At 41.6% G+C, this 72,089-nt stretch overlaps 4 protein-coding genes and 1 pseudogene across 4 annotated transcripts in view; 2 read left to right on the forward strand and 3 right to left on the reverse strand.

The window, feature by feature from the left end:
• Window positions 1–52, reverse strand: part of LOC129340598 (olfactory receptor 6F1-like) — a 942-nt gene extending 890 nt beyond the window's left edge. The window contains exon 1 of the mRNA XM_054995473.1: window positions 1–52. This exon is cut by the window's left edge and continues 890 nt beyond it. Within this exon, the coding sequence (XP_054851448.1) occupies window positions 1–52 (52 nt within the window).
• Window positions 53–15,277: 15,225 nt separating this feature from the next.
• On the reverse strand, window positions 15,278–19,649 carry LOC129339282 (olfactory receptor 6F1-like). Its single transcript, XM_054993871.1, has 2 exons — window positions 18,738–19,649; window positions 15,278–15,433 (listed from the first exon to the last, which is right to left on the reverse strand). The coding sequence occupies exons 1-2, from the start codon at window positions 19,647–19,649 to the stop codon at window positions 15,278–15,280; spliced, it is 1,068 nt and encodes a 355-aa protein (XP_054849846.1).
• A 10,266-nt stretch (window positions 19,650–29,915) lies between these two features.
• On the forward strand, window positions 29,916–30,881 carry LOC129339283 (olfactory receptor 6F1-like). The gene has a single exon (XM_054993872.1). It carries the CDS (start codon window positions 29,916–29,918, stop codon window positions 30,879–30,881), a length of 966 nt encoding a protein of 321 aa, XP_054849847.1.
• Window positions 30,882–38,166: 7,285 nt separating this feature from the next.
• On the forward strand, window positions 38,167–39,132 carry LOC129339284 (olfactory receptor 6P1-like). Its single transcript, XM_054993873.1, has one exon. It carries the CDS (start codon window positions 38,167–38,169, stop codon window positions 39,130–39,132), a length of 966 nt encoding a protein of 321 aa, XP_054849848.1.
• A 1,505-nt stretch (window positions 39,133–40,637) lies between these two features.
• LOC129339286 (vomeronasal type-2 receptor 26-like) lies at window positions 40,638–42,521 on the reverse strand (annotated as a pseudogene).
• Window positions 42,522–72,089: the final 29,568 nt, after the last annotated feature.

A 72,089-nucleotide genomic window follows, 5' to 3' on the forward strand; every position in this document is an offset into this window, starting at 1 on the left:
TGAATTCCGTCACTCTTGTTTCATTGTTTTTTTCTTGATCTTGGTCTGCCATTTGTCCTCCTTTATCTGCTGGAACAATTAAAAATGTAACAGTCTCTTCAATAAAACAATTATTCTTTTTCCTTTAGGAAACTAAATGAATCCAATAATCTACACATGCTTAATTCCTTAAGGTGACAAAATGCCTCTGAAGAAGACAAGATAAAAAAGTATTTACTGATTTCATCAAAAAGGTAGTTGGAATAGCATTGTAAGGATAACTTGATAAAAGAATGCAAGATGAGGTAGATCAGTGATTCCAGATAACTCATACAATTACTGTATTGCCTGTTTCATGTTGGAAGGTGGGATCCAACGAGCTATTCTGCTGGTGAAAAAAGGAAGATGGTCCTTTTTATCACCTACAAAGACAATGGGGGATCATGGGACCTGCATGGACAAAAGTCATGTGGGATAGGGGCTGCAATACTGATGGGAACTGAGCAAGATTGAGAGAAAATGCTAGCTAGATCCAACCCACAGTTTGGATGGTTCACCATAAAATGCGGCCCTTTCCTGGCACGCAGCAATGCTGCTGGGCCAGGGGCCGCTTATTGCCACTTCGGAGGAGGGAGGCAGCAGCACCTCCCACTTCCTAATTTGGGTGGCTGGGAGGGCGGAACAAAGGCTTGGGCGGCCGCTCTGCCCTTCCCAGCATCATTGCTGCAGAGTCGCTCAGCAGAGAAGGACGTCTCTCAGCCGAGCAACCGGGTGGAGTGGAGCGGGCCTGGGAGGCTCCCCGCTTGCGTGGCTCGGAAGACAGCAGAGGGAACGCTTCTCTGGCTCAGCTTGAGAGCACTGCAAGCCGAGGCGGAGGCGGAGGCGGAGGCTTCTGCCGGCCTTGGCAGTGAGTGCAGCTAGGCGACTGTGTTGGCGGGGCTCTTGCGGGCTAGGCGGTGTGCCTCTGCCTGCATTGTAGCGGCTCGCGCCCACTTCTCCTGTTGCTCTCCCCCCTTTTTTCGGGCCTCAGCATCTGGGGTGGGGTGGGAAGAGGCAATGCGTGCCTCCGTGTGCCTTGCCTCAGTGTTTGGGGGGGGGGAGAAAGGGCATCGACTGCCTCACTTACGAGCATGGCGGTGCTGATGCGGCTTGTCCCCTTTCTATTTTGCTGCATGCCGTTTTAGGCCTCAGCGGCTGGGGAAAAGGGGATCATGTGACGCGGAGCTGCGTGGTGTCTTGGCCTGTTAGGCCTGTGGCGTACTCGAGTTGTTCTGCCTGAGGGTGGTGCAGCTTATGCTGAGTATAATCCCTCTCCCTTCCTCATTTTAGGGTATGTTTGTGAGAGGCTGAATAGCTGGCAACTGGTGTGCAGCATTAGCAACCCTCCATTTTAAGTGCGGCTGGCTCAGCCTGGTTCACTTTGGGGGTGAGTGGGAGGGGGAGCCATAGCAGGCTTTTGCCTGGTTGCCTCTCCTGCTGCTGGGGCGCACTGCTGGCAAATGGATTAGTCTTTCATTGGTGGGTCCCAGCTGCTGCTGGGTGTTCATTTCTGATAATGGCCATCTTGTTTCCTGCGGCAGTGTTGTTGAGTGGTTAGGTTGCACGTCAGCATTCAGTAGGTCACTGTGGCCTTGGTTTCTGCCTGCCCCCTGTTTTTGACCTTGCTGTGGTGATAATTCAAAGCTTGGCATATAAGGGGCTTTGTTCAGGTTCAATAAGTCATAAATAGGAAGCAGTTTAGATAAAGCACAATAAAAGAAGAATACAATGCCTCCCAAAAAGGGTGGTGGTGCCTCTAAGGGCAAGCAGCCTGTGAGGAAGGCTCCCTCTAAGCGGCCACCCCCAGCTGTTCCCTCTTCTGATGAGGAGCAATCCAGTGGTCAGTAGGACATCTTGAAACGTTTGGTGGCTCGGGAACAAGCCAAAGGGAACTTGGGTGCAGCTAAGCAGGGGGCAAGTGCAACTAGGCCAATTCGTCGGGCCACCAGGGATGCTATTGACCATGATATTTTGTGCCGTTTGTCTGCTTTGGAAGGTGCGGCTGGATCTTCGGCATCTGGAAGTGGCAGCGGTCAGTTGACAGCAGTTGCAGAGCTACAAGAGCCAGTGGTTGATCTGGAACAGGAGTGGCCAGAGGACTCGCCTCCAATAGCGGTGGCTGTTGAGCCGGTGGATGCTGGTGGTAAGGAGATGTCAGCACAATTTGACTATCCTTGGCCTTGGGGCCCTTAGGGACAAAGAGCTACTGGAGTGGCATCAGGGCTGTCTTGGGGGGCGCACTCAAACCAGGTATCCTCTGCATCAGGTGGGGGTCAGGCCTCATGGCCCAGCCAGGGTTCTGTGGCAGCCACTCATCAGCAGCACCCTGTAACTCCCCCAGCTTGGGGGGGTTCTGGGACGCCAGCATACATGGGCTTGCCATTTGGTTGGCCTGGTTGTCCTGCTGGCCCTTGGGGCACGTATCCTTATTCTTCCCTTGCTTATGGACAGGTTCCTTTTAATGCCATGCCATTTGGGGACACGGCTTTACCCTTGGGGGACCATTTGACCCAGGCAACTAGGGACAAAATCCTGTGTGGGGAGTATGCTAATTTCTTTTCCCTTCTCTACCGAGAGCTAGAGAAGAAGGACAAAGACGACATGGACGACAGGGATAAGGAGCGTTTGAAGAGGAGGCGGGTCGAGAGGACATGGAATCATTGGCTACCCAGCTTCTTGATATATGCTGGGGTTGTAGCCAGGGTGCAGCCCAATCGGGCTGCGTCGTTGTTCCAGTACCTGGATATAATACTGAAGGGCTACATGGGCTTCTCTGGTGCTGCATGGATGCAGTATGACGAGGAGTTCTGGATGTGGGCAGCTATGAACCCTGGATGCGGGCCTCTGACTTAGTGCGGGATCTTACCTTTTTGGAGTTTTTCCCTCTCTTGGTGGCTGTCCACTTGTGGGGTGAGGAGCTGGCCAACCACTCTGTCCACTTCTGGTGTGACAATCAGGCAGTGGTGCATGTGGTCAACTCCTTAACTTCCAGATCCCCTAGGTTTATGAGGTTGGTCAGGCCATTCACATTGCTGTACCTCCGGTGGAATATAGTGTTTAGGGCCAAACACGTTCCTGGGATTAACAACGGTGTGGCAGACGCTTTGTCTCGCCAACAGATGGAGCATTTTTGGCTGCTTGCACCAGAGGCCGATCGGCAACCAGCACTGATGCCAGCAGAGCTGTGGCGGCTTGGGAGGCCGAAGCGTGTCGGGCCATCCAGCTAGCCATCGCACTCAGTACTCAGAGAGCTTATATAAGAGTGGTAGGCCAGCTGGCAGAGTTCAGGGGGGAAGACGGAATTGGTAATATTTGGCCTTAATGGCCAGTGACTTGAAATTCGAAAGGGATGTGGTGTCTCTTATGATTCGTTGGTCTAAGACGGACCAGAAGCATAGGGGGGTGAGCATTTGGTTAGGGACTTGTACTGATGCAGAGTTGTGTCCTGTTAGGGCCTTGAAGAAATATTGACGAGTGAGGGGAGGGGAGCAGGGCTGCCTTTTCAGGCACCAGAATGGTTCCCCTTTGACCCACTACCAGTTTTCGGCAGTGACGAAAAGGGCACTGTTGAAGTTCGGTTTGAGCAGTGTGACCTTTGGCACCCACTCTTTTAGGACTGAGGCGGCCTCTATGGCAGCCGCCATGGGATATTCTGGTCAAGTTATTCAGAGGGTAGGCCGGTGGAAGTCTTCTGCCTACCGCTCCTATGTGCGTCCTTTGTCCCAGTTTTAAGTGTTACTAATTGGTGTTTTTTCTTAGGTCCTGTGTTGCACGTGGGAAGGCAGTGTATCCTGACCTGTGGGCACAGCTATGTCTTCTGGGCAGCGCATCAAGCACGGAGGAAGCCAGTTGGGTCCCAGCTTGGATTAAGTGATCAGGCTACAGTTGAGTGGCTAGGCCGGCATGGCCTTCGGTGGTCGGGCCTGTTGCCGTTGTTGTTTGGAGTGGGGCGTGGGGCGCCACCCCACATCCTTGTTATTCATTTGGGCACCAATGATCTTGGCCTCATGCAGGGCAAGGCCTTGTCCTCCCAGGCGCAGTCTGATATGCGCCTCATCGCTACCCGGTGGCCAGGGGTGCTGATTATGTGGTCAGCTATGATCCCTTGGCAGGTTTGGAGGGAGGCGGAGGATCGTCAGGCCATTGAGAGGGCCAGGATGAAGGCCAATAGGGCCATCCAAAAAGGATTGGGGGAGGGGCTGAGCGTTTATCTGCCTCACCCCAGGATCAGGGCCAAATTTCCCGACCTCTACAGAGGTGATGGGGTGCACCTAACTCAAGCAGGTAACGGCATTTTTCTGGAAGATTTGCGGCAAGGGCTTAGGTTGGCCTTAGACCACCAGTGGGGTGCCAGGGCCTAAGCAGAGGCTTGGCCCAGGCGTTGGCTGGTTTGAGTTGGAGTAGGGTCAGGCCGGTGAGCACCCTTGGTGCTTCCCTACTGATGGGAAGAGGGGCCTGTCTAAAGGGCTGGTACTGATTTGACGGCTGCCAGATGCAGAAGCAGGCTGCCTTCGGGAACCCCCGCCTGCAAGTCCTTCCCTCACTGCTATACAGCTGAGGTGCTCAAGAGCTTAAAGGGGGGGTGACCAAATTGCCTGGCCAGCCGGGTCTGCCCCATCCATTGGATGGGTCCCACCCGGGGCTTCGGGGCTCGCCCAGACAGGTCAAGGCGGTGGTCTAAGGGGGGACCCCATGGCTTGACCTGTACCGCTTTAGGTCCTTGCTGCTGTTTGGCTTGTTTTGTTGTAGAAAGTTAATAAAGTGGCCCTTAAATCCAGCTTGGTGTCTGTCTCTTCATTCCGACTGGGGTGGCAATATTCCCAGCCCCCCTTTCTAATGGCATGCATATATCATTAGACCCTCAGGTGCAGAAAGGTCAAAGTGTTTAACATACAATCTAAGACCTTCTTGGTGACACAGAGTAATTGCAGGAGAAAATCAGAGATAGAAGTGAGACATCATCAGAGGTACTAGAAAGAGAAATTAATATAGCAGCTCAATGTTGAATGTAGGCCGAATCCACATTACCTCCGTGAGTCCCGGTGTTGCACTAAATGTCCGCGAAACACCCGGAAGTATAGCGTCTTTCAAGCGCGATTCAGAAATCGCGCTTGAAAGACGCTATACTTTCGGGTGTTTCGCGGACATTTAGTGCAACACCGGGACGCGCGGAGGTAATGTGGATTCGGCCGTAGTAAGAAAGAGCTGGTGGGGGGACCAGGAAGAAGGGACAGACTTGGTGCAATCCTAAGAAGAGTTAATTGCACTAATTGTTATATTGCTATCTACATCATTGTCATTTAGAATACTTTTTATGTTAATATAATAATAATACTTTTTATAATACTTTTTATGTCAATATGTTAAGCAGCAATCCTAATATTCACATAGTACATAGGTGAGTTTTAAAAATAATAATAACATTCGATTTATATACCACCCTTCAGGACAACTTAATGCCCACTCAGAGCGGTCTACAAAGTATGTCATTATTATCCCCACAATAAAACACCCTGTGAGGTGGGTGGGGCTGAGAGAGCTCCAGAGAGCTGTGACTAGCCCATGGTCACCCAGCTGGCTTCAAGTGGAGGAGAGGGGAATCAAACCCAGCTTCCCAGATTACAGTCCAGCGCTCTTAACCACTACACCAAACAGGCCTTAAACTTATGAACTCATACTCTTTCAGAATGCTACGTATATGGAGGGCATCTTTTAAAAAAATATGAATAGGAGGCTGGCAGACAACCTTGCTTACACCCTTCCTTAGTGAGATAGGGTCTATAAGACAGCCATGTGAGCCCACACTTACTGTGACTGTGACATTATGTAGTTCCCTCAGAATCCTAAAAAGTCTTCTATCAATGTTTGTTTTATTGAGTTTATCCCAGAGTCTTGAACACTTTACAGAGTCAAAGTCTGAGATAAGGTCAACAAAAGCAACATAAAGGCATCTTCTATACTTTTTGGTGTGTTTCTGAATCAGGGCCTTCTATGCCATACAGTGATCGATTGTACTATGATCCTTACGAAAACCTGCTTGTTCAGGATTTTAAAAGTTTTATGATTCTGCCCAATCTTCCAATTTAGATAAAAGATGGCATGTATATGCTGAAGCTATACTGCCTTATTGCTAACTTGATGTGTACTCTCTCTGATCATTCATAACCATATTGCAGATGTTACTTGCTTAGGACCCAGAACGGGCCTCCCCAGTTATCTTAGAGAAATATATATGTGAGTGTCAGCTAACAGTGACCTTGGTGTGTCTAGAGGCCAGCTTTCACTACTCTTCCCAGATGCTGAGAATACTTTATTGTATACCTGATGCATACTAAATAGATTCTCACTGGACTAATGTAGGCTTGCACACTAAAACCTTAACTGTCATTCGGAGTGTGAGAAAATCAACTATAACAGAGACTGCTTGGTTTGAAAAATCAAAAAGAGTCCAGTAGCACCTTTAAGACTAACCAATTTTATTGCAGCATAAGCTTTTGAGAATCAAACTGTTTGTATCATGCATCTGACGAAGAGAACTTGATTTTCGAAAGCTTATGCTGCAATAAAATTGGTTAGTCTTAAAGGTGCTACTGGACTCTTTTTGCTATTGCTACTACAGACTAACACGGCTAACTCCTCTGGATGTTTGATTTGAATTGTCACTTCTGCCAGAATCCATGATGGAGTACCGACCTGAACTGTATACATTCTAATAAAGCTACTTCTGCTGTGTTCACTGTGGATGGGCTTGAGGGGTCTACCTGCCAGGGACTGACAACCAGTCAGCTATATATATTTTGAGGCTGAAATTGGATCCCAGGTTGGAACCCAGCAAGGGGCTTTTAAGGCAAGTGAGAAACAGAGGTAAATTGCCATTGTCTTCCTTTGCAGTCTTCCTCAGTGTTCACCCATTAAAGTACTGACCCTGCTTAGCTTCTGAGATCTGATAAGATCTGGCTATACCATGCCATCTTCCCTCTGTGCATCAACCTTACAGTTTTCCTCAGAAATCTTTTGTCTTTTTAATGTTTAGCTATAATCCTTTTTTTCCTTTAACCTTCATCAGTAATTGTTTCAAATTTCACTATTTTCTGCCAGTAGTGTGGTGTCAACGGCACATCTTAAATTATTAATGTTATCTCCACTAATTTTCACTCCTCCATCTAAATCTAATCAGCTTTCCTTATGATATGTTCTGCATGTACTTGAACAGATCATGAGATAAAATAATCCTTGTCTGACACCTTTGCCAATTGGAAACCATTACATTTCTCCATACTGCATCCTAACAATAGCCACTTATTCAGAGTGCAGGTTACACATCAAAATAATTATATATATTGGCACACTGATTTCTTTGAAAGGTATCCATAGCTTTTCCACACCAACTATAAAACACAAACTGATTTTCTTCTGAAATTCACTGGTCTGCTCTATAGTCTAAATCCTACAGAAATACATGGAAGTTAATCAGTGTAGCTGTGTGCAGGATTGCCACAAATGACTTTTCTTGAAAAGCAACTGGCAGGTTATCTTATGCAACCAGGTGCTCTGTTCAGCTCAGTGAGTCACAAATCACAAGTCTGTGGCATAGAGATAAAAAAATGTTATGAGGAAAACAGGAAAAAGTTCTTCTAAAGTCACCCAAATATCCAGAAATAAGGGGGCTCGCAGACTTCCTGGCAGGCCACATTGCAGCTGGGAAGTGAGGCTGGAACAGAAGCAGCAAATGCTGGAACAGAGTGGAGGAGACCATAGGAGAGGCTCGGTGCTTCTCCAGCAGCTCCTCATGGTCCCCTCATGCAGTGGATCCATTGCCCTATGCCTTGCCAATGCTCCAGTGGATATAATCAATAAAGCTGAGGCCCATTTCCATCCAAGAATGGTGTGTGGTGTATTCTTCAGCCCAAGTTCCGGCCTCAGGGTCACCTATATGGACATGATGATGTAATCCACAGTGCTGTCCCATTAAACTAGCTGGCTGTTTTCTTTATGAAAGCTAGGTTTGGGGATCACACAGAGAACAAGAAGCCCATGCACTATGTGTGGTGCAGAAAAACTATTCATATACCATGAGCTGTAAAAGAATAAGCTTAACAATCAGGAGGAGCCACTCTGAGAATATAAAACAAAAGGGAGGGCTTGCACAGTATTCAAGTTTAAGATTTGGGGTTTTCCTCCATATACTGGATACTACCATGGAGGGCCTGAAAATGTGCTCAGTACTATCGTGAAGGATGCTAAAGAAGCTGAGAGTTAAAACTTTAGCAAAAATATAAATGAACATGTTGTTGTTGTTGTTGTTATAAATGAACATAAAAAACAAATAAGATCATTGCTATATCAGTCATCTATTTCACACAAAAGACCCTTCTTTTCTCGTTTTTCCCAATTATTTTAATTGCATCTACCATTTCTACTCACCCAATTTAAATTGTAAGAATGTCCTCTTGAACAGCGGTTTCTCGTTGAAACACCAACAGTTAGTCAAGGCCCTTCATATATCATAGCCAAATGCTCTCTTGAGATGCCGTCTCTAAAGAATTCATCAACTTTTGAAAAAAAACAACAACAGAGACCATGCAAATCCTCTGCATGTCATTCTCTCTGTGGATTTGTATTGCTAAGGTAGGTTGCATCACTCACCTTGTGTAGCACTTTGCCTAATTGAGGGCACAGCCAGCAGGAATCGAACATTAGGCGAAGAATCTGATGTAAAGTATAAGCAATCTAAGGGTATAGTTCATAATTCCTGATATCCCCCCCCCTTGTAAAAGCATTGATTTTTGGTATCTGTTCTGTACCCTGTTACTGGTAGGAGTAGTATGGTATGGCTCTATCTCATTTAAACCTAGGTAGGATTGGCACATGAATGGAAGACTATCTTTTTTTTTTTTTTTTGAAAATTTTTTATTGGGTTAGAATCCATTATTTCCACATTTACATTCAATTTTCCCCAATTTTTTCATCTCTAACCCCCTCCCTTCCCCCCCCTTTTTGTTGACTTCCAACAGCTTTCCAACCCTTTGTCCCCTTTCCCTTACTTTTATTAGCTTCCTCTATCTAAAACAAATATATATTCTCCATTATTCTAAGCAGTACATCCTTAACTATTTTTAACATTATATGCCCAAACTGTAAGTCTTTGTTTCCATCTTAGATAAACAATTTATCCCAATTTTTCAATTTCAGATATTTCTATATATCATAAACCATATAGATCATACATTCGTTTATATCAAACAATTTGACTTATTCTCTATATATATTACTCATTCTATCTTTTTATAATAGTTCTATATATCTCTCCTCACGTAGTCAATCAATTTGACCCATCTATATCTTCAGACATTCAGTTTGGTACAAAACTTATCAGAAAAAAAGAAAATATTGTTAGTTAATCGCTCCTTATATTTAGTCCTTATAATTAATTATTTTCTCTATGTTCTGTTTGTTAACCTATATATATCTATATATATGTCAATCTATTAATCTGACTGCTTATTAATTCACATTTATCTCTTCTCCCCCCGGTAAAGTCTCCCCCCTCTACTTCAATACTTCAGTAGTTCTCAAACTGCCACAGTTTTCCTCCCACCTCCCATTTCTTCTCCAGGTATTGTTTCAGCTTCTCCCAGTCTGTGTTGAACTGCCCTGAGTCCAGATCTCTCAGTTTTCTTGTCATCTTGTCCATTTCAGCCATATACAGCAATTTGTAAGTCCAATCTTCAATAGTTGGCACTTCTTGTACTTTCCATTTTTGCGCATACAAAAGTCTAGCTGCTGCTGTCATATAAAATATCAACGTCCTGTGTTGGGCTGGAATTCCCTCCATTCCCAAGTTCAGTAGCAGGAGTTCTGGGTTCTTATTAATTTGAAATTGTAAAATTTCCCTCATTTCTCTTATTATTTCCCCCCAGTACTGCCTGGCTACCTCACACGACCACCACATATGATAGAGGGAGCCCTCATGCTTCTTACATTTCCAGCATTTATTAGAAGTATTCAAATTCCCTAGCGCAATCTTCTTTGGTGTCATGTACCAACGATAGATCATTTTGTAAATGTTCTCTTTGATATTAATACATGTCGTTGTCTTCATTGTAGTTTTCCACAAGTATTCCCATGCCTCCATTGTTATTTCTTTATTAAAGTTTATAGCCCATTTCACCATTTGTGTTTTAACTATCTCATCCTCGGTATACCACTTCAACAGTACTTGGTATACCTTGGATATTCTTTTCTTATCTTCTTTAAGAAGGGTCTGCTCTAGTTCCGAATTCTCTATTCGTATACCTCCCTTTACAGAGTCCAAATTATATAAGTCTCTGATCTGTCTATACTGGAACCAATCGTAGTTAGGTGATAGTTCCTCTTGTGTCTTTATTCTAAGTTTGGATGCTTCAGTTTTAGTTATTTCTTTATACGTTAAACATTGTTGTTCATTATCAACAGCTCTCGGGTCTATCACCTCATATGGAACCACCCACAAAGGGGTTCCTTCTTGTAGATAAATTCTGTACTTCTTCCAGATTATGTATAGACTTCTCCGAACAAAGTGATGCAGGAACATCGAGTTGACCTTTACTTTGTCATGCCATAAATATGCGTGCCATCCAAATATTTTTTTATATCCCTCTAGGGCTAATAGTTTCTTGTTCTTTAATGTCATCCATTCTTTCAACCAAACTAGGCAGATTGCATCATGATAAAGTCTCAGATTGGGCAGTTGCATTCCGCCTCTTTCCTTTGCATCTTGTAAAACTTTCACTTTCACTCGAGGCTTCTTGCCTGCCCAAACAAAATCTGATATTTTCCTCTGCCATTTTTCAAATTGTTTGGAGTCTCTGATGATTGGTATTGTCTGTAGCAAAAACATTACTCTTGGTAACACATTCATCTTAACTGCTGCAATCCTGCCCAACCATGACAAATTCAATCTATTCCATTTAATCAAGTCTCTCTCTATCTGAGTCCATAGTTTTTCATAATTGTTTTTGAATAGATCTATGTTCTTTGCAGTTAATTCGACTCCCAAATATTTCACTTTACTTGTTACTTCACAATCCGTTGTTTCCATTAACAATTGTTGTTTCTGCTTAGTCATATTTTTGCATAATATCTTTGACTTCTTTTTGTTAATGAAGAAACCTGCCAAGTCTCCAAACTCCTTGATCTTATCTATCACTCTTGGCATGTTCTCCAATGGGTCCTCTACAATTAACATTATGTCATCCGCAAATGCTCTGACCTTGTATGAATAGTCCTTTATTTTTATTCCACGAATTTCATCATCTTGACGTATTTGTATCATCAGAATCTCCAATACTAAAATGAACAACAATGGAGATAACGGGCAACCTTGTCTTGTTCCTTTACTTATCGTCAATTTCTTGGTCAATTCATCATTCACCACGATTGCTGCAGTCTGGTCTCTATAAATTTCCTTAATTGCTCTGATGAATCTTTCTCCCAATTGTAGCTTTTCCATAGTGGCAAACATAAAGTCCCAGTTTAAATTGTCAAACGCTTTTTCAGCATCTACAAAGAAGAAACCAACCTCTTTGTCACAACGCTTGTCATAATATTCAATAGCATTAATCACTGTCCTTAAGTTGTCTCTTATTTGTCTGTCTGGCAAAAAGCCTGCTTGTTCCTCCTCTATGACTTCCGAGAGCCACCCCTTCAATCTCTCCGCCAATATCTTCGCAAAAATTTTATAGTCATTGTTGAGTAGCGATATAGGTCTATAATTTTTCACATTAGTCAGGTATTGGCCCTCTTTTGGGATCAATGATATATTCGCTTCACTCCAAGTTTCTGGAATCCTTTGATCCCTTAAAACCCCATTCATCACCTCTTTTAGGAATGGTGCCAGTTCATTAGCCATTGTCTTATAGAATTTAGCCGTAAGTCCATCTGGCCCTGGCGCCTTTCCTAGATTTGCAGATTGTATTGCCTTACTTATTTCCTCGTCAGTTACTTCACTATTCAACTTATTTCTCCAAGCTTCCGAGATTTCTGGAAGTTTGGTTTTCTCCAAATATGACGCTATTGATTCTTTGTTTACTTCTTTTTTATTATACAGCTTAGCGTAAAATTTATAAAAGGCTCTACTAATGGTAGCCTGCTCCAAATACGTTTTGTTATCTTCGCAAATTTTATTTATTATCTTCTTTTCCCTTTTCTTCTTCAATTGCCATGCCAGGTACTTCCCAGGTTTATTAGCACCCTCAAACGCTTTTTGATTCAGTCTTTTGAGATTCCACTCCAATTCTTTATTGCTCATTGCTGTTAGCTGTTCTTGAAGTATTTTAATTTCCTGGTATACCTTCTTTTTCCCTGGTCTCTTTTTTAGCTGTATTTCTTTGGCTTTTATTTTCTCCTCAATCTCTTGTCTTTTCGCCTCTTTCTTCTTTCTTGCTCTACCATTTAAGTCCATTAGTATGCCCCTTACAACCGCCTTGTAAGCATCCCAAACTTTATTGGTTGGTAGTTCTTTATTCACGTTGTATTGTATAAAAAACTTTGTCTCTCTTCTCAATATTTCCATATTCTCTCTTTCCTGTAACAAGTCCTCATTTATTCTCCATGCTTTCCTTTTTCTCTTTTTTCCAAATTTCCACATAATTGGGTTGTGATCTGAGCCTACCATAGGCATTATTTCTACCTCCTTAGTCCATAATGTTAAGTCTTTTGAGGCCCAGATCATATCAATTCTTGATAATGTAGAATGCCTTGCAGAATAAAAAGTAAACTGTCTGCTTTTAGGATATTCTCTCCTCCATACATCTTCAAGAGTCTCTTGTTGAATCAAATAAAAAAAAAAAGCTTTGGTAATAGTCCTCTTTTCTTTTGTGCCGTTGTAGTCTTTTTGTCTAGTTCCAAGTCTGTCACTCCATTGAAGTCTCCAGCAAGAATTATCTGGTCATATGCAAGATCGTCTAAATGCTTCCTTAAATCCTCAAAGAAGCTTTCTTTTGCACCGTTAGGTGCATAAAGTCCGACTACCAACACTCTCTTTAAATTCCAAATACATTCCACTGCTACAAATCTAGCTTCCACATCTCTCATAACAAATTTTGGCTGTAGCTCCTCTTTTATGTACAACACCACTCCTCTTTTTTTCTTGTTGGAGGCCGCTACAAATTCTTTGCCCAGTTTTCCAGATTTTAAATATTTTACATCCTGCTTTCTGATATGGGTCTCTTGCAAACAAACAATGTCACATTTTTGTTTTAGTAGCCAGTGAAAAGTATTTTTCCTCTTATTCGGTGAGTTTAGTCCATTTACATTCCAAGATAATACTTTACACTCCATACTCATGATCTTGTTGGTAAGTCTTTTTCATTGTCCTTAATAAATCGCTCCATCTCTCGCTCAGATCTGATGCGTTTTTTGGCCCCTCCAAACTCAAAGGACACTCCTTCCGGTAACTCCCATCTGTACCTGATTTTCATGTCCTTCAAAATCTGAATTAGCACTTTATATTTTTTCCGGTCCAGTAACACTGATCTGGGCAGTTCCTTCATTATAATAATCGTCTTGCCATCAATCTCCAATGGATCTTGAAACTGTTTTGTCACAATCCTCTCTTTCATATTTCGTGTTGTAAACTGCACAATCACATCTCTTGGTAGTTTCCTCTGGGTTGCTATTCTCGAATTCACACGGTATGCCACATCTAGGATAGCCACAACTTCCTCCTCCTCCTTCCCCAGGTACTCAGCCAACACCTCAGTCATCTGTTCTTGCGCTGACTTTCCTTCCACTTCTGGCAAGCCACGAAAACGTAGCTGCTTCTCCATATGTTTAGTTTCTGCAACTGACATTCTCCCCTTCACCAATCTCATCTCTGTTTGTTGCGTGTCTGCTAAATTCTCCATCGCGTCTTCTACTGTTTTAACTCTCTGCTGCGTTCCTTGTAATTCACTTCGTATTGTTTCCATACCTTTTTTCACTTCTGACAGCTCCGATTTTACTGTCTGTGTAACCTCTTTAACCTCTTTTATCAGCTCCAATTTCGTGTCCTTAAGTTCTTTAATCATATCTAAAAGTTTTTTGTCCAGGTTTTTATCCAGGTTTTCTATTGCCGATTGCCACTCTTTTTTTGACATCGTGGGGCTTGCTTTAGCTCGCTCCCACGAATCCGCTCTCTTCCTTAACTCCGTGGCGTAAAATTTAACGTTTTTCTATTTTAAATGTCCCGGTCTTCTTATAGAAATTAAATTTTAAAGAGTCCAAAATGTCGGGCGTCTTTTCTCTATGGTTTCTCTATGATTTTGTAATCCAAGATGGCCTACTTCCTCTTCCGCTGAAGCCGCGACCCTTCCCCTTTCAAAAATGGCGATTCCCTACTTCCTGCCCTCCAGCAAGGGCCGCTTCTCTCCAGCCACTCTATTGTTATTACGCACTTCCTGTCTCCCGTCTTCCCACAGCAGATCTCGCGATGGTGTCTTTTTCTCACAGCTCCAAAGCCACAGGTATTCAAAACAATAGTCCCATTTCTTTAATAACTTCTTTAAACTTAGTCTCTTTTTAAATTCAATTCCTGCCGAGTCTTCCCCTCCTTTTCACTAGTCTGTTGCAGTTTAAAAATCTACTTTTTTTCCTCTCTGTTTTTATCAATCTGTCCCGTCTCAGAAGATAATGATCTTTACCTTCTCTTCACTTTTCTCGGGTTGTAATCGCTGTTTCGATTTTAAGTTCTCCTCTCAGCTTCTTCCCCCAATCGAAGCTTGGGTATGTAGGTCTTATGCCAGCCGAATTGGCCCCAAAACTGCCGCAGAGATTATAGCCGACCCGTCGCAAGGTGGGACCTCAAGGATCGGGAGGGGACCCGTTGTGTAGAGCCCCCCCTCGTCCGAGATCTAGCTCACCCTAGGGTCTTGAGCGTTCTTTGCCTGCTCCCCGCCTGAGAGCAGTCGGCCGCGGGCTATTTTCACCCCGCCGGCCGGTTAAAACGGCAGTCCGGTCAGCTCCGCAAGTGGAGCTGCGTTAGACCTCCATGGATCCCAAACAGGAAGTCCATGAATGGAAGACTATCAAGGAATTAGGGTTGTTCCAAGGAAGACTCTGCAAAAGAAGGCAATGTCAAACCATTTGTGCCTCTCACTTGCTTTGAAAGCCCCTTGCCAGGGTTGTTATAAGTTGATTGCAACATACATACATACATACATACATACATACATACATACATACATACATACATACATACATACATACATACATACATACATACCAGGTAACTCCCAATACACTACATTACATGGTCCCAACTGCTAAATGAGTTACGCTCTAGGAGGTCACTGGCAGAGCTTAACTGGCATGGCCCAGTCTGCTTTGAAGGGGGCTGTTGAGTAACACAGGTTGTCAATGTGAATCTCGAGCCTTTGCAATAAAGCTGTTTGTCTGCCTTTTGACAACAAGGAAGTCCAGGGGTTAAAGTTGGCAGCACAAACAGTGACAGACAGGTGGGGAGGAGCTGGTGGCTGGACGGAACGCAGGAACAAAGGAAAGAAGCAAGTTGCAGCTCACCATCCACAAACTGAGGAGGAAACCCATGTTGGGGAAAAAGGTGGAGAAAGAGCCTCCAGGGAGCTCAATCATCAGTGGTCAGGAACATCTATCTGAGGAAGGGGTGCAGATGGACTAGCCCCACTAACCTGTGGCTTTATTTTCATGTTAGGAAATGAAACACAGGGAAACACTAAACAGTGTTGCCAGCCTCCAGATGGAGTGCAGATGTCTCTGAGGGCCAAGCTACACATGACGAAAGACACTTGCCTGGCAAGTGGATTGAGTGGAGGGCAAGTGAACAGGGAGAAATACACTTGCCGTTCAAGTGTCATTTGTCACTTGTAGCTTGGCCCACAGAATTACAACTGACCTCCAGACTACAGAAATTGGTTCCCATAGAGAAAATGGCTGTTTTGGAGGGTGAACTCAGTGGCATTATATCATGCTGAGCTTCCTCACCAAGCCCTGCCCTCCCTAAGCTGCACCCTCCAGAAATTTCCCAACCTGGAGATGACCACCCAGCACTAAGAGAGGCCTAGCATTCACTTGAAGTAGGGATGCTGCCTTGCTGGGACCGCCTCAAGCTTAACACCACTAGAATTTGTCATATCTCACTAACATGGTGGGGGGCGGGGGGGAGCTACAAGACCTTACTAGCTGTTCATCTTGAGAACACTCTCCCCACGAGAAAGTTTGTGGCATCCCTGACATATCTGCTCAGTAACAGTAAATTTTTGAACTCTTCAATGCATAATTTCACAATTTGTTTATTTCTCTTAATTAAAAAAGCATTTAAAAATCAAAACACCATTTTTTTTATTTTAGGCATACTTCAACTTCTCCACAGTAAATTACTAACAATATCTTGTACATTCTGCTTCTCTCCTCTGCTTTCAAAGTAATAAATATCATTAACTAAAATTTAAAAAAATGCCACTGTGCCTATGGTTTGATGTCACTTCCAGGAAAAGCCAGAAGTGGTGTCAGTCCTCTCTAGTAATCACCAAAAACGTTATGGTCTTACCATAGCATTGCTGATGATTCCTAGAGAAGCTGACATCACATCCAAGGTTTTCTCAGAAGTGATATCATACCATTGCTGAGGAACATCCCTCCCATGTCCTTGCCTTCCTAGAATGGGAGGTGAGAGAAAGAAAATTTTATCCTTATACTCAGGGTTCCCCAGAATTAATATGGTTTGAATTGAAAAGTGGATCTCATTCATCCCAGCCCCTATGGCAATGAATACATGGAAAAGGAAAGAAACACATTATGTTCAACTGTCTGTTAAAACATAAAGAAATGGCACTTTCTCCCAGTCCATTCCAATGAATTTACTAGATACTCAATCTGATGTTACAGAAATGTGTCACAGATAATTACTTTTATTATTGTTATCATCAAGGAGGAAAGAAAGCACTTTTATAGTAACTCTAAAAAGTAATACAAATGGATTGGGTGCTGATTGACACATGGGTATATGCTGGCCCCAAACTTTAGTCTAAATGTGTCTCCAGCTCAGGGTAATAAGAAACAGTATAGTAGTTGATTTCATAATGTTTGATTTCAAAGGCAATGTTGACACATGCTAATAAAGTGATGGATGGATAGTAACATATATTCTGTAGAAATCACAAAGCATTTATAACAACATTGTTCCTTTACTATTCTAATAACTCAAATCTTGTAAAAGAAATTCCATGCAAGTGACATCACAAAGGCTGTATCTAAATGGAACATAATTTATATTGCATTTGAAAACACTGCCACAATCATAGATGGTGTGAATCTTTAAATGCTGGGTTCTTTTGTGGTTTTGTAATGTTCAAGATTCTTTTTTCCCTTTGTCACTTCTTTTCCCAAAAATCCAACTTTGGTTGATTATTTTATGCTAATAGAGTGTTAACTTTATGCTTATTTCAAGACCTATACTTTAAATCTTCTCATTTAAGAAGTATGTTTTTAATTAATTAAAATATGATCTTGTATATGAAGTGCATTTTTTTATCCTTTCTAGTTCCCAGAGTTGTGAATTGTGTGGTTTTATTATGTTCTTTTTAAAAAAAAATTCCTTCCCAGTTGCAAACTAGAACAAGGAACCTCAGGACCAAGCTACACATGATGAATGACGCTTGAACGGCAAGTGTATTTCTCCCTGTTCACTTGCCCTCCACTCAATCCACTTGCCGTTCAAGTGTCATTCGTCATGTGTAGCTTGGCCCTCTGTCTCTCCCCCCCTCACTCCTTTGGAAATCTATCAATAGGGCTTAAAATAGGCCTCTTATCTCTTTTGGATACCAATTGAAATTATTGCAAACTGGGTTCAAGCTCCCCCACCCACTAATGATGCCCAAATTTTCCAATGAAGGGGGCTCATTTTGGCCCTACCCCTTGAGAATGGAGTGCAAGGCCATCAGAGACAGGAACCACATCAGCTGCTTCTGTATCCTCACCAATGAGAAGGAAAAATGAGAGGCCTGTTTATGTTACAATCCAGAGAAGCAGGCATATGCTGTGAACAGCTAACCACCTAGACTGCCCTTCCAAAGAGCAATGTGGGATTATTTACTTGTTTTGGCAACTTGCAGGAAATTGTTGGATTGTTTCCCATTTGACTCAGGCAGAGTAGAACTTTTTGCCTGCTTCATACAGTTCTGGTGGTCTTGAGTATCTAAATAGGCCTAATATTAACTCTGGCTTAAGATCCTCATTATGGTATTGGCAGGATAAATGTGGGTTAGGTGCTTGATATTAGCTCTCACTGAAAGTGCACCAGCTACTCACTCTAAGTCACAAACATATCAAAGATACAGTTAACCGATATTTCGGCAATACATTTTCAGATCTTTTTTCTACATGGATCCCAGACTTGGAGAAAGAAGTTGTGTTTCTTTTTCACACAGTGAAATTAAGTTTGGAAGAGGAGTTATCCTTCCTGTGTTTGGCAAACAGGTTATGCAAATGTTGATAAAACCCTGCAAGATCTATTTGGCTACAGGTCAAGCAAATGAATGAGGAAGTGAATGTATACCACGGAAAGTGAAACATTTCAAGAATCATCCAACTCTCCTAAAAACTTGACTATTTACTGCCTAATCCTTAACATTTAATTGAGGTTTTGCTCAGATTTATTTCTCTGCTCCTACAAATCACACAAAATGTATTTTGTTACATCCCCACTGCAATGAATGTCTGAATGCATCCTTAACCTCTTTATTTCTTAGTGTGTAGATGAAAGGGTTCAGCAACGGAGTCACAATGGTGTTCAGAACATTCACTACTTTGGTCATTTCTAAAGAGGATTGTTTAGAAGGCTTAACAAATAGAAAGATGGCGGAACCATACCAAAGAATCAAAATGGCAAGATGGGAGGAGCATGTGGAAAAGGCCTTTTGTCGTCCTTTGGTGGAAGGGATGTGCAAGATAGTTGAGATAATGGATAAGTAGGAAAGGAAAGTTATCAGACATGACCCAATACTAACAAAGATGGCTATCACAAAACAGGTTGTCTCAATGAGATAGGTGTCTGTACAAGACAGAGCTATCCAAGAATCAATGCTGCAGTAAAAGTTGTTGATCACATTGGAACCACAGAAGGACAACTTTGAAATCAGAAAGGCAGGTATGGAAACAATGAAGAATGCACATAGCCAAGAACCAAATGCCATCTTGCCACAGAGACTGATGTCCATCAGTGTATTGTAGTGCAAGGGGTGGCATATGGCCAAATATCGGTCATAAGCCATGACAGATAGCAGGAACTGTTCAGTAGTCCCCAAAGAATAAACAAAATACAGCTGCAGAACACAGGCAGTGAAAGAGATGCTTCTGCTCTTTCCCAGAAAGATGGCAAGGATCTTAGGAATAGAAGCTGTTGTATACCACACTTCCAGGAAAGAAAGATTGCAAAGGAAGAAATACATGGGGGTATGGAGGCGTCGGTTAGTTATCAGCAGTATGACAATGGATGCATTTCCAAAAACTGTCAGGATGTACATAATAAGAAAGAGGGTGAACATGGACACCTGTAAATACACAGACCCGGGGAAGCCAAGGAGGATGAATTCCACCATGTTTGTTTCATTTTGTCTTCCTGCCTTGTACTCCCCCATCTTCAGCCCTCTTGCATCTGCTGAAACAAAATGCTGAATTAATACATAGAAGGTATTGCCATGAATTAACAATTCATTATTGTAATCACAGTGATCATTCACCTGGCCTTAAAAATTCACTGGGGTAGAACAGACACTGCATTATTGAAATTGCAAAGATATGTCCATATATTTTTCTTTAAAATGGGGTTTGATCCTTCCAGCTTTCAGTTTTCATCTCACCTGATTCCTGATTGACTGTAAGCCTCATTGCATGTGTTTTTTGTCTGTGGTCCCAGTGAGCCCCTGAAGAGCCATTATGGTGGTCAAAAGGGAGCTCTCTTCCCCTTTTTGCCAATAGAAAACCTGGTTGGATCCAACCTATTGCAAAGTATTATTAATAAACTGATTATTATTTATGTGAAGCTTGTAAATATATTTGTCTCAGATAATGCTGGATCTCTTAATAAATTTATGAAGCGGTGTAGACCACAGTGAAACATAAATGTATGAATGGTTGTAGATTTTATCATTGTGGTGAAAGGGCAATATATATATTTACATCATGAAATTTCAAGGGAGATTCACAGACATCAGAGCTAATGCTCTTTCTTTTGTGAAGGGTTCAGTGTTACTAAGATTGCAAGAAAATTGTATAAAACAATTTCAAAGGGGTAGGTATATTAGTCTGTTACAGCAAAATAAAATAAAAAGTCCAGTGGCATCTTAAAGATGTTAAGGTGTTAAAATGTTAGACTTCAAGGTGCCAGTGCCACTGGACTTTTATTTTAATAAAACAATGGAATATAATGTGTATCAGAATTGGCTGATAATTGGGATGGGTAAATATCCCCATTTAGTTTATTTTTATATTCATTCATATTTTAATCAACAGGATCAATTGTTGATTTTTGCTTTGGGTTCTGTTTTTGTGCAATGTATTTGCACAAACAGGGTTGCCTCCTACTATTAAGTGTGGATCTTTCCTTTGGAGGAAGGCGCCATCTTCCAGTGGAAGAGGGTTATCTAGGGGAAGACAGTCTTCCTTGGGAGGAGGTCTCCTTCTCCTGAAGGAAAGCTCCTTAATTGAGTGGAATAGTAGGATCCACCCTATTATGTATGCTAATTATATGTATACTACGTATTTCTCTGTTGTGCTGGATAATACATTATTTGATGGCACAAATAATATGACGCATTCTGTGCATTTTGTGAGAAAAAATTCAGCACAGAAAAACAAAAAAATAAATAATGGATCAAAACAAGGGAGAACTGAAGTTGAATTCAGTTGTGGGAACTAGGCAGCATTTGCACTCAGTCTTGCCCAATCCTCCTTCTAGTGTCATTATGGGGAGTGGAATTTCATCCCCCCTCCCATGATTCACCTTTTAAAGTTACAGCCATTGATTCCTCCTTCCAAAATAATTTCTCTTTAATTTCTCTTTGGTTTCTTGTAGTTTTCTGTCACAAATCTATGTACACTTTTGTAACTTCAGCCCTTGCAGGGTTGTTTTTTTATATGCATGTTATACACCACAATGTATACTTTAGCAAGAGGGTAGGAAGGTTTGGGAAGACATGGCATGCTTCTGATTATCTGCAGAAGGAAATTCTGAAACTCTGTAGAACTTCTCTTACTGCCCCTCCTTTTCTTCAGATTTCTTTTCTGATCGAAATGGAATTGATTCAAAACAACTCCAAATTCCTAAAAGGAGGGAAAGACAAATTGTGGAATTTCATGGAGAAACTGGATAGTTCCTCTTAACAACACTACCTCCTCCTTACTACAGCCTCCACTCCCTATGGGTTTCATCCATGGGGTTCCTGCAGTCTCCAGCATAGCCTTTTGGGGTGCTCAAATGTGGCTCTTTGTCCTGTTTTCACCAGCAGTTAAGTTTATTGCATTTTGGAGTCAACATAACAAGGGCTGAGACACTCAAAATCAATCATATTAGTAGTAGACAGGCAAATGTTACATGACATTGTGGTGACCTAAAATTTGCTTGGCTGAAGGAAGAGTTCTGAGGAGGAGCTTTGAAAGAAGAAAGGGAGATTGCCGGATGAATAAAGACAAGGATGGTGGTGAAAAATCTAACAAACAGTATCGCATGAGGCTTGAACACGAAAAATGAAGTGTTCCATTGTTTTAAAGCAGATCAGCGTAAAAAGACCAAGCAAAGATAGCATATAGAGATCTTGTTCTTCTCAAGTTTGTTTGGGGGAGGAAATTTTGTGGTTTGTCTCTTTAATATTCCAGTCTTGCTTGTTTTGCCTGCCTAACTATCAGTACTGAGCATAGAATCATAGACTCCTAGAATCATAGGGTTGGAAGGGACCACCAAAGTCATCTAGTCCAACCCCCTGCACAATGCAAGAAATTCAGTTACCTCCCTTTTCCCAACACATACCCAGTGACCCTTGCTCCTTGCCCTGAAGATGGGAAAACACAGTCAGGATCCCTAGCCAAACCGGTTCATGTTCATATTAATTAATTTAAAACTATATACACATTCTTGTACCACTTCCAGGCAATTGTAGTTTGATCCCATAACATCTGAACCTGCACCATCCTGCTGAATGCTACCTATGATGCAGCCACAGATTGCTCATAAAACTAATGCAATTGGTTTTCAAAGAGGCTTGACCTGTGCTGGATGATACAGATATAATTCAGGTAAGACAGTACTTTATGAGTGTGCATCAGCAGTATATTCCCGGCCAGCCACTGGCTACCACTGAACAGATCCAGAATTACTTAAAATGCTTTCCATTCTGAAATGCAAAAAAATCATCAAACCAATCAGATGAAGAACTCAATTCAACACAAAAATGGGCATTTCAACTAGTCAAGTTCAAAGCTGGATCAAACTATTTTTAATGTTTTGCAAATATCAAATCATCCTACATTTTTGCAGCCCACATGCACCTTTGAAACTAGATCAGGGGTCGTAGCCAACCAGCTTTTCTACTGGTGAAAAAGAAAGGAGGGATCCTCACTTACTGCTCCATTAAGTTTATGCTAGGGATCATATTTGGGACATGTGGGATGAGGCTGTTGAATGTATTGGGAAAGACTGAGTAAATAAAGCTGGCTGGTTCCAGCTCAGGATTGTCAAGAAGTTGACATGGTCCGGAACACAGTTGGTAGGCTGTGTTTGGCCTTGTTGGGTTCATGTAAAACAGGTGGATCATCAAGTTAAACTTAGGTAAAATTTCAGTCCCTCTTTACAGGTGTTCAGAGTGATATCCCAAATTTCAAATTCTATCGCTGAATCATCTGATTGGCTGCAATATAAGATCAATGTGCTATGTTCAGCTTGGTGGATCATGATGATGTGTCAGTGTCAGATTTGGCTTCAAACGGGATCACTTGCCTTATTAAAACCTTTGCCTAAATCTGAAGATGCCATTTGGTCGTCTTATTATCTCCCCTCTCTTTCAGTAAATATTTTTTCTCAGAGAAAACAGCAATTAGCAACACAAAACAGTGTCTTCTCTTGAACGAACTGTGGTTGTTGAAAAAATGCAACGTTTGAACCCTCCGAAACAACTTAGGCACAGAGAAATGAGAAAATGGAGCCACTTACCAACTGTTTGCTCCTTCATTCTCTTGGCTCAATACACCTACCCTAACCTAATGATATCACTTTGATTCACTCACTCACCCATCCATCCACTCACAGAACTTATATATACCAATTCTCCCTCTGTTTCTAAGTATTTTGGATTGATTGGATGGCTTACTATTTTCGTTCATCCACTCTAGAACAGAACCCCTTCCAAGCAATTGTTTTGAATTGAGAGGTAGATGGTTGAGAGAAGAACCTTTATTACAGCACAAGTTCCCTTGAGACTTCATCTTTACCACAACAGGTTCATTAATTCTTCAGGAATCTCCAAAGAAGTCTTCACGGGGGGGGAGGGGGGACATTATCAAAGTTTTTATATGTAAGATTTCCTTGTTTTCCTTTCTGGTTGTACTGGCATCACAAACTTATTTCAAATGTCCTGACACAGATCAAACAAAAAGTAAACTTTGGGATTTTAGCAATATGTTGGATAAATGGAGCTCATTTTAAGCAATCTATCACCAAAAGTACAACTCATACCTTTTATACTGCACTAGTTTCCACTTTAAAGTCATTAAAGGTCAATGGGGAGCATGATTTTTAATCTTTTATTTGTGTGTGCATTGATGCAAATTTTGTAAATTAAAGACAACCACTTCTAAAACTTGTTCAAAATGAACTGTTTTATTAAAAAAAACACGTATTTTTTTTTAAAAACATATCTACACATTTATTGCTTTATTTCTTGAGTTTTTTCTTCCAATGCAAATGTAACAGAAATGAAAACCAACAAGTTAAAACATCTTTTCAATTAACCATGTAATTTGTATTTATCATTTTTAATATGATTTTTATTATTTTATTACTACACTAGCTTGATATCCATGCTTTGCTATGGTATTTAACTACTTTAAATCCAGTTATAATATTTATGGTTATGTAACATATTTTGGTTTGAGAAGTTTTTTTTTTTAAATTGGTATTGTAGTATAATAGCATAGTACCTGAGCTTCACAAAGGTGTTTGAATAAAGCGAAGCATGTTCATACCCAAAACTGATGAAGTGAATTTCAAAATATAACTTTTATTGAAGAGATTTTTAAAAGGAAAAGATTGTAGTGCAATAAATAAAATGAAAAATATGTACAACTGTTTTTTTTTCTACTGAAGGACCTCTTTGTAGACCACATTGGTGATTTCCCCTCAGGTGCTAGGATCACCAGGCTGTTGGGTGAACTCACTCTGGAGCAGGCTACGTAAAACTTCCCATGTGAGAAGCAGTCCTACCTCAAGTCAATTCCTGTCACCTTCAGTAGCTGCCCCTGACCCTGGGACTTGTTGATCATCATAGCAAAGCAGACCTTGAGGGAGAACTGCAGTGTCTTGAACTTGAAGAAATTATATGATGGCATGAGTGGTATGCGTGGTATGCACATGAACTCCCCATGAGCACTGCTGGTAAACAATGTGGCCTTGATGACATTCCTGTGGAGGGCTTTCACTTGCAGTCTGATGCCATTGCAGAGTTTGGGTGTGTTGAGGTTCTGGAGCAGCATCACTGGAACCCTCACTTTGAGAAGAAGCTTGTGGGCTGGGAAGCCAGGAGGGCTGAGTGTGTTGAGGAACTCCATGGGGGGAGGAACATTATCCATTTGCAGCACTGAGTCCACAGGTCTGTATTCTATTTCTGCCCCTTCAAGAGAATAAAGTTGTGTTTCATTAATGATGGCAGCCTTGTTGTTCTTGGGGATCAGAATGGCATGCTTGCACAGCCAGTCCATGGTTTCTCTGTGATAGTGGAGATATCAGGGTATTTCATGGCTGTTAAATCTGCTAGGGTCATGTGACACTCTCCCCTCTGGGTTGGCAGCACCTCTTGGTTTGGGGTCAGCCACTGCCTCTTTAATTGCCATCATTGCCTTCTCAAGATACTCCTGTCTCACCACACTTCTCATCTAACTCCTTACTCTCCTCCCCTGCTTGGGGGGGGGGATCCCTTCACCAGTCCCAGCCTCCACCTCCTAGTCCTGCCCCTAAAAACCTAGCTGTTGCCTTAGGCAGCCACACCTGTGCTGCTTTGCTATTGGCTCTTCCAGGCTACTTCCTGCCCTTTTGAGCCTGTCTGTTGGTTTACTGTGTTGCTGCATCTCTCCTGCTGGCATTTGGGTGGTAGCGTGGCCTCGTGCCTCCTTTGCTGCCTTTGGCTTGCTGCTTGAGTTGGTGCTGGCTGGCTGTCCCTGCTCATTGCCTCTTCTCTTCCTGGCTGGGCTGTTATTCTTCACCTGGGCTGAAGAAAGAGGTTGCCCTGGAGCCCTGGCTGGGTAACTGGCAGTCTTTAGGACCCAGGAGATGCCACCTAGCCTGCTTCCTGTTGTTGAGGCTTTGCCTGAGCCTCCTGCACCTGGAGCTTCTTCGGCATTCTTGGTCCTTGTTGGTGTCTTTGATGTCTGTCCTCTTCTGGCTGGTTGAGTGTTAAGGGTGGTACGGCTTGATTGGGAGGCTGCATGCCTTGTTTCTGGGGTGGGTGTCCCTGGGGGGGTTCCCTATGTCCAGCCCTAGCACTGGACAAGTCATCACTATTGTGCCCAGGCCTTCAGGGATGGTCACCTTTCCCTTGGACTTGGGATACTCTCTGTCCCCTATTTTTAGTAGGATTTCAAAGCAGTCCCTACTGGACAACTCCCTTCTCAAGTATACCCTCATGTTCTTTCTTAGTGAGAGTTTCTTGATGAGGGACCACAGATATGAGGTCTTGACATACATGGTAACCTCATCAGCTTGAGTTCCCTTTGGGACTACAGGCAGTCTGCCAGAAGTCTCTCCAGCCAGCAGGACGGTGACTCCCCCCATCACTCTCTTGCTGCCCCTGACATTTTTGAGAGTTATGCTCAGTGCCTCAAAGCACCCCTTGTGTGCCATGGTGCTCTCATCCCAAACAATGAGCTTACAGTTCTGCAGCACTTGGGCCATGTTACTTTATTTTGAGATACTGGGGTGTTTCTGCATGGATGAGGTTAAGAGGCAGCTTGAAGGTGGCGAAGGATCATATGCCATGCCTGAGTAAGCCTTCACCTTCCATGGAAGTGAGCGTCTCTCTAGTCCTCTTCCAGGATTGCTTTGCTCATAGAGAGACTCTGCCACTCTGTGCACCTTGGGGTGATCTTGCTGGTACTTGGCCACTGCTGCTTGGTGCATCACAGGAGTACAATGTGCATATTTCTGGGATGCATCTCTATGTTGCTTTCTTCTTTTAGCATCAGTGTATCTTGCATGACGTCTGCCAGGAGGCTTCTTCAGGGCAGTAAGAGGTGATGGCTGCAAGAGGTGCGAGGTGAACTAAGGGAGGGGTGATGTGCTGGGCACTTTGGCAGGTTCATGTGAGAGGTTCACATTGAAATGGTCCCTAGAAAGGTTGTGCACCATCTCCCCATGAACATTTAAAAACTAACTTGTCATACTGACTTTTATATAAAATTCCTATTCAGGAGTCTTGTACTGTCTTTCTTCAACTATCTGCAGTTCCCTTGACCTGATTTTTACCTCAGAACATAGAGTTCCTCAGCTGACCAATCAGAGAGAGGGGGTGCATGCAGGAAGAAGCCTTCAAGCCACACAGGAAAGCCAGGCCCGCAGGGAAATTGGCGGCCCTGATGAACTTTTAGGGGAAGACTGGGAAGTGCATTTTACCTCAGGACACATTCAATGACTCCCAATAGCAACTGCAGACTATTTAGAATGTTGGGGGTGAGGACCAATCAGGCCACATATGCAAATGACCTTGAAAGGGTGGCCCAATCTGGGAAGAGTGGCCAAGCTGGTGGTGGGTGGTGGCGGGGGAAGCAGGCAGCAACCTGCCAGCCACACAGGGAAGCTTATCCCTATGGGAAAACACATTTTACCCCTTTTTAACCCCCTTAGGGGATGAATTTCTTAAAATCCCCTAATTGGTGTTTACATCATGAAAGGAATGTTCTTCCCAAATTTCATGTTTCTAGGTCCAAGGGTTTGGGCTGGATGACGATGAGTCAGTCAGGACACTTGTCTTTATATATATAGATTATTTACCCAGCTATAATTTCCTTTCATATCTCATATACATCTAGCATATACACATCACCCAAGTATTTCTGATGCGCACTAAGTTGGATTAAAATATTAAAAAATAAAAATTGAACTGACTGGGGAAATGAAGTAAAATTGGAGTTTTTAAGTGAGACTACTCATCTTCCCAAGGGAGTAAAAATATGCTCCTCAAAACATCACTAGCTCTTTGTTAAAATAAAGAAAAACACCTCTTATGGCTTAATGATAAAAGAAGAAATAGATACTAAATTTACTTAGAGTTTATGAATCTCTCTGGACTTTTCTTCTGGGACTTTAATGTAAAATAATAGGTTTCATCACTGGCAAAGTGCGCAATGTTTGGAGTTTATGGTATGGGATACTGAAGCGCTCATAGAAAAGATTAATGTACTGAAATGGTTACTTCCAAGTGCCGAAGGGTACTTACTTGGAAGCTGTGTGTTTTATGGAAGTTGTGAAAAGTACAGCTTTTTGTGAAGATAACTATATCAAATACTTTTTACCATCTTTTATCTGCCTGGAATGTTTTTTTAAAATATTTGGAACAGTATCTAGAGTTTTGTTTTCATTCATTTATTCTCAACAATTATAGAACGGTAAGATTATTATTCTCTTCATTTATAGTTACTGAGGGAATGGTACAGCAATACTTAGGCACTGTTAAATTACATTAATTTCAATAGGACAATCAGGCAAGCCTTACTAATTTTTGCATAGTAATGAATGATACATCAATATCAAAAACTTACTGATTATTGGATTCACTCTGTCCTTTTTCATTCTTCAAGCATTCTGGTTTAATTTGGATAATTTCTAAAGCTAATACTAGGCATAGTATTAATTTTCAGTTTCAGTTCATTTAACTAAATTGCATCACATCCTCTTGTGCATTACTGATGCAGTTCTGCATTTTGCAAACAAAAAAGCAATATATGATTCTATCAAGCTTGCCCTGAAATGAAGACATGAGACTGTGGCCAATTTTGCCAACAGCTAATCTGCAGCAACAAAGCCAAATTGGGTTCCTGCCTATTCAGTCTGGCAAGTCTTAAAATGTGAAGCTTTTGGAGATCAACTACTCAATGACTCCGATACCCAAGCAATTCCTCCATTGATGGTACAGTTTTTATATAGAATGTATATATCAAATGCTCTTAATTTGTATTAATAGTATACACAAGTGAGGGACCTGCAAGGATTTGTGAGGGTGTCTAATTTTTTCCTCCCTCACCATGTCCTCTTTGCCTTTTCTGGCCTCACCATGGCCTCTCCCCATTTTCCTTCTTCCTTCTCTCTTTCTCACCCACCTTTTTCTGTCCATTATCATCACCTTTTGCTCTCCCCCTCCCTTATGACCCAGTTACATGATGTCAGCTGAGCCAGAGCCAGTTCGATGGTAGGGAACTTGCAAGGACTTGCAGGGGTACCTCATTTCCCCCTGTATCCCCTTTCCCACACAATTTCCTCTTTCCCTTCTCCTGGCAGCCTCCATATGCTCACCTACATCCTCCTCTCCTTTAAACCCAATAAACAACTTACCTTTTATCTTCCCAGCCCCAGTCTTCATTTATATCTATTATTAATTGACTTCATTTATATACTGCTTTTCTCTGCAATGGGGATCCAAACCTCATCATTCTCCCTGACTCTATATTATCCTCACAACAACCCTGAGTGGTAGGTTAAGCTGAGAGTATGTGACTGGCCCACAGCAGAGTAGTGATTTGAATCTAGATGGGGGAGGAGGGAGGCTGCTGTTGAGCAAGAGCAAGTGGCTGGTCCTGGGTTAGCCATGCCAGATGCATGATATCATTACACCGAGTGGTTGATTCTGGATCTGGCTCAATGAGTCCTCTTTCAAAAGCCAAAAGAGCCCTAGGACAGGACTTGCTTCTTCTCTCTGCCTTTTATTGACAGCAACCAAATGTGAAATATTGACTGAACTGTTATAGTTGCCTAGCAACAGCCACTAAAGGCATCTGGTTAAAGCCACAGAGCTCCTTTCATCAATCAGGGCTTTTCTTAATTTTTTTTTTTTTAAAAAAAGTTTTTGGATTTTTCTGCAAACCTGAGGCATTTTTCATGTATGTAGAAAGATCTGTCTTGTCTTTTTATGTCTCCAATCTCCAGATTTGAGTATTCACAGATCAAGGCCAATTAGCTTTTAGTATATAAGATAAAAGGCTATATCAGGAATAATAATGCAAAATCCATGTAGGATGGGGGACTACAGTAGGGAGTGGAATTGAGTAACATGGAGCAGAAAAGCTGGTAGGATCCAGCTCACAGTGTTGTATAATGTTGGATTATTGACTGACAAATACTGTTGAGAAAAGCGTACATTTCATAGGGAAAAACTGATATAGGTAAATAAAAATACATGGAAATAAAGACTCATATCTTTGATTTTCATAAAGGAGAGTTTTTATGGTCAAAACGGCAAGCAATTCTTAAATGCAAAATAGTAGTATCATGTAGTAAAAATGTTAGGGTTATATTTTAATTTGTAAATGATTTAGTTTATGGTAAAAGTGTGTTCACTTCTCGAAATACAGGTAATATGAAAACATAAATTTCACTCTTAAATACTTGGTTCTCATGAGTAATGTTTTGACAGGCAAACCTCTTCGTTTTGATGAAAGACAGAAATGGCTCCAGTGTGAAGGAATTTATCCTTCTGGGATTCCCTGGGTCTGTTGAACTGAAGATCTTCCTTTTCATGTTCTTCTTCTTTATGTACATACTCACAATCTTTGGAAATGTAGCCATCATAGTTTTGGTGAAGAGCAGACAACAGCTGCACACCCCCATGTACTTCTTCCTCGGCAATCTTTCCTTTCTGGAGATATGGTACTCAACTGCCCTAGTTCCCAAGACTTTAGCAATCCTTGTGTCGCAGTATAAAACCATCACCTTCATAGGCTGCATCACACAAATGTACTTTGTTTTCTCCTTAGGATGCGCAGAATGTTTTCTGCTTGCTGTCATGGCTTATGACCGCTATTTGGCCATATGTCACCCACTGCATTATAACACCATCATGTCTAAAACATTGTCTCTCCAAATGGCTTTAAGTGCTTGGATATGTGGCTTCCTGGCTATGTCTTTGCCAGCCTTCCTTATTACTAGGTTGACCTTCTGTGACTCCAATATTATCAATCATTTCTTCTGTGACATTGATCCTTGGATAATTCTTTCCTGTACGGACACCTACACAATACATATCGTGTGGTTTATTATTGCCTTTGTCGTCATCCTGGGCTCTTGTGTCACAACCATGATCTCCTATGTTTATATTATTTCCACAATATTAAAGATCTCATCTGCTCAAGGTCGACAACGGGCTTTTTCCACCTGCTCCTCCCATCTCACAGTGGTGCTTATATGGTATGGTTCCATCATTTTTCTGCATGTCATACCTTTTAAGCAGAGCTCCTTGGAACTGACCAAAATAGTCACCATCTTAAATACTATTGTCACACCCTTGTTAAATCCTTTCATTTACACACTTCGGAATACTGAGGTGAAAGAAGCATTGAGGAGCATATTCAGAAGCACAACTTTGACTTTGTTTGACAGAAAACATAAGGACAACAAGTGAGACACACACTATATCTATGTTAAACAGGATGCTAAGCTCTTTAGGAAAATCTATCTAGTATCACTGACAGCTCCACAAATTTCTAGTACATCTCTGAGGCAAAACAACTGCCTTGTTCTATGCAATGTCAGAGAATGTTTGGACTCTGGAGGGCTCTAATTGTGCCAGGATTCACAGGGGCTTGTCCCTGGCATAAATGCTAGGATATGGATGAAAGTATAGTCGGATATGTACCTGAGAAGGTACAGAATGCATTTGTCTCATAACTGAAGAACATCATGTTGTCTTCACATACCACAGATGACTGGAAGTACTTCAACTGCAGATGGTGGTGTTTCTAGAAAACTGATCAAAACATATATATATATTTTAAATCTAGAAATTAAGCATATTTGCCTAACAAAGAGAAATCCTATGTAGGTATACTAAGAAGTTAGATTTATTTCTGATTTACTGCCACAGATTTGTTCTTAGGATTACAGAAACTGTGTATGAACGAACTGCCGGAATACAGCAATCATTTTGTCTACCACAGTACTCATCCAATCCCAAATAAGCAGTTTAGGATTGAATTCTACCATCTTTTTTGGTCTATCTTCAATTCTCCTCTTTACTGCAGCTACTGTCCTGCCTGGCTTTTGTCCATGTAAGTTCCATGATCCCCCGTACACCTTTTCAATATACAAAATCCTCCCCCCAACACACCACATTCAGAAAAGCTGGTAGGATCCAGTCTTCTGTATTATCAATAACAATGTGAAAAAATTTCTTAAACTGAATTTCTTAAACTTAAATATCTTAAACTGAAATGAAACACTATGGCACACAAGCTTACAGTTTGGATCCTATAACATTGTTCCAGCCACTGCAGAGTTTTTCTTCTGTTGCAGCACTCATTTCCTGTATCACTAACACTTCTCTGTGTGTAAGGGCTCTGTGAAAAGATTGGTCTTCAATATGCAGAAGAGATGAGCCCCACAGCAAAAGCTCATCTGTTGTAAGGAGTACCATTGGGTGAGATGGAACAAAAAAGCTGCCTGCATCGCATCCACAGATACACCAGCTAGTGAATTCTTTGACTGAAATTGTGCCCCTTTTATCTACAGACTATGCTCTAGTTATGATCTAGAGGAACAAATGTTTCTTTTGTTTAAAAAAATCATTTCGATTTCTATCCACTTTTCATTGTTGGATTTATAATTTTTTTTGTACTGTGTACATATATTGTATCTTTTTCAAGCAATTCATATTTATATTGGAAATGTACATTTGAAAGAGCCAAAATAAAATGTATACCATTATCATCAACAACAACAATAATAACAACAACCTTGTGCTTATATACTCCTCTTCTGAATAGATTAGTGCCACACTCAGACCAGTTTACAAAGTCAATGTTATTATTATCCCCACAAACAGACATCCTGTGTGATAGGTGGGGCTGAGAGAGCTCTGAGAGAGCTGTGATTGGCCCAAGGACATTCAGCTGGCTTCAAGCAGAGTAGTGAAGAATAAAACTCATTTCTTCAGATTAGAGTCCTGCTTCTCTTAACCACAACACCAAACTGGGTCTCAAGTTGGAATCATATTATTTGAAGGGTCTCCATAATTTATGATGCAAATAAGTAATAAACATATGTCCTTACATCTAATAACCAAAGGGTAGACATTGAGCAGATCCAACCCAGTCCACAAATGAATACACTACCCAGCCACACTACATAATTAAAAGTCTGGAACTGGACCCTACATTTGTACAAATACCCAGTTTGGTTAAACAAATGGAGAAACCCCCTCACCCTGGACAGTAACATCCATAGAGACATCACAAAACAATTCCATAAAGTTCAAATGGCATTTTGAGTTGCCATATCAATCCAATGCACTAAACAAGAATGGTGGGAATGGTCACCTGACTCAGGCAAGAGGAGAAAGCTGGGAAAGACTGTAGTTCTGCTCCTCTTTCTTATCATCAAGACTTGTGCCATTGGAAGTGAAGAAAAGAGCAGGGTGGCAGGAATAGGAGTAGTCTTAGAAGAGAGGGTTGGTGAGTGGTTCAGCTGTCAGAATCTCTGCTGGGGGAAAGGATGGCCCCCATTGTGCATGCATATAGATAGATATTCTTTCTCATAGGGCTAACTCTTGTATGTGGCTTGACCAAGAGTTTTAATCCAGGAACTGCTATTACACATCAAGCTTTAAAAAACAACACATCACACATCAAGGCCCTGGAGAAACAAGAGGGCTGCCTATGACTTGGGCTGGGATCCTAACTCTTCCTTCTGTTTTGAAAACGGTAGCACTGTGTAAGTGGAAGTTCCTACCAGAGGAGGATTGCGCTCCATAGCAGAGGACTGCATCCATGATGGAAAATGGCTCGGTACAGCAAAAGCAAGGCTTACAGTGCAATCCTAAACAGAGTTACCTGTCTATATTCATTGAAGTGAATGGGATTATAAAGTGATAACTGTGCTTGGGATTGCACTGCCAGGATCCAAACCATGGATTTGTATCTTCCTGACACTGAGGGCCAAGCTACAAGTGACGAATGTCACTTGAATGGCAAGTGGATTGAGTGGAGGGCCAGTGAACAGAGAGAAATACACTTGCTGTTCAAGTGTCATTTGTCACTTGTAGCTTGGCCCTCAGGTGACTTAGATAATAAATATTTCACTCTAACAGAAGCCACTCCACAAAATATAAAGAAGCTAACTGCAATGCAGTCAGTATGATTGTCCATTTAAGGTCTCAGAAATGGGTTTTGTTAATCTTCCATAAGTTACATTATTGGTTTTAGTGTGTACAGCCTTAGTGAACATATATGTGTGAGACATATGTAGTTTCCAAAATAAAATATGTCTGTTCTCTTCAGGGTGTGTCGCCTGTAGTGCAGTTGGATGAGCTTCAAATTTAAGATCTCAGGTTTTCAAAAAATGCTTTTTGCAAATTTTGTATCGCTAACTATTATTTGTGTGTGTGGGGGGGGGATACCTCCAGAGGGTTGAAACATCTTAGATACTAGGTTAAATTAGTGGAAGGATATCTCTCATTTGATAAATATAAGGCTGAAAAAAACCAATATATTGGGTAAACCTGTGTTGCTTTGCGGAAATTTATGTGCTCATTTGGATTTTCCCAATATGACTAGTAGTGCCACCCCTCCCCCAATTGTTCATTTAATCTCAGAAAAAAGTATAGATAGGAAAGCTGAAAGCCTTTTTCCATTTGCACCACTGTCCTAATCTGAATCAGGCAGCCTTGGGGGTGGGGGGATAGGTTCCCTGCAAATTTGGTGGCATTAGATTGAAAAATAAACCCCCCCTCCCTCACAAAAAAGATAGAACAGCTGTTTCTTTGCAGGGAAACAGTAAGAGAAACAGCCATTCAAGTATCCTGAATTAACCAGATTTTACTTAGATTAATTCAAAGGTCTATATCTGGGTACCTGGATTGGATTAGGGATTCTCTATTGTGATCTAAGAAAGCCAAATTTGACCATATCTGCAAAAATCTAGCTTTTCCTGAAATCCTGGACCTAGACTGCACACCCCTATTGGACACCATATGCACGAGAACTGAAGGACTCAAGGGTAACAGTTATCTGAAACATCTATGACCTGCTTGCCATACCCCCTCTGATTGCTGAAGAGATGTCGTCTTAACAGCCTTGCCATTGTTTGATATGTTTTTGTTTTTAAACTGAATTTCATACTTTGTATTGATACTCTATTCATTGTTTGTTGTAGTTTAATAACATTTTTACCCACCCTGAGCCATTCATGGGGATGGCAGGTTAGAAATTTAATGAATTAAATTAAATTAAATTACACAGAATACAGGACCATAGCCCTAAACTGTGTAGACCATAATGGGGTAATTGACCTGACCCCCTGTACTCAGTGGACTTCACTCCAGAAGATAGCATCTGGAAAATATAAATATGTTTCATACATTCTGTAGAGAGTCAAAGGCAGTTAGAAGAGAAGGAAGGGATTAGGAGAGAAAAATTATGTTAACATAATGGGCCATTATCTTACATGCCACTCCCAGATATCCTTGCAGACTTATTAATAATTGGCATAATAGGATGGGAAGAATTATCCTGAGGGAAAGCACTGAAAATAAGATGAACATCTATTAATCTGTTAGTGCTTATGCCCCCAAGAGTTTCTGAGGAGTTAATTATAATTAAGACCCAACATTTGACTTATTTGAAATGTCATTTCTCAGATTGTGCTTTCTCTTAACAGAAGCTAGAAGAAACATATCTATGGTTGAGTTGAATTGCATAGAGATGAAACTTTGCTCTTGGTTCACAGTTGCCCTTAGAAAACAAGTGAAACAAATGACAAAGATTTACCCATTCCGGAAGGATTCCTTACAACTTAAATATATAGGTAAACAAACTTGTCTTAATGTTCTACATGTATTTTTGAAAGGAGATATGCTCCTCTAAGTTAAGAATAATGTGTTTTAAAGTGCCATCCTAAGCATTACATTTTTCTCAGTCCATGGTTGTAGACGGACTGCACCTAGGGCTACACTGTAAATGTGTTGAAATCAGCTGCAACAGAGAAGCTTAACTTTGATTGTATAAAGATGGGAAATTGCAGGCTGTGTTACAAAGATAAATACTTATGCTGAACTGAATAAGTTGTTTTTGGATTGTGTTATTTTGCTATTTTTCTTACTTTGCTAAGAGTGCAATCCTGTGCAGAGTTACTCCAGCCTAAACCCATTGAAATAAAGGGAGTAACATTGCATGAGTTTGCATTGCCAATCCATAATAGAGATGGGACTGCAACCAATGACATTTTGGTGAGCCTAAATTTCAATAATTCAATGCCATCACTGAGTTCATAATTATCTGTGGATCCAAGTACTGCACACCTTGCATGAAATGTTAATAAGGATGAAGTCTGAAGTCAACGGCAGTATTTCCATTGGTGTTCAACTGCATTCTAAATTTGTACCAGTATGCTTTGATGACATGTTCCACTTTAGAAGATCTTTTCCCTCCTCTGAATAATAAAATCCATGAAGATTATCAGTTAGATCCTATCAGCATTTCTGCTGGCAAAAGGGGGATAAAGGGCCTTTTGGTCACCTTTTGACTATGTCATGGATCATGGGATCTGTAGGGACAAACGTACACCAGATGGAGGCTACAGTGAAGAGAAAAATCCAGAAAGACAGAGCAGAAAAGCTGGTAGGACTCAACTCATCATTGTATGGAACTCTTCTTGCAATAAAACCAAAAATCATATGTCACCCCTTACATTTTAGTGCTGCCACAAAATTTCTCCCACAGTGAAATTCAAGGAGGATTTTATTGGGACAAAAAAGTGGTCCTTTTGTTGCAGCTTAGTTTTTTAGTTGTGCACTACATCACAAAACTAAAAATCAACACCAAAATAAAACAATATGTTAATCCATGATCATGTTACAAATAATAATAATGTTGTCAAGCATCCTTCAATGGAACAAGCCTCTTCCACCACAGCAAGGTTCCTTCTGCTAAAGCAAAGCTCCTCTTTTTCAGACATTTCTTATATAAAATACACACAGAACACAGTCCTCCCTCTAATCAGAAAAGACTTTGGGTAAATATTTAATCATATGGAAACCTCTTACGGACTTTATGCTTGAAACAGCATGAGAAGAATTAATGATAAGTGCTTTTGAAGATTAGGAAAAAAGGAGAGATAGTTAAGTGTAAAAGTTAAATTCAATCTAGAATAAGTATCAGCTTTCGGTTTCTTCAAATGGAAAATTATTTAGATTTTCCTTCTCTTTCTTATTTTATTTTATTAGATTTTCTGGGTTTTTTTCTCTCAATCTCTTTGTGGTTTTTACTTTGCAGTTCTTTCCCCTCTCTTTTTCTTTTTCTTCTATTCTCTCTTTTTTCTGTTTTGTATATTGCTACTTAGTCAGTTTTCTTTTTCAAATGTATGTTTTATAATTACGTTGAAATTTTGAATAAAAGCTATTTTTTTAAAAAAAAAACAGTCCTCCCTCTAATCTGAAGAATTCTTAAATTTCAAGAAGATTAAACAAAGGGCAGCAGAGGGGGTGGGAGTAAAGACTACTAAAGTAGGCCCCTCTCTGCACAGCCACACTAAGTTCTCTTCAATAATTCCTAAAATTAGCTTTGACAGCAGCTGCACCCTCCCGTCTCCACCATTGTTGTACTTCCATTATTCCATTATTTCTTATGAGTGACTCCTGGGGTTGTGGAGGAGCTGGAGTTGTTTTTCAACCAAATGTCACCAAAATTGCCATAGAGTCTTCTGCTCATCTTTGAAAGAACCCTCAAGTTTCAAGTAAATTAGGCAAAGGGTTTGAAATTCTATGGGCCTGGAGAATCAAGGCACTTCTAATTTTACAAGGGGGAAAAGTCTCTCTCCAGCCTACAAGGAGGGGTGAAGAGGGGAGTAGGGAATGGGGGAATGAGAATGGTAGTTCTCTGCCACTTGGGATTGGCTGAGAGTGCTCTGTGGAAATTAGTACGAATTCAAACTGAGTGCATGTTGCTTTACTGGTAAATTCTGGAACATGCAAAAAAAAAAAAAACCTCACAGATATTTTTCAGGGAGGGGTTTATGCCTACTAAGCAGCAAGGACTAGAATTTCTATTCCAAAAGGTCATATGTAAGACTTGGAAATGGTTATATTCATGATTTTTACAGCTTGTGATTTTCATAATGCACGTCTCTAGTATTGATAATATAAACCAAGTGCTTGCTATGTACATTTCAGGCTGGTTGGATCCAAACAGCTTAAATTTTGTCCCATCCCCTTCATGCCACATCTCCCATGCCACATGGCTTTTGTTCATCCAGGTCCCATAATCCCAGTATACCCTTTTTTGTTGGTCAGAGGGGAACACTTTTTTTTCCCTACAAGCCAAACATCTGGATTGGATCTCAATCACTGCTGTTAACTGAAAAGGAGTTGTGTGACTCTTTTGCACTAAGCAGGAAAATTTGTCCAAATGGAGCAAACCTGCCCTTCCAAATTTCCTTCTGCTGCAGCAAGGCTGCTTACTTAGTGGAAGGGAGTTGTAGGGTTAACCCCCCAAATACTTATTTATTTAATGCACTACATTTCAAAGTTGAGTATGTATATTCCTTTGCCTTTCCATATCTCTATATATTTAATTTTATTGACTGTCAACAACCTTATAAATGGTTACAATTACAAACTGTTCAACAATCTATTCTATTTTGTTCACCATGTTCTCTTCTTTCATTAACAGTGAAAGTAACAAAGGTCATGTGAGAAAATGAGAAATGGAACCATCCATACAGAATTCATCATTATGGGTTTTTCTGAGGTCCCACAGCACCAGTTGTTATTGTTTGCATTGTTCTTCACTATCTACCTTTTAACCATTCTGGAAAATGTCATCCTCATTGTGACAATTTGGTTTAACAGTCACCTTCACACTCCCATGTATTTTTTCCTAGGAAATCTCTCACTTTTAGAAATCTTCTATGTTTCGGTAACAATGCCTAAACTGTTTTCCAATCTGTTAATGGGTGAGAAGACCATCACTTTGGGGGGCTGTCTTGCTCAGCTATATTTTTTCCTATCTTTGGCTTCCTCTGAATGTTTCCTCTTGGCGGCAATGGCTTATGACCGGTATTTGGCCATTTGTTGTCCGTTACGTTACAGATCACTAATGAACTACAGAGCCTGCATGAATTTAAGCCTGGCATCCTGGCTAGGAGGCTTCCTGGCTTCCTTCCCATCTGTGGTGATGATCTCCAATTTGCAGTTTTGCAGCAAAAATATTATCAGACACTTCTTCTGTGACATCTCACCTTTGTTGAGGCTGTCATGCACTGACACTTCATTGATAGAGCTGCTGGATTTTGTGGCTGCCCTTGCAGTCCTTATGACTTCACTGCTAGTGACTGGAACCTCTTACGTATGCATCTTTTGTACAGTTGCAAAAATCTCTTCTGCCAAGGGGAAACATAAAGCCTTCTCTACCTGTGTCTCACACTTGGCAGTTGTCTCTATGTTCTATGCCACTACCATATTCATGTATGCTCGACCAAAGGCCATTGGAACCTTTGATGTCAACAAGATGGTTTCTATCCTCTACACTGTGGTGGCTCCATTCCTTAACCCAATGATCTACAGCCTTAGGAACAGGGAAGTGAGAGAGACTTTAACCAGAGCCATACATAGAACAGCTATTTCTGCTGGATGGTTTCAGACAGAAAGGTTAAAGATACCATAGACAAGTTGAAACATAGTGTAATAAAACAAGACTAGGTTCATACCACTACTTTCCCCCTCGTATCATGATGACTTTTGTGTGACAAAGCAATGGTAAAACACAAACGGAGGTTGGATACTAATGTCTTTTATAGTGGTATAAAAGAGAAAAAGAGATTTCATTTGGTCATTAAACATACTGTGCTAGAGATCATAGAACTTGCATGGGTGATAAGGAAGATAATTGGGTAAGATGGAGTGAATATGGCTGCTTGAAAGTCTATTTTTTACTATATTTCCCCATGTTTGTTGATGTAATGTGATGAAATACAAACCTACCAAGAAGCCAAAAGCTCCCCGGTTGCATTTGTAACTTAATTTCAGTAATACAAATTGGCCTTTATCTGTTTTGTCTGGATGTTTGACTGATTTTCAATGTGTCAGTCTAGAACTCAGTCCATATATTGCCTTACAACATGGCCAAAAATCAAAATGACACACTTGAAAAGGGTTTGCATACATCTTTAACAGAGTTCCTCTTTAAATGCCCCATGTATAGTTTTTACTCCAATATAAGCCTAGGTTTTTTTTTTCAGGTATGCTAGAGAGAGAGAAAGAGAGAGAATTCTCTTACATCCACATACAAGTTTTAATGGTATATCTTTTCCAAGGCATTTAGTAGGCTTGGCAAACGGTATTCCCAATACCCTGTCTCATTTTCAGGAGCAACAGTTCAGAGAACTATTTCTTTCACTGGAACAAGATCCTGTGGAAGTGCTTACAGCCTTGTAGAACTCTGATGTTGTGAGGTGAGTAGGTCTTCCACACATCCTTAGTCGAAACAGTCTTCTCCATGCATTTTTCCAAGCACCTTGTCCAACATTTCATCCACATTCTAATGTCAATATTTTTTACATAATTCTTAAGATAATTTAGAATTGGTTGATTCATTGCTTTTACGTTAATAAGCAACGTTTATATTCAATATAGGACCCTTTTAGAGTACATTAAGCATAAAGATAATGTTTCTGAGAAAGACACATTTGTTGCTGCACACTTGCCACATCTGCTAAGCTCTTTGAGGCTGGCACAAGACTGTATTGTGCATGAAAATAAGGAAAGGCCCATATAAAATCTAATCTAGTCAAAAAATGTGTACTGAATGCTGTGATAATTCACACAGTTCTCTGAATTGACCTCCCATAATATTGGCTCCATGCAAGTATATTCATGTGATTTTGCTTCCATTTTTTCAAGAAGAAAGATGATAGAAATTGTATATAAACATACCCCACATCAAATAATAAATTGCAAGTGTATAGAGTTGCACATGTATTTATGTATTGCCACCTTGCCAACTGAAGCTCCATGCAGGTAACTGTAGGAACCAGTCTGAATAAATGATAAAATAAAGGTCAAATTACAGCACCTTTTCTTTTCCACATTATCAGTTCTCTTGTGTTCAGGTTGGGATGCAAAATGATGATATAGCATTTAGGGAAAAATATGAAACTCAGTAATCCAACACTAGAAGCTAAAATAGAGAAGATTTCCACAGCCACCACATATTTCCCTTTGGTGCATTGGTAGGTGGGAACAAAAGATAGCCAAACACTGCAAAACACCAACATACTGAAAGTGATAAACTTGGCTTCATTGAAACTATCAGGTAGCCTCCTCGCTAGGAATGCAACAATGAAACTGACAAGTGAAAGAACACCCATATAACCCAAGACAATGTAAAAAAGAATGACAGATCCTTCATTACATTTTGCTATGATTTGGTCACTTTGTGAAAGCATGTCAAGTTCTGGGAATGGAGGAGAAGTTCCCAACCATACAGCACATACTGAAAGCTGTATGAGTGAACAGCAAATGATCACAGATTTTGCCAGGTGTTTTCTTACCCCATTTCTCATTCTGTTTCCTGGCTTTGTGGCCATGAAAGCCAGAATCACAGTGATGGTTTTTGCCAAGACGCAAGAAACTGAAACAGAGAAGATGGTGCCAAAAGCACTTTGTTGCAGAAGGCAGGTCATTTTTCCTGGATAGCCAATGAACAGCAGAGAGCTGAGAAAGCACAATAAGAGGAGAATGAGAAGTGTGTATGAGAGATCCCGGTTGTTGGCTTTCACTATAGGTGTGTCGTGGTTCTTCACAAAGACCCACAGCACACAAACTGCGATCAACACAAAAAAACCAGCACATGTAGCTGAAACAATTGCCAGAGGATCTTGATAGGACAAGAAGCTCACTGATTTAGGAAGACATTTATTCTGATCCTTGTTTGGATAGCGATCATTTGCACACTTCACACATTGTTCTGAATCTGAAAACAAAGAATGCAAAGAAAAGACCTATAACCACTTGATTAATTCAAACTGGACCAATTCATTGTGCAGCTCCCATTTCCGTAAAATCATTTCTGTACTTTATAAGCTGGCTCACTCAACCGAAGACTCTAACATCAAAGTGATGCTTTACATGTAGAAATTAAAGATATGTTATGATAAACTGCACATCTCTCCATAAACCAAGTCGATTTGTTTTGTACATTCGGTTCATCAACTGTAATCAACTGTAGAGACCTTGAGCAAAATATGTTCATATGCAAACCAACCCTACTTTTTGGCCATGAATGGATGAGGCATGCAGCCCACGAACCATGTTCAAGTGACTTCTCAGTTTTTGAGAATGTATAATTCTTGTCATGATATTATTTATATTAACATGTGACTCTGCCTTGTACTGAATTAATATATCTCATCATTGTTTACTCTGACAGGGTCTCAGACAAAGAATTGTCCAGTGTCTGTCTGAGATCCTTAGAACCAGAGATACCAGGAACTGAGCTTGGGTGTTTCTGCACTGAAAGCATATAGAGGTACCTCCTAATGATACCTGCAAAGCTTCTTTCCAGTGACCAAGGATGCAGTAGCTGAAAGAGAGTGAAAATAAGTGGAGGATCACAACCAGTGGCATATCTCATCTGGTGACCAAGATTCTGAAGCATTAATTCACACAACTGAGAGACATCACTGGTAAACTTCTTTTCAGCTGTGCACCATTTGTGGCCTCTGAGCAGCCCATGCTTTCTATATTCCATGTTACTATGTGCTTTAATTCTCAGCAGAGGTCTGCTTGAACTTATGGTCCTGTCAACTCTCTGGTAATGTATGGAGGACTCAAGTGATGATTCTTGACCAACTCTATGTGAGAGACTGCTGGCAAAGCCCATTGCCCCTGTGTACACTGTGCCACCATTAATAAAAATGGTAAGTGCTATGATTCATATAAAACAATCAGATTCTGATCATTATTTTGAAACACATTACCCATTTCATCCGAAATTGTTCCTTCAGGACACTGAACACAGTCATAGCAGCAAACCGGCTGTTCCTTTCGTTGCATCTTGCTGCATCCAGGATGGCATCTTTCAGTGCACAAAGACTGTGGAACAGCCTAGCAATAAAGACAGGGCATAGCCTTTCTCATTTTGAAAGTTGGCATCAATGTACAGTAGCATTGTTATGCAACATTTTCTTAACTCCTCTTTACCCAACTTTTCCCTGAAATCCAACAATCATTTCCATTTCCTCTTTTTAGGACTTTTGAGTCTTCTAGTCAATTTTCTTTTGAACAAATAGAAATTCAAAAAGAGAAGCAGAAAGGGAGGGTCTGCAAAATTTCAGAAATTTCAGAATTGTCTCAGCACTCCAAATATGACCCAAGGTAATAAAGACAGACACAGATTATGTGAGTTCAACTAGTTACTTTATTAACCTTCAACTTTAACTGCTGATCTCTATCCATGCTCATACCATAAGCTGACTCTTTTGAGGATGGGCTGCATTAGCATCCTCCTTGGATGTGTTCCTGGCAAGTCTACCTTGGTTCTGGCAAGTCCACCCTGGCTCCATACTTGACTGGCAGCTGTCGCCTACCTTGTTTATCATAGCTTACACAACCTCCTGTGCTGAGATAGGCCCAGCTTCATCTGCCTTCCCTAATAGGCTGTGATGCACCTACTGAGCTCAGGAGATGCTGCTCAGTACCTGGAGCACTCCTTCACAGCACCACCCAACCGCCCAGCAGGTGATGGCCTGGTCTGGACACATACCCCCCATTGCCAAGATGCCTAAGGTTGTTTGCCAATTAACCCTACTTATCCTGAGCAACCCACTCTATTTCTGCAAACTAGTTGTGGCCTAACCAGTTTTTAAAAGGCCTATTTAAACTCCTATGACCACATACATCATGGAGAAGGTGAAAAACAGCCCCCCTCTCTTGTCAATCTGAAGAAACCCTGAAAAATCCTACTTGGCCCCAGCTTTTCCTATGATGTATTCAGGAAGGAAGAGTGGGTAGATCTCTATGGTGAATAGAGGCTGAGAGAGAGGGCAGCATGCTACATCCCTTGCTGTCCCGTCTGGATTGGCTGAGCCACCTACCTCGGCTCCCACCGTCACACCTTATGCCATATTCAAATTATGCGTGCTGAGAATGAATGCAATGAATTTCACTTTCACTCTGTAGATGCTCAGAGATAGGCAATGTCTTTCCAAATTTCCCTGCCCTTCTCATAGAGCATCACCCTTTGTGTACCATGAAACAACTGCAAGGGCTGAAGTTACCAAAGAGTCACTGATTTCAAAGATAAATGGAAGAGAAATCCCTCTTTTAAAAGAGAATAAGAGGAATCAGTGGCTACGTCTTAAGAAAAGAATTTCAGAAGACTAATACCGCTCACCATAACAATTCCCTTGTGCAGTGCCTACAGGAACTGCAATGCAATGCTGAGTTCTTTGGTAGCATTTTTGATGAATTTATGAAGCATGGGTGCCCTATAGATCAGATCAACAGCCAATCTGATATATGGGACATTCTAATAATTAACAGTCAAGTACAGTGATATTTCAGTGGCTTGGATCTTTGACATGTCACTTGTGGCTCCTCTGAGCACTGTTTCCCAATGAGACACATGCTCCATTTCAAGAAATGTGAGCAAGGACATTGTTTAGCAGTGCTTGTGATTAGTAGATGGTTATAGCTGCCACTGGATGGATGGCAGTATGGGTGATCAACAAGCCTTCCTGAGCTGTGGGCCTAGTACCTGGGATGGAAGCAAAGGGTCCATCATCTCTAACAACTCCTCATCCTTCTTTGCCACCTGTGTATTCTCATCCCAGCACCAGGCAATGGTTTGAAAGAAAGCAAGTTGCTCAAAGAGAGTAAAGAGCCACCACTGCCATCATAGAGCCAGCTGTAACCTGATCAAGTTGGCCAAAGTGGCATGGTTGCAGTTTTAATAATAATAACAATAACATTAGATTTATATACCGGCCTTCAGGATGACTTAACACCCACTCAGATACAAAGTTTATCATTATTATCCCTGTGAGGTGGGTGGGGCTGAGAGAGCTCCAGAGAACTGTGACTAGCCCAAGGTCACCCAGCTGGCTTCAAGTGGAGAAATGAGGAATCAAACTCGGCTCTCCAGATTGGAGTCCCATGCTCTTAACCCATTTACTCGCCATTATCCATGGCCAGCTTGCTGTCCTCTGTGTGCTTTGGCAAACTCTCTCTCTCACTTGACCTGCTATGCCTCATGGTAATGAGACAGGGGGAGAGAGAGAGAGGGAAGCCCACAGTCCAGATACACAGCAGTTGGCTTAGTTTCAACCTTGATAGGGAGAGGCAACCCTACATGCCCAGATGTACTTTGGTAATTTTAAAAAAGTTGTAGCTATATATTTAATAAGCTTAGTTAAAACCTATTATTGTAGGTGTGTGGGTAGAGTGATTGTATCTTGAAATGCAGTATTTTTTCAAGTTTATTATTGGCTAAGAGTTAAGTATCAGGTTATCAAGGGGTGAAATAACTTTGTTTATAGATGGTAGTTTCCCACAAGAATTACAATGCACAACAGATACTCTAAAGTCAAAAAGTCACATTCCTATTAAGCATAGTCCCAAGTATCTGCCATCCTCACCTGACTGAACATACTGTTCCATACAATGGCATCCTCATCAATACTGTAATTATGATATCCAGAAGTTGCAAAGTCCATCCATCCCACTTTTACTTGATTAAAAGACAGATTTGGGAATGATATCCAGTTTATAACATCATATTGAGTTGTTGATTCAGCTTTTCCTTTAGAAAGTATTTTCTCCAAAAATGGGTTGAGCTAAAATATAAGGGGTAATACCATGATTTTAAATTTGGCAAAATGATAGTTTATAGTCCCCTTTCCTTGAGAATTATAACTGCTTTTCTGCAATACAGTGATCAACAATTGTTTCCCACATCATATAATAAATTTTAAATAGCCACTATTTGATGGAGTGTATGACCTGGATTCTATAACAAAGTTATATATACTGCCGAGGCTCTACTGCCCAGTGTGTTTCCTCTTGCAATAGTGCTTCTGTTTGCATGAGGTCAATGGCTTTCAGTGTGCTGTTATGCAAACAGAAGTGCTAGTACAAGTAGAAGCCTGATCCACAGCAGAGGCTATCTAGCATGCACAGGACTTGTTTGCAGGATTCAAGCCTGAAGCAATAATGGAGTTAGATACTGTTAGGTTTTGGGCTGATAAAAGGAGGAAGAGAAATCCACTTTTACTACTGAAAAGTCTATGCTAGCCATAATAAGGCCCTCATAGACCAAAGCTATGAACAACAGAGGCTGCAATGAGGAAAAGTATCAGTCAAGAAGTTCAAGCAGAAATGCTGGTTAGATATCTCCAATTACTGTAAAATGTTTAATTAAATGTTGTTTGGGGGCTATCCAAACTGTCTACATATCCTAATAAAAGACATTTGCACTAACTATCATCTTCTGATTTGATTATGTAAAAAAGATTCCACCCCCACAGCCCACCCCCCAGTATCTAATCTGGACATTTGCTACCTTAGCCGGAATATGAGACAGACACAGGCTTGGAGATAAAAGCGCTGTTTATTAATGTAACAGTAACATAACTATAACTACGGCAAGGGCCAATTATGCGGTAGAGGTAAAGCCATGGGGTCCAACCCTGACCACCGCCTTGCCCTGTCTGAGTGATCCCCAAAGCCCCGGGTGTGGGCCATCCATGGAATGGCTGCAACCCGGCCAGCCAGGCTAATGGATCCCCCCATCAAGCTCCTAACGTCCCAGTCGTACAGCATGAGGGAAGGACTTGTTCCTGGGGATCCTCAAAGGCATCTGCCTGTGCTGTGGTAGCCGTCACAAGCATACTGCACTGATGGCAGACCCTGTTCCCCCACGTATGGGGGAAATGCCACTGGGTGCTCACCGGCCCACTCCGGTGAGCCGAGAATCTCCTGCCAGGGGAATCTACCCAGGCCAAAACCTCCAACCTCTGCCAGCAGTGCAAGGTAGGAGAAAAAAACCCCATACCAACAGCCAATGCAGACTGGGGCAAAAACAGTAACGGGCAAAAAATTCCTACCTGGCTCTGGAAACAGCAGCCAGCTAATCCTGCACTATGACAGGGTGAGGTGGGTGGGCTGAGCGAAGAAAGCAACTGGTGGCCGGGAAAGTGGAGCCACCTTCTAAGGCAGTGGCTCTGCCCCCAGCCAAATACCCGTATGCCCGGGAAGGGAGTCTATCTCTCTCCCGGGCAAGCCAGCAAAGAATGGCCCCCGGCTTATGCAGCTTTGCTGCTGCCAGGTGTGCCAAAATCCAGTACAAATAGATGAACTCTGCTTTGAGATTTGGCTTTCAGATAATCTTTCAAATCCTGATTTGGTCCAACTAATTCTGATTTCATCATCTTCACTCTTTCCCCTAGGCCCCCCTCAAAGACAAGACCAGTATCCATTCCTGGGATATGTTGGGTTCAGGATAGCACTAGGTAAGCCAGGATATACCTGTCTGTATGTCACATAAACCTATAGTTAAGATAAAATGTGACTAATAAACCTGGTTTGACGTACCAAAGTTAGAGGATTATCATGTGCTTGGAGAATCCCACTAAACATAGTCAGCTTAAATAAACCACGATTTTGTGTGATGTCTAAACCAAGTTGAAGTACATAGTAACCAAATCTCCTGTTGTGCAAAACAGATTTGATCAACATGCAAATTAAAGAAGATTTTATAAAAAAATATTGTTACACCTGTAGGATTTGAGTCCAGTAGCACCTTAGACACCAGCAAGATTTTCAGGGTATAAGCTTTTGAGAGCCAAAGCTCACTTCTTCAGATACAGGTTTCTTCAGATACCTGAAACTGTTACACCTATTACATTGTTGCTTCAGAAAAGAGAAAGGTTTCCTCAACATGTCAAGTAGTGCCCCCACAAATATTTCAAATGCATCTTCAAAGTATTGTCGAAGGCTTTCACGGCCGGAGAACGATGGTTGTTGTGGGTTTTCCGGGCTGTATTGCCGTGGTCTTGGCATTGTAGTTCCTGACGTTTCGCCAGCAGCTGTGGCTGGCATCTTCAGAGGTGTAGCACCAAAAGACAGAGATCTCTCAGTGTCACAGTCTCTCTGTCTTTTGGTGCTACGCCTCTGAAGATGCCAGCCACAGCTGCTGGCGAAATGTCAGGAACTACAATGCCAAGACCACGGCAATACAGCTCGGAAAACCCACAACAACCATCATCTTCAAAGTGCTTCTCAGTTTATGCTAACACTCAGCCCAATAGCTCCATTTCTCCTTTCTAAGAATATCAAAAGACCATAAGAACTACCTGTGCTGAAAGGAGTATCCATACTACATGCCAGCTACCCAGATTCCCAGAGACAACATTACCTGCCATGGCTGCATATTCCAAGGATCCAAGTGTCTTCTGCTCTGTTTCAAACTGCTTTTGGGTCTCAAGGTGTATGTAGAATGGAATGCTTGTGCAATGGTATAAACGGCAGTGTAGATATTGTAGCTTTGACTAGTCATGCTCATTTCGAACACAGACCCAGGGAGGCTGTCCAGGTTCTCCTCCCCAGTGCAGTATTTTTGCTTCCATTGTGTTGCAGAGTGAGACCATCCAAACACACAGGCAAATGCTTCCTTCCAGAAATCACGTATGAAAATATCACTAACGGTATGATGAGGTCTCAAGGTGTGCAGAAAATCCCTGAATCGCAGCATTTCAATGCCCTGAGTTGCAAGGGACAGGGTCCCACTGAAGCTCTGCAGATCCATGAAATTCCTAAATCTCATTGAGGTGATATCAAAATCAGGTGAGGCAATCCAAACTTTCCCTATGGGATTAATTGTCCATTGTATATATGAAACTATCAGTATTCGAAACAGGAACAGGGAATGGGAGTTCCCATGAAGAATAATCACATTTGCTTTCCCCTGTGTGAGAGTTTCACTCATTGATTCAATTAGTTTTGTAAGGGCCAAGCCTTTGAAATCCATAGTTATGATTGGAATTATTCCTGTGAATTCAACACAAATGCTGCTGTGGATGAGCACTGGAACCAAGTTCTGCACAAACCCGTGACCACTGTCATTATCTGGAACTATGAGTCCAACCCACGTCCACATAAAATGCAAGAGTAACCGTGCTATTGCCATATATTGAAAAACATTGTCTGGTGCCATCAGATAGAGGGAAGGAAACCTTTGTTTATCCCTGAGTAAGCGATCAAATGAGCCATACACTAGCTAAAAAAGAAAGATATGAAGATCTAAGGAGGGAAAAATCATGAATGAATAATCTGTGATTAATGTTTTAATTACTTGTAGACGCATCATAGCATTTCAATGATAGAACCCATTCCTAAATGTGAAAACTGAGGAGATAATCCCAAAACAAAAACTACCACCATGTGATGTATTGTCGAAGGCTTTCACGGCCGGAGAACGATGGTTGTTGTGGGTTTTCCGGGCTGTATTGCCGTGGTCTTGGCATTGTAGTTCCTGACGTTTCGCCAGCAGCTGTGGCTGGCATCTTCAGAGGTGTAGTCTTTTGGTGCTACACCTCTGAAGATGCCAGCCACAGCTGCTGGCAAAACGTCAGGAACTACAATGCCAAGACCACAGCAATACAGCCCGGAAAACCCACAACAACTACCACCATGTGGTTTAGAGTTTCTATATTATTTTCCTGTGCGGATTGTGAGGCCTCTGCAGCGCTTGCTCTATCATTATCATACACTTGACCCCCACAAACTATGAAAACCTGGGGAGGGTTGGGGACCCTAATTAGCAAAGTGTTATGTTGTATGGGGAGGGCCTGCAGCAAAGTGAAACAATAGGGCAAAATTGCCTTTACCATCACACGCCACATTTGCAGTGTTTACACATCAGCAAAAGAGGGCAATGTTTGACACTCTAGCCACTACCTCGCATTGGCATATCAAGTCACATATGTGTGTGTTAGAAAAATAATAGATTGAATCATAGTTGAGTAGAATTACCATCAAAATTTTGCCCAAAGGGAAATTAGTTATGAATGTGGGTCAGTGTAGTGGATCATCTGTAGGAAGACCAACAAAGACGTTTTCCGCACTGTCAAAATAACTCCGTGAAGTGTTCAAACCGCTTCATATTGTTGAAAGAGTTCTGCATAGAAAAGGGCGGCATCTGTTGCAGGTTCAATCTTTTCCTGACTTTTCTGGTATTGGTAGGATTAGTGAGGCATACAGGAGATCTTTGCAGTCAATATACATGTGCTTGTACTACAGAAACAAGCTGGCACACATAATACAAAAAACCAACACGCTAAAGATTAATCACTTGGCTACATTCAACTATCAGCAATGAATCAGCAGGAAAGCATACAATGAAACTTGGAAAGGCCAAAATGTCTATATAAGACAAGAATCAAACAGTGTGAATCCATGAAGACTAATACTTCATTACTTTGTGCAATAGTATTTTGGCGAGTTCTCATAAAATATGAGAAATGAGGAGACATTCTTAGTAAATCAGTAGAAATGTGCTTAGTTTGGGGGCCAGGGCTATCAAAAGTGGGGGAGGGGAGTAGGGATGCAAAATTTTGGGGACCCAGATCATTCTTGAGTCCTGGCTAACCTCAGAAAGGTGCTGTACAGGGACAACATCCTATACTTTCCATCCAGTCTCACTCATCCATTACATTTATTTTTATCCCATTCTTCTCCACGGTCCTCGCTTCCTCAGTTGTTTCTCACAAAACTACTGCGGAGTTCATTCAGCTGAGAGGTGCACCCTGTGAGCTTCATGCCTAAATGTAGATACAACGTGTATATCTGGGGTCCTAGTTCAACACTCTGAGCACTGTATCACCTTGGCTCTGTTCTGATCAAGCATCTTCTACTTTTTCTTAATATGAGTGATCAGGAAGAATATTTGTGTGTAAGAGGTGGGAGATATGTTGGCTCTTGGTAGCCAGGATTGGGGTAACTAGATCAAATGCACTTGGAAAATAAAGGATGCTTTCCTACCTGTGGGATTTTGTAGATGTGTAAGACATTTGTAATTTGAATTGACGTTTCAGAATCTATTCCTCCTATAAGAGCCAACAATTTGTCCTGGTCACATTTGTAATTTGGAAGAATTCTGTTCTGGGTTGAGGGAACTGCCAGAGCTGTCTCATAGGTCTTCCTCAAATTAAAAATATTCTCATATATGCTGAACCCCAGGGATATGTTAGGTAACAGAAGGTGATTCTTGTTAATCTCATTAACAGCAAAAACTAATGCCTGGACATGCTGGTAATTCTTGGTCTGCATTCTGCAATGAGATTCCATCATATCCTTAATTGTTTATTCAGAGGATTTTAACCTGTGGTATCTGCAATATAGTTTATGTCATAATCCACCTTTTTGGTTGTAAGTCCATTGTTGGATCCAGCCAGCTCGGTTTTTTGTTTTGTTTTAGGGGTTTTTTTTGCTCAGTCTTGCCCAGTTCCATTCCTTACTACACCCCTGTCCTACATGGCTCTTGTTCACCCATGTCCCATATTTGGTGATCACAGAAACATTGCCCTCTTTCACCTGCAGAAAATCTGGTTCGAGCTAAAATTTTATATTTATCAGAGAGATTTCACTAAAACAATATTAATAGATAGATAAAATCCCAAGAAATATTAGTAATTAGACTCATCTAAGGTAATAGTTTTTAACTGAGTAGAACAATTTTTTATTTTGTGTCTTAAGTTCAAATATTTTTTGGATATAATCGATCAGAAGCATTCTTGTCTAAGGGCCAAGCTACAAGTGACAAATGACACTTGAACGGCAAGTGTATTTCTCCCTGTTCACTTGCCCTCCACTCAATCCACTTGCCAGGCAAGCGTCTTTCGTCATGTGTAGCTTGGCCCCCAGTATTGATTTTTCTAGGGCTCATGAAGAATGTCATATATAACGAGACTATGAGCTCAACATAGTATGAATATATCAAGATGAATTCTTTACTCCTGACTTCTTCAAACAAGATGTGCTCCTCATAAGATGAATTACTGAATGTTTTACAATATAATTTTAAACAAAGTCACACCTTTATAACTTCACCGGTCACCATGCTTAGAAGAGTGTAACATCTATGACTACTGGATTTCTATGTACTACAGCTAGTTTTTAATGACTGGGAGAAAAGATTTAATGACTAGGACAAAGGGTGTGTATATTGTACAAAGGGTGTGTATATTGTACATAAATGAATGATATCCAGATGATGAAGAGGAATTGAGTGGTAGTAAGTGGCAGAAAAAATGGGCAGGTGCAAAGGGTTATGGTTGACCGTTAGAACCGGTGCTCAGTGGGATAGTATGCTTGACAGCCATATCAGTTCAACAATAAAATAAGCAGAAGAATGCACAGAAGGGATTTTTGCTTAATATTTTAAAACTACATTTGAATGAAGGACCCTTGACGTAATTGAAGGGTCCTTCAATTATTGAAGTAATATATACTTAGCGTGCAATCCTAAGTGAAGACTTCAATACGTTTAAACTACAGTAAATTCTCCTTAGGATTGTACTGCCAGTTACCGAGATGTTCAGGAGAAAATCGGGCACATGGATATTTTAAATAAATGTTGTGAAATTGTAAACCACAGGATTCTGAATAGACGGGAAGGAAATATTCTGAATGCATCAATAATTTAAACAATTAAATAAATTTATTACACATTATTCTAAAGATACTACTGTTTCATCAATATAAATACTATGTTCAGTCTCCTCATTATTTGCATTCCTCTTCTTCTGTAGAAACCAAAAGCTTCTTCTGTAGAACCAAAAGCTTCCATTAAAAATGCACTGAACATATCTAAATGATCTCATTTGGTAAAATGCTGGAAAAAAGAAAGAGTATGTTAGGAATCAGGGGACCAATAGGTACAAAAGCATGTAGGACAGGGTTACAGTATGGAGGGGGATTGAGGGAGATTGACTGGGAAAGCTAGCTGGATCCAGCCCTATGGATGGCTATAATCTTAAAGGGAGGGAGAAGAACCACTTACGTGCCAGATTGTATTCGTATAGGCATTGGGGGTTTCTTGTAGGTCTCCATGGTGGGTGTAGAACTGAACTGAGACAAAATGCCTCCGATAATATAATCACCTGGTTTATAATATTTATGGAGTCTAGAAAAGGAAGCTTTGATTATACACATGGTCAATGACTTCCTACAGTCAACACAAGGAAACTGCAAAAGCACCAGCAGCAACAGAAAGAACATCCTGAGATAGAAAATAGGTTTTTTTCTTTACTGGTTAGAGCAGAAATTCTGCATTTTTTGGCTGCTTTCTAAAGTTTACTGTTAGAGCACAAGCTTTACACAGGCAATTACAAAATTATTTCTGTGATATTTCTATTTCAATGACCTCAAGTATCAAAACTGGGAGGAAAACATCTTCGGCTTTGAAAACTTGCAGAATAATTTCCAGTCAGAGTATGGAGAAGAAGACTAGTTGGATCAATGCTATGGCTAACTGCAAGGAGACTCCATCTTAACATGCATGTGGCTACTGGCTCAGCAGCTAAGGAGTATCTATTTAATTCCTCTGGAATAATTCAACTCTGGCCTGGCAAAGTCCGAGCGGTCATCAAGGCAAGATGCGGCTTGCATTACCATAAGCAGTATTTAAAGCTTGAGCGATGCTGTTACTGCTTACTCAGGAATCCAAAGATTGGTGCTCTATCATTTGCAAATCATCTATTGGCCTGGGCCAAGAGGATAAGTTAATCACCACGTTCTTTTTAATTACAGGACTTTGCAACATTTGCAGAGCTAGAGAAAATATGTTTATGGATCACTTTGCAGCTGCTGTCCATACTCCAACAGGGCTGAAGAGCTCAGGCTGTCTCTCAGAGAGTGAATAACTCCAAGAGAAGCAGCACCTGCTTCCATTTGGTGATGATCATGTGGTTTTTTCATGTGATGAGCCCAGCACTGAATGTACAGTACCAACATTGCCATACTGTGCTGAGTTACACCACACTAAGCCTGTTGCATGCTGCATAGGAAGGCACTGTGAATATGAGACATTTAGCTCCACCTAGTTCCTTGGTTATCAGATGCAAGTAACTTTGCTTAAGAAAACGGTGATCAGTGCTGAACTTTTTGCAGTCTTTTTTTTTTAACGTAACAGTGATTCAGCTTTAGAGTTCAATAGAACTGGCAAGCAGTAGGATTTATGCCACAAGTAGGATTTCTTTTATCGTTTCTTATCAGAGGCAAGAATAGCCCCTCCATCAGATTGCTCCCTCATCACCCAGTATGCCACTGAGAGTTTTAAATGTGAATCGGTGAATCGGGTACCACTACAGTGTAGAAATCATGTTTGAGCTATGAGCCCATTCATAAATTAACCATTAGAAAACTAAAAGCATCATGAAACTGCAATGACTGCCCCTAATGTATTACCAGAGCTCAAAAAGGTGGGACTATCTAGGGGGCAGGGGGTGGGAGAAAGGTTTCACATAATTAGAGTATCAACAAAAACAAGGACAAATATGATGCCCAGCAGTTTGATAGCTGCAAGCTCCATTGGTAATCCAAATCAAAATGATGAGACATAATTTTTGAAAATAAGTTTGGTAGTTAAGATGAAATAGTCATTCAGATAGTTTGTTAAGAACTATTCACTGTGATGCTGTACCAAAGGTTTCTTTTGCTATTTGCGTTTTATATACCAACAGGATGAGCAGGGTGGTTTGAGATAGAAATCTAGTTTTCCTCATTGCATGGCTTATCCTCTGCTGCCACCTGCTGTCCATCTCATGAACATGCACTCATAAAGTTTTTTTCCCCTCAGGTAGGTTAACTAGATCCACAGCAATTATTAGCATGAATGTGTGGTATACACTGTGGGAGATAATTTCAACTGAAATTATTTGTGTGGAGATATATTTTATAGTTTTCTTTCCCGAGAGCTAGAAACTTCTTAGAAGAAAATGATGAGACTATTAGAGTTCCTCTTCATTAAGAAGTCTATTAATCAATCAATTAACTAATTACTACAGCATAATCAATACATTCAATGCTTTAAAGATTAAAATGAACGGAAGAGACATTTCAATCCATCCATCTATTATACCATTAAACTTATTGAGTCCTAACTATTGTCTTTTAAAATAAGTTTGATATGTCCTTTCCTTTCCTGGTACAGCTTTTTTGGCCATAGCCTTAAGCTGATCCCATGTTAACAAAGACCAAAATACTAAAAAGACTATTGCCAATAATAGTGATAAAAGAACCTCACTCCAATCACAAAAGTTTTCTAATTTTAGGCTGGATTACTAAAAGGTAGGATGCCAGTGACCTGGTAATGTATGGGTCCTTATCTTGTAAAAGAAAAGAAAGGCCCTGATTAATATTTGTGAGCTCATTCTTCTCAAGTATCAATGTAATCCATCTTTGTCTCTCCTCACTGAAATTTGGGCATTCAATTACTAGATGAGCCAAGGTGCCTATCTTCCCTGTATTACAGAAACACATTCTGAAAAGGGAATTTTCAAAAAGCAACCTTTCATTTCTGGAGTTAGTACAGCTTTCAATCTAGCAGGCCAGGAAATATCTCAGTATCGAGGTATCATCATGGACTTTAAATATGCTGGTAAAGTATCTGGAGATTTGAGTCCATTGTAGGCAAGGGAACAGACCCTTCTTGCTCACTGATTTGTGCTTCTAAAATCTAGCAGCAGTAACTGCTTTTTGACCCTTTGGAATGCGGTTTTCTCCCTTCAGAGAGTGATTCCGCACACATTGGATAATGCACTTCCAATCCTCTTTATAGATCATTTGGAACGAATTTTTTTGTGTGGGGAACAAAAAATCCACCTCAAACTATTGATAAAGTGCATTGAAAGTGCATTATCCAACGTGTGGAATCAGAAAGTAGTAAAATTGGAGTAAAGCCTAATTGTTCCAGTCTCTGGTCAACCAGCCTCTTCCATTTACTCTGGAAGAGATCTTCTCTTAATCTAAAAAGGAGTTTAGATCTGTAGTTAAAGAGGTTCTTGATTCGAAGTCTAAATGCATCGAGCCAAGCTAGTGATTCTAATGAAGAGACTATAAATTCTTAGCAGAGAGCTATACTGGATATGCACTTTGGTTATTTTTCTCAGGAATTTTAATAAAAAAGAATCAATAGTCTCAGATATACCTTCGGCCCACACTCCGGCACTGTAAGGTATCATTTGATTAATTTTACCCTAAAAGGTCTTTATAGCTGCTGGGTAACATTTCCCTCCTTCTGTGTGAAAGAAACATGTCAAGGCATTTAAATATGGCGTTCTTTTGTAGGAGATGGATTGGAACTGATTTTTCCAAGATTGGTCTTGGGAGAATGTAATGCCTAAATATCTAAATGTTGGTTGTTGTGGATTTTCTGGGCTGTATTGCCATGATCTTGGCATTGTAGTTCCTGACGTTTTGCCAGCAGCTGTGACTGGCATCTTCAGAGGTGTAGCACCAAAAGACAGGGATCTCTCAGTGTCAAACTGTGGAGGAGATGTTTGCAGGTGATTTATATCTTCTCAGAAAGGTGGGTTGGGTTATGTCATCCTATAAGGGTTTCCCAGAGTGTGGAATGCTAATGGAGTGCTAATGCTTCACTGTATCCTGAGGAGGTTCTTTTGCATATGGACTGGTGCTTGATATGCTAATCTTCTCTGCAGGGCTATTGTGGGTTGTAGCGTCTTTTGTTAGCCTGGTGTTTTTCAGAACAGGAAACCATGCTCTATTCATTCTTAAAGTCTCTTCTTTCCTGTTGAAGTTTTGCTTATGCTTGTGAATTTCAATGGCTTCCCTGTGCAATCTGACAAAGTAGTTGGGCATGTTGTCCAATATTTTGGTGTCCTGGAATAAGATTCTGTGTCCTGTTTGAGTTAGGCTATGTTCAGCTACTGCTGATTTTTCAGGTTGTTCAAGTCTGCAGTGTCTTTCATGTTCTTTTATTCTTGTCTGGATGCTGCGCTGTGTGGTCCCAATGTAAACTTGTCTACAGCTGCAGGGTATACGGTATACTCCTGGAGAGGTGAGGGGGTCTGTCTTTTGCTGATCGTAGCATCTGTTGTATTTTTCTCGTGGGTCAGAATACAGTTTGTAGGTTGTGCTTTTTCATAAGCTTTCCCATCTGATGGGTGATTCCTTTGATATATGGCAAAAACACTTTTCCTGTAGGAGACTGTTTTTCCTTAGTTGTTTGATTTATCCTGGGTTTAATTGCTCTTTTGATTTCATTTCTGGAGTAGCTGTTTGCTTGAAGTGCATGGTTTAGATGATTAATTTCCTCATTGAGAAAGTGTGGCTCACATATCCGTCTTGCAGTCTACTAATGTTTTCATTATGCCTCTTTTATGTCGAGGGTGGTGATTGGAGTTTTTGTGTAAGTACCGATCCGTGTGAGTTGGTTTCCTGTAGACCTTGTGACCTAACTGAAAGTTTGCTTTGCGGATGACCAAGGTATCCAGAAATGGGAGTTTACCCTTGATTTCTTTCTCCATTGTGAATTGTATGTTCTGGTGGATGTTGTTGAGGTGGTTTAAAAACTCCATCAATTCTTCCTCACCATGGCTCCAAATGATAAATGTATCATCCATAAACTGGAACCAGACACTAGGTTTGTGGGGTGCTGATTCTAGAGCTGTTTTTTCAAAATGTTCCATGAAGAAGTTTGCTATAACTGGGCTGAGAGGGCTTCCCATGGCCACAATAGCCCTGCAGAGAAGATTAGCATATCAAGCACCAGTCCATATGCAAAAGAACCTCCTCAGGATACAGTGAAGCATTAGCACTCCATTAGCATTCCACACCCTGGGAAACCCTTACAGGATGACATAACCCAACCCACATTTCTGAGTAGATATAAATCATCTGCAAACATCTCTTCCACAGTTTGACACTGAGAGATCCCTGTCTTTCGGTGCTACACCTCTGAAGAGGCCAGTCACAGCTGCTGGCAAAACATTAGGAACTACAATGCCAAGACCATGGCAAACAGCCCAGAAAATCCACAACAACCATTGTTCTCCGGCCGTGAAAGCCTTTGACAATATATCTAAATGTTGTTACTTTTTCAATGTTGGTATCTGCCATCCTCCACTCCTTTTTCTTCAAGCGGCATCCTCTTGCAAAGACAACTACTTTGGATTTCTCAGCATTTATAGTTAAGCCTTCATCAGCACAGTAGGAGTTAAAGCTAGCCAGTATGTGTTTCAATCCTATTGATGTGCAAGATAGTAGAGCAGTGTCACCAGCATAAATTATGATTGAGAGATCTTCATTGTTGAGGGTGGGTGCATGGAACTGCTTTAATGATATCATTGATATAAAGTTTGAATAAATAGGGGGATAAAAGAGAACTTTGTTGGGCCTTTAGAGGTTGGGGTGGGATCTGTAGTCTGGCCTTCAGGGCTACATCTGATTTTCACTTAAGTTTGATATATTTGATATTGATTCACAAGCACTCACACTGTAAAACTATGCTGGATTTCATTGAATAGTAGAAATACAAAAAGTGTGGAGAAATACTTCAATGAATGGGTTTTCACCAAAGTCCATACTCCAGAAGGGAGATCACAGCTAGCTAATGAATCACTAGTCAGTTTTCAACCTGTCAGGAGTAGAGATGGGCACGAACAGCAATACGAACAAAAAAGAGCCACAAACAGCCCAATCTGCTGTTTGCAAACAAGCTGTTTGTGAGGCGCCATTCTAAACAAACAGGTGGTCATTGTAAGCCTCGTTCGTTGCCGTTCGTCAAGCCAGACAGTCTGGCACCTGCAATCAATTCCCTTGGCAACTTAGGCAGGGATTGTCTGAACTCTGTCTGAACTCCTGCTGTTGCCCTGGAAACCCCAATCTAAGCCCAATTTAGCGTGATAGGCAGGTCTTCCTTTCAAGTGTGGAGCTCCAAATTTGTTACAACAAGGGAGCAAAGAGCAGGGGGGAGGGGGGCTCCCAGCTCTGACTTTGCAGACAGTGGAGAGACAGTTGCTGTTGGCATTTTGATAGAGAGAGTGCATTGGAGCTTGAATTTTCTTTGTGTGTGGTGGGATAGGGATCTACCCCTTCACATTCCAGGGCTGCTGCCAGACTCTGGGCCAAACTATTTATTATTGGTACCTTTCCTGGTGCCTGCTCAGGTAAGGTTTCTGGGAGTGGTGCAGTAGGGATCTTGACTTGGATGATGGCTGGAGGAGAGCCTGCTGGTCCCCATGAACATCCAACCATGAACATGTTTGTGAACAGGGCCATGTTTGTGGTTGTTCATGAGTCCCTGTTTTTGGATGACAATGAACAACTAACATCATGTTCGGGTTTTTTTTCTGGTTGTGTCCATCTCTAGTCAGGAGCCACCATTGCTTCATCTACTCCCAACCCTGTTACCCAATTTAAATGATTTTTCCAGTTCCATTGGTTCCTAGAATAATTTGTACCACCATACTTTTGTCCCCCTGGTAGCTCTTCCTTTTAGCGTTGCCAACTCTAGGTTGGAAAATTCATGGAGATTTGGGGGTGGAGCCTGCAGTGGTTGGGGTTTGGGGAGCGGAGGGACTTCAGTGGAGCATAATGCCATAGAATACACACTCCAAAGCTACTTTTTTCTCCAGGGGAACTGATCTGGGTAGCTTAGTATTTTAGTAAGATAGTTTCATACTAATTTCACACCGCAGTATTCAAACAGTGATGTTGTCCTAGGTAGAACCCTTGACCTTTCCAGTTAAAAGGAACTTATTCTACAGAGCTGAAACACAGTCTCACAAAAGGTTTTGGAGAAACATTACCAGTCAGAGTTGGACCAAGCGACAGCATGGTGCAGTATTCGGAGATGTGGGGGTTGGATTGCAGACTAGGTGATTCATGTTCTAGACTCCTTTCTGGTATGATGCTTGCTGGGTGGTTGGCCATGGAACAGTCACTCTCTCAGCCTAAGCATATCTCATAGGACTGCTGTGAAAATAAAAAAGGCAATATAGAACTATGTAGCTCTTTGAGATTTTTTGAGGAAGGACAAGATAAAATGGGATGAAAGGATAGACAGACAAACAAACAGATACTACTAGGGTAGTAAGATTAACAGTCTTTATTAACAATGTAGGTCAGTTTTGTATGCCTTTTGTATTAAATTCATAAATAACATGACTGATGTCTGTCTTGGATGTATGCAATACCAAATGTACTTAAATTATTACTAGGGGTTCTGTCCCTCATGTTCTGCTTGCCAACCCCATAGCTTGCTTTGATTGTAGCTTAAATACTGAATAAGCAGTTCTGCCTCCTGCTAAAAGAGCTGCAGTAATATAGGAGGAAGCACCAGCAAGAGCTATCATATTTTATTAGTGATCTGTAGGCAAAACTAGATTCATAACAATTGTCATACTCGGCCTTTCACTCCAAAGGGGCCTAAAAGCAGCTTATATCATTCTCCTTGCTCCATTTCATTCTCATAATAACAATCCTGTCTAAACCAGCAGAACTATGGCTACTCCGCAAGCTTCTGTGGTGGCTGTAAGATCTGAACCTGAGTCTCCTAGATCCTCGTCGAACACTCTAAATACTATACTACATTGACTGTGATAATTCAAGGAAGTTCTTAAACCTCCTTTGTTTGTAAAAAAAAAAGAGAGAGAGAGAGGATATGCACCATATGCACCATATGCACCATCCTCCCAAGTGGGGACCCCAAGTGGCTCACATGGTTCTCCTCTCTTTCATTTGATCTTCACAATATCCCTATGAAGCAGGACTGGCTGAGAGTGTGTGACTGATCCATAGGATTCCCAGATAATACTAGACCCCATCAAGAGTCTGAGGGTGGCATTTGCCTCCCCTCCCCCTTATTTTCGCATGCACATGCAGCATGTGCAAGCTCCCAGCCTGTGCGATGATGTCACTAAAAGAAGTGATGTCATCACGTCAGCCTCACTTCCAGGTACTCAGTCTGGCTGGCCTTCCTGCCACAGCCACACAGTAGCAGGAGGCAAGGAAGCGCACTGCAGAGGCCTCTTGGGCTGGCTGGCCATTCCTGCTGGAGTCTTGCAGCTGCTGGAGGCTAGCAGGAGCACTGCAGAGGCCGCCAGGACTAGCTGGCCACTCTTGCAGGTGTGCACAGCAGCAGAAAGCCTGCAGAAATGCTGCAGAGGCTGCCTAGGCTCACTGGACACTCCTGCCAAGGTCATGGAGCTGCAGGAGCACCACAGAGGCTGCCTTGTTGTTGAGGCTGGCCGGCCACTACTGTTGGCATGTGCAGCTGCAGGAGACTGCCCAGGTTGGCTGGATGCTCCTGCAGGTGTACACAGCTGCAGGAAGTCACCTGTATGCTCCTGCCAGGGCTGTGCAGCCACAGGAGGCCAGCAGGAACTCTGCAGAGGCTGCAGAGAAGCAGGGAGGAGGTGTCTGGTATTTTGGGAACCTTTTTCCCAGACAGTCCCCCAAAATACTGGACTGTTTGGGTAAATTCCAGATACCTGGCAACACTACTGGCCCAAGGTCAGCCAGCAAACTATTTATATCCTGATGAGTTATGCCTGATACAGATAACTTTAGATCCCACTTCAGGGGGGGGGGGCATCCTCAGATCTCTTGGTACAAGATGTTCTGATTCCTTCATTTTGGCACTGAAATAGCCATGATCAAGGTGCAGCTGGTAGCCAGTTTTGAAATACCTAGCTTTATTTTCAGATGAGTTATGCCTGCCACAAACAACCTTTGTTTCCATTGCAAATAGTATTGGGGGTCTTCTGCAGATAACCCAGGGCAGGATATCCCTATTTCCTTCATTTTTGGTGCTGCAAATCCCACAGTCATCCTGAACCCAGTGGCCAATATTGAAGCACCTAGCTTTATCTTCTGAAGAGTTATGCCTGCCACAGATAGATGGATGGACTGACAGGATTTTTTTATTATTTATTTTTTTATTATTATTTTATTATTATATGTTTGTTTTATTTTAATAGAAAATTTGTATGCCACCTCTCTAGAGAACACACTTGAAGTAGCTAACAATATAAAAAAAGGTAAAGGTAGTGCAAGCACTGAGTCATTACTGACCTATGGGGGACATCGCACCATGTTTTCTTGGCAGACTTTTTATGGGGTGGTTTGCCATTGCCTTCCCCAGCCATCTACACTTTACCCCCAGGAAACTGGGTACTTATTTTACTGACCTCGGAAGGAGTACACCTTGAGCTGCCTACCTGAACCCAGCTTCTGCCGGGATCGAACTCAGGTCATGAGCAGAGCTTGGGCTGCAGTACTGCAACTTACCACTCTGCGCCACAGGGCTCTATAGCTTACAATATAAATCCCAATAAAAACCTAACTCCTACACTTTTAATGTGGTGTAGCCTATTCAGCAATTATCCAAAATATCATAGGAGGCTGTCTGCTGTGGCATGTTTTTTACTACGTCCTGAGGTTCATAAAGCACTTTTATACTTGTATGCCAGCTTTCAGCAACACAGAAACCAAAATGATATGTAGAGATCAAACGTGGGGATGTACGTTTTAACAGTGCCGAAAGAGTCTTGTTCACTCCCTCATAGAGTCTGAAGTGGGGTGGGGTATTTTTCTCAGAATTCTGCTGCTTCATTTTGCTGTATGTGCAAACAGACACCTACTTTTCTGACAAAATTGTGTTTGGATTAGATCCTGGACTTAGATCCTGGTTTTGTATCTCTGTGGTCTCTTATGGGAACTCATCAAATTAGAGTTGCCATTCTCTCAGTGGGAGTGGGGGCATCCCCTGCTCCTAGCCTCCTACCTCTGCCACCACTCACCTGGCTGGTAGGGGAAAAGGTGTGGGAATGGGCCTCCCAGGGTGAGCTCCTGGTGTGGAGCGACAACATTATTCCCAGGAGTGACATTATGGAGGCCATGGAGTGTTCTTGGGCTTTCTGTCAGCTGATTTGGCCCATTTGGGGGGCCAAATCAGCCCGCCACAAAGCCCAGGAGCACTCCCTGGGCCTGCATGACAATATCATTCCCAGAAGTGGTGTCATCGCACTGCACCGGGAGCATTTGCATGCTTTGCACACATGTGAAGCCATTAAAAAGGTTTAGATAAATGAATGGATTTTGTTAAAAAAATAGACGACTATTGGACCTTGAAGGGCACAACTTAAGATTGGGATGGCAAGTGTATCTATGGTATGACAAAGCTAAGGTCAATGCAGAGTTTAATAATCATTATGTAAAGAGTGCCATTTTGAGAGTATGGAATAAATACAAACTTAGGTTTTGTTCGAAAATACCTCTCTGGTTATCATTTCAAGAAGGTCATTTTAGAAGGGAAAGGGTGAGTCCAATTAAATGGTTAATTTATCATGACCTGTTGGAATTTTCTCAAGGTCAAGTTAAAATTAAATCAAGAGATGATTTAGCAGCAGAAGGGCATGTTTGCCAATGGTTTTCTTATATGCAAATCTCGGAGAGATTTAAACTAGATAAATGACATTCTGACTTTGAGCAATCTAAAACTGAATTTGTACAAATGAGGAACGTTGTCCGGGGTCTGGGTCCCAGCCCCCAGACTTGGTAGGAGGGAACAGCGGGTCAGCCGGGCTGACGGGCAAACAGAGGGGGCAGCCAGCAGACAGCAGGTCAACTGGTCAGCCAGCTGACAGCAGGTCAACCAGTCTGACTGGCAGGCAGAGGGGGCAGCTGGGGTACAGCAGGTCAACCCCTCCCACAGGCAAATGGAGCCAGAACCTGCCAGTGCCAGGGGCAAGGGGCAAAAGCCCAGGGCCTCAGGAGACAGAGGGAGACAGAGAGAGGCCAGCGAGTCCCACTCCCCTAGGAAGGGAAAGGGGGCTAGGCAAGGTGGAAGGGGGCAAGGGCAGAGGGACTGGGAGCCCAGCAGTCACCCACCCAAAGACCTTACCTGAGGAGGAGAAGCAGCAGCAGCCCCAACAACCCAAAGCCATGCCCCAGCTAGGAAATAGTAGCCTGGCCCAGGAGTTGCCAAAAGCCAAGCCACTCCAGGTGGGGCTATTGGAGGCACTCTGCAGGAAGCCCTGGGCAACCAGCCAAGGAGCCGCAGCTGGACCCACCTTCAGCCATCAGCTCTGCCAGGGAGGCTGGGCTGCTAGCCGGGGGACTGCAGCTGGACATGCCTTCAGCAATCAGCCAAGGCAGGGAGGCTGGGCAGCCAGAGAACAAGGCACAGCTGGTGCTGGTCAGTGGGGCCAGATCAGCTACCCCAGCTGCAACTGCTTGGTGCAGCCCAAGGCCAGGCTGGAAGGGGGGTGGGGCAGTAGAAGGAAGCCCTATAAAAGCTGGCTGGGAAGAGCCCTGTGGTGGTGGGTGTGAGTGAGGAGTGATGATGTGGAGTGAGAGCAGTAAGATGCAAGGGTGGAGGTTTGGAGGAGAGTTCTGGAAGGAGGAGATGAAGGAGGACGCAGAGGGTAAGCAGGCCAGGTTGAGCAGGCCAGCGAGTGGACTGAGAGGGAGTCTGGGTGAGGTATACCGCCCCTCCTTCCACAGAGCAGGGTCCTGCAGAATCCCTGGCCCCCCTGTGACGTCAGGAGCAGACCGCCCAGTGCCACGCCCAGCGGCAGCAGCGGCAAGCCCTGACAAACGTATTATTTTTAAAATGTACACACTTTTGTTGAGGTGTGAGACAGAAGAAGAGGAAGTAAAAGAATGTATGATTAAATGAGTAAACAGTAGTGGATAAGACATATTAATGGAGCAATGGGGAAATATGTGGACAAGGAGGTTGAAATTTACATTAAGCTCTAGTATTAAGGAACATTTTTATAAGATGATGTATTGTTGGTATATGACTATTGAAAAATTGACTAGAATGTACAAGGATGTTTCAAATCTATGTTGGAAATATGTTAAATAAGAAGGGAAGTTTTATCATATGTGGTGGACATGTAAGAAAGCAAACAGTTTCTGGTTGCAGATACAATCATCGACTCAGAAGATTTTGAAGTTTAAAATCCATTTGAAACCGGAGACTTTTTTGTTGGGAATGATGGACAGCCAGTTGGAAAGAAATTTTGCAACTTCGTTTTTATATTTGATCACAGCAGCAAGAGTACTCTATGCACAAAAATGGAAAATTCCAACATTGCCTACAATGGAGGAATGGTGGATAAAAGTTTTGGAGTTTGTGTCAATGGCAAAACTTACTTCACTGATTAGAGAAAAGACATTTGTTACATTTTTGACTGAATGGAAACCATTTATTGACTTCTTACACGTCATCACAAATATAGAATAATTCATTTTTTAAAATGATAATATATATAAACAAAGCAAACCGGTATACAAAGCCAACAGCAAAATAGGTGAACCAAATCTGTATGCAAAAATAAAGGGGATGGAGCCAGCCAGTTTTTTTCCACTCAGTCTCACCCAGCCCCTCTCTGTACTGCAATAATCATCCCACATGGCTTCTCTTCATTTGTTCAGATCTCATGATCCCCAGCAGGATAGCCTGAAGGAGACCCTTTTCACCAGCTGAAAAGCTGGCTGGTCCGATCCAGTTAACATAAAAATAGGGAAAATTGGTTGATCCATAGTCAGTATCCATAAGCTTGTATTTTGGAATGCAAACAAGAAAAAAAATTGTATTCATGTGGTATGCATGACCATTAATGTGCTTTCCTTTAAAAACTGGGTCACTCTTGATTTTACAAGATTCCATACTTATCAAAACTTCCATTTCTAAACTAACAAGAAAAAAAAGATCATCCACAATGACATTCAGATACAGGTAAGGACTTTAAGGAAGACTAATAAAAATATTAAAAATATATATTCAGATATATATTTAGATTTAGATGGTGGCAATCGATAGCAGCAGATACAACTCGACATGATAAGGTGGTGGACAACCTTAGTAGAGAGGGATTCAGATCATATTTTCATCATTTCCTCAATTTTTCAGCCGGTGGAGGCCAAGCCTGACCTTAACCATATGCTTGATTTAACATCTCTGTCTTACAGGCCCGGCAAAATGATAACACATCCTGCCAGGCCCTGGTCTCAGTAGACAGAGAGTTCCACCAGGCTGGAGCCAGGACCAAGAAAGCCTTAGCTCTGGTTGAGGCCAGGCGGGCCTCCTTGGGGCCAGGGACCACTAATAGGTGTTTCTCTCCCTATCAGAGCATCCTCTGGGGCACATATAGGGAGAAGCGGTCTCGCAGATATGCTGGTCCCAGTCTGCATAGTGCTTTATAGGTTAATACCAAAACCTTGAATGTTAGTAAATTGCTGCTAATGCGAACACTTCTGCTCTTATAAAGTGAGACCACTTAGATTCATTGAATACATCTTCTCTGTTTAACAGTATTTTGTATAAGATAGCAACTGCAGTGAAGCACAGTTAACTGAAGATAAAAATATCTAGAATCCAAATCATTATAATCAGTTTCATTAACATTTCATCTTCAATTGTAACTCCTTTCTAAAAGAAGAAACTTTTTTTGCAATTAGTCACACAGGGAGAGCTGCCAAGGAGTCAACAAGATGCAGCTTTTCCCAGAGGAGGGTTTTTTTCCCCCCTTTAAAATTCTTTGGTATTTAATGACCCTTCTGAGAATTAGTAATAATGAGGTCCACAGAAACCAATTCAGTGATTCCTCTGAGACCCCGAAAGGCAGAGATTTTGATTAGTCTCTCCAGGAATACTAAGCCACACATGAAATGAAATATCTGTAACTCTAATGGGGCCCACAGCGGGCTGTTAGCAAGGAAACTTTTTCAACATGAAATGTAGCTCATATCCTACTTCATGTAGTTAAAAAATAAATCTGGTGGAGATGGTTAATGTTAGACAAAAGAAGAAAATTGATATTTTTATGTCAACCAACCATTGCATTGTCTTTGTGGGTGGGTGTTTTAGTACATTTGATCTCTGCTTTTGTGCAGTGATATTCCCATTCACCTGTCAAGCATCTGAGCAGTTAAAGGAATGGCAAATTACAGGCTACAGTGAATATATCCTCCCTGCTTCTCCCTTTCCACCCCAACTGGCATGGCCGTAATCATCATCTTCTGTTCCTACGACTGCAGTGCTAAAAATGAGCCCTACAGCAGGCCTAGCTCTGGTCCACTACAGAGGCTGGATCCAGCCCACTGTGAAAATGCATGTTAGGCCCAAGCCATGCATGATGCTGCAATTCTCCTGTGTGTGAGATGGCCTTAAACGTAGTATGTGCTGTTGGTGTGTGTGTGTGTGTGTAAATTTGTTTTTTTGTTTGTCTGGAGTATTTTTAAACTACCTTTCTGTCTTAGCCAGATTTTCAGGACAATGTACAAAACCCATGAAAATTTAATTTTAAAAGACATACTAATCAACTGTACTTACAGGGATGAGGTAAAATATTTTGCAAAGGAGGAATGTTTGGAGCAGGGATGGCTGTGAATGCTGTGTTGGAGGGAAACGGAACTTTAAGTATTCCCTCGGAGCCATTTTCCTGATTTAAAAATGCCCCTTTGGATTGCTGAAGGCCTTCTTGGGGACAAAGACAACAAGTTATAAGTAAAAGCTTCAGGTATCCATGTCAAGGGTTGGGGAAGCAATGCATAACACAAGAATTAGTCTCCCTTTCAACCACGAAATGGCTGCAATCTTTACCATCACCATGGCCAAATTATACATCTAGAAAATTCCAGAGTCATGTTTAGTTGGAGCCTGATTTTTTTAAAGACAAACCAACCACAACCAACCATATATTCATTCAAGAATGGCAAACAAAACTGCATGTTCTCCCCGTTCTGCCCATGACGGATGCTTACAAATACATTTCAAGTTGTCCATTTCTCTGTTACTGTGTCCCAGATTGGTTTGGGGGGCGGAATATAGGGTATACACATCTGTATACATATTTAGATGCATATCATTATGCAAGTACTATGGAAGTATGGATGGAAACATAATGGACCTTGAACTTGTTTGGAGGTTCTAGCAGGGGAATGCAGCTATCGCATACCCTTGACCGAAGAATGGTACACTCCTTCTATCTGGGATGACTGTCCTCTTCCTCTGAGCAAGCAGCTTTGGGAGGGATGCACATGGAGCGATGAGGGAGGAAGGGGACACCCGCCTAGGCAGCCAGATCAGGCGAATCAAACCTGGCGATCAATGGGGTGACAGATGTTGCAGCCAGATTGCCCTCACATCCGGATAGCAACATATATTTAATATGTATTTACAAATGAATCCCGATGTGCATTGTGTGTCCTTGTGTAAAAAAAAGAAAGCTCACAGAAATTCACCTGACATCTTTGGAAGAGGTAGAAACAAAACATATGATGTAAAACAAATGTGAATAAGGATGAGTGGGATTTGTCGAATTGCACTACCAGCCAACACATACATTGGCGGCAATCCTAAGGGCATTTTCTTGGGACTAAGCCCTCCTGAATTATATCAATATTAATCTGTTTAGGATTGCTCCCATTATTGGCACCAGCAATTAGAGTATGGTAAAAAGTAAAGGTAAAGGTAGTCTCCTGTGCAAGCACCGAGTCATTACTGATGTATGGGGGGACGTCGCATCACAATGTTTTCTTGGCAGATTTTTTGTTACAGAGTGGTTTGCCATCACCTTCCCCAGTCTTACCTATTCACCAAAAATGCATGCTATAATCCTTAACTATTAAAGCAATATTAATCAGAGTTGATTCATATATCCATGTACATCATTTGATAATTTGTTAATCTGTGACTTGCAGTTGCATGTGCATAGTGGTCACCTCAGTTTTATAACCCATTGCACTGGCACAAAAGGGCTGAAAACTACCAGGACTTACTGGAGCAACAGAACATCAAAAATAGTTACAGCTGTTCCCCCCTCCCCCTGCATCATAGGCAGAAACTTTGACCATTTCCATTCCTAGTTAATCTTGTCTTAAAGACAGAAATGCAACTTCAGGTTTGGATAGGGGAGCAAAGAAATGTTAATAGGTGGGGAATGAGTCACCCCAAAATACAAAGGTCTGATCTTAAATATATTCAGAATTAAAACACAATAAAACAAAAGCATGTTCTTTTAAAGAGTAGGATGACATTATGGAAAACACGGAGCTACAGCTGAAAACTGTAACCTCATGTCAAAGTAGGGTTGCCAGGACAGCGTTAGGTTTAGGGGTGGAGACATGGGATGTGCGTGTGATATTGCATGCACCATTATATCACTTCTGGGAAAACCCCAAACAGAGACTAGCTCTAGGAATCACCATGATTCCTGTAGCTATCATCTGTCCTTCCAGGTATTCCAGGTTTTCCTTGGAAGTGACATAATGATGCAACATGGTGACAGGCAATGGGATCTGGGAGGAGGGCAAACTTATGTCAGAGCCCCTCAATAGGGGATAAGACTTTGGTTCATGATAGTGCACATAGAAGACTCAGATACATATGCTGGTATTTCTAGTTAAAGGATCTCAGCAAGTGTTAGGGAAAGGCTTTCTCTACCTGGAGAGCCACAGCCAGTCTTGGTTTAGAGGGTAAGGGTTTGTTTTTTAGAGCAAAGGGCATATGAAGGAGCTGGTAGAAAATCTTCTCCCATGCATAGTCACATGAACACATGAAGTTGTCTTAAACTGAATCAAAACATTGGTCCATCAAGGTTAGTATTATCTACTGCAGCAGCTCTCCAGGGGCTCAGGCAAAGATCTTTCACATCTTCTACTACCTGGTCCTTTTAACTGGAGATACCAGGGGTTGTGCCTGAGACCTTCTGCATGCCAAGCAGATGCTCCACTGCTGAGCCATGGCTGCTCCACCCAATACAGCCCTGTTCTCCCCATCAGTTCCCCCCGCCCTCAGCAGTACTCCAATTACATAAGCTAGCTTGGTTAGGAGAAGTGTATTTGGGTTGAGACTACAGGGACATAAGTACAGGTCACAAGAAGTTAGGTTTGACTGGCTCAAATTCCCCTTTAGCATATCAGTCTCCCCCATGCCTTCACATTCCCTGCTCAAATATCCATTAGAAAGGCAAATGCCTTGTTCACTCAACATATTGATGTATAACACCCTCAAACACAGAATGAAAACAAGACAGTGCTGGCCACCAGGATTTGCAGATTCACCTCACATAGGTACAGCACCATGATGTGTACAAATTATATGTACATAAATCCCTCTGACCAAATGCATGACTTTTTAAGTACTGCCAGTTTCTGAGACGGTGTCTACGCATGTACGTGAGGCAAAAGACACGTGGATGGGGGTGAGGCCAGTGCTGAGGCCATAGGTCACATATTTGTTCCCATCTCCCTTTTGTGCACAATGACTCTGTCCACAGATATGCTGCTGGGCTCCAGATTTAAACAACTGGGTCTGTCATTGTCATCATGAGTTAGCTTCAGTTTGCCGTTGATAAGACAACCCCCTAAGAAATTTCATGTAATGGTTTGTCTTCCCTCAGCCATTGATTGGAACAGACCCAGGTTTAAATAAATGGGTCTGCTCCTATTGTAAGTATCTTTAATATGATTACCCCACCAGCACATCCACATTTTAATGTCACAATGCATAACCCTCATGCTTATCAAACTACATCATCCAGTATATTCCCATTCACCAGTTGAATTCTTCAGGCAGCCTTCTCCTTGTGGTGCCCTCCCTTAGGACTTTCTATATGTTTATGGCTAAGTCATGGACTTTGACTATAGTGGGTTCAATCCTTTCGAATGGCCTACTAGAATGTAGCCCCCCCCCCCCCCGTTGAAATAAAAGGCAGACACAAAGCTTGGGTATAAAATTGGGCCACTTTATTAATTACAACATAAATTGTCAATACAGCAAGGCATCTAACAAACTAGCGAATAGTGATACAGGTCAAGCCCTGGGGTCACACCAGACCTCTGCCTTGACCTGTCTGGGAGTCTGGGCGCGTCTCCTTTCCCCCGGGGGTGAGCCATACAAACGCATGGCTATACCTGGTAGCCAGGCAAATGGCTTGCCATAAAGCAGGAGGGCCTTACTTGTCCTTTCTTGCTGAATTTAGGAAGGCATATAAGATAGTCGTATTCCAGAGAACATTTGATGGTGGGTAAGTTATTTCAGGAAACATGGCTGTGTTTGTTCTAATCGCTTTCCTTCCTTCCTTTACTTTAATGATATGGCTTTTTTGGCTATAGACTTAAGCCTAACCACACTCATAAGAAGAAGAGGAGGAAACATTGCCCTTATTGTTCTAGTACTATTTTGGGTACTCTTTTAATTTGCCATTTGTTTTAATCTGTGTTTTAAAATTCATATGGAGTGTTACATATGAGACCTTGCAACCTGGCTAGTATATTGTTAGCCTTCTTGAGTCTAAGGAGATAAGTTAATATAGAAATGTTTAAAATAAATAAATAACCAATGATAGATTATTTTTTCTTTAAACAGAACATCCTCCTTTAAAGAGATGTTTTTGGCCAACAGAAGGAAATAGCATAAAAGATTTCAAATATGCACATAAAGGAAATTCCATTACAAATCCATTGCATATATTTCAAATACATGCAAAATCCATTTCAAAAAAATTGCATACTTTTTTTAAAAATAGAAAACTTATTCTATGTAGGGTTGCCATTGCCAAGTCAGAGTTGGAAAACTCCTCGAATTTGGGGGTTAGAGCCTGGGGATGGCAGGGTTTGGGGAGGGTCAGGATTTCAGCAAGATATAATGCCGCAGAGTCTATCCTCCAAACAAATAATTTATCCAGGGTAAATTAATGTAATCTTCAGATCAGTTCTAATTCTGGGAGATCTCCAGGTCCCACCTGGAGGTTGACAACTCAAATTTGAGCTATGATTTTTTTTTTAACATTTAAGCCAAGTGGGAAATAAAACTATCAAAGGTTCTGTGGACAGCTATAGCGACTGTAGAGTTCCCCCCACCCCTCATGTACATGAAAATGGCATTTAAATTACCATTGGCTAAAGAACTAAAAATGAGAGTTTGGACAAGCTACAACACAGAACATGCAAAAATGAAAATTATTGGTAAAATCATATCCAGCAATTAAACTACATTCTAAATTCATAGACTATTAATTAATTGAAGGCAAACAAGTGCTATTCCTTCGACTGCAAGCTGGCTGGGATCCCAGAAAGCATCCCTTCCCTCTCAAGAAATTAAAGGCAAGTTTAGAAACAAAGTTACATGGAATATTAATAGGGCCCACAGGGAACCATTAACAGAAAACCAACATAGGAGAAAACCAAGTTTTAAGTAGAGATCCCAGTGAGAGTGATTAAAAATGAAGATTTGTTTCATTAATTAAACATGGCTAAGCAAGACACACAGATGAACTGGCAGCTCCGCTGTGAATTTAGAAGGGAGAATGGAATGGTAGGGGTGTCCGGTCACTTAATTGTGCCCCTTGTGTGTAGCACAATTAATTCCCTTCATTAATTCCTTTAGGTGGCCATGCAGTAAAGGAATGTTGCATTAGCATTCCATTGCAATTGAATGAGGATGGGAGCATCTCTCTTATGGCAAACATCTACATGCTGCTAATAAAAAAAAAATTCAGCTCTCTCGGTGCCCCTGTTCATCACAGAGCTCTTTAGCTGTGATCAGCAGGGCCATCACCAGCCTTCCCTGCTCGAAGGGCTTTC

The sequence above is a fragment of the Eublepharis macularius genome, chromosome 12 (genome assembly GCF_028583425.1).
Source record: "Eublepharis macularius isolate TG4126 chromosome 12, MPM_Emac_v1.0, whole genome shotgun sequence".
Taxonomy (NCBI): Eukaryota; Metazoa; Chordata; class Lepidosauria; order Squamata; family Eublepharidae; genus Eublepharis; species Eublepharis macularius.

Bases quoted from the DNA above. Each gene is read 5' to 3' on its own strand.
- LOC129339282 (XM_054993871.1), bottom strand. From the start codon at position 19,649: ATGGGGGAGTACAAGGCAGGAAGACAAAATGAAACAAACATGGTGGAA. The intron at 15,434-18,737 runs GCATTCAGACAT...TGTTGTCAAAAG, and splicing joins GAAATAAAGAGGTTAAGGAT to GCAGACAAACAGCTTTATTG.
- LOC129339283 (XM_054993872.1), top strand. From the start codon at position 29,916: ATGAAAGACAGAAATGGCTCCAGTGTGAAGGAATTTATCCTTCTGGGA.
- LOC129339284 (XM_054993873.1), top strand. From the start codon at position 38,167: ATGAGAAATGGAACCATCCATACAGAATTCATCATTATGGGTTTTTCT.